The sequence below is a fragment of the Pinus tabuliformis genome, chromosome 2_2 (genome assembly GCF_031772625.1).
Source record: "Pinus tabuliformis cultivar Carrire ecotype Pingquan chromosome 2_2, CPIR1, whole genome shotgun sequence".
Classification (NCBI taxonomy): Eukaryota; Viridiplantae; Streptophyta; class Pinopsida; order Pinales; family Pinaceae; genus Pinus; species Pinus tabuliformis.
Window position 1 is genome coordinate 1,122,553,830 of NC_142300.1, and position 72,089 is coordinate 1,122,625,918.

Consider the following 72,089-nt stretch of genomic DNA (forward strand, 5'->3'; position numbering starts at 1 on the left):
AACTCCAAGCTCGTCAGACCTTTTTGTTATCCATCGATTCCCCATGTCTGTTATGTGTGTTTCTTCGATGGTGCTTCACACGACAGACTATTTGGTGGGGAAGCCCATTTACTTCTTCAGAAGGCCCTCTCCTTAACAAATATGGTTCGACTCGGGACCTGATTCCAACACTAAGGCTGAAATCACTACTTGCTTGGCACTTGTATTCTTTGCTACTCTTATCAAAATAGAATCCTTATAGGTTTATGGTGTGTCAAAATGTATCATTGAAGGACAATTTCCTTTTCCTCTCCTTTTAGCACATTCATAGAGAATGGAACAAGTAGGGAAATCTTCTATCAAAGAAGGCTCTTAGTGTGGAAGAAGTTGAAGAAAGATTGGGCATTTATGTAACGAAAAGTGGGAGAGTCCTCATCTCCATGAGTAGACAAATGTCACAAGATCATAACAACCAACACCTTGTTCAGTCTAATGAATCTCCATAATGAAATCTACTCTTCTTTTCAAGCAAATACGACTTGCTAGTAGATTTTGACACCTCTTTAGATTTCAGTTTTCAGTGTTCTCTTATATGCAGAACTCAACATAACTCAATATAAAATACTTTTAGTCACTCAATAGTGTTGCATTTCCTTTATCAATTTCTATTATCGGAAAATAACACTTTTTTCAAAACTCTTTTCTATATAAAATATTTTACTGTTAACCTAAATTGTATTAAAAAAACATATTTTTTAATAATTTTGTAAATATTTATTTAATAATAATTTTTTTTTCCATATATAAAATCCAAAATCCAAAGTATCTCTAAATTTCTTAACTTTTATTAAAGCTCCTTATATGAGAATCCCTTTAGAAACTTAAATCCACTTGACAAATTACGTTAAAAATATATATATAAGAGAGGTCCCTCAAACTTATTCCAAACCACTTCAATAACAAATCTACAAATTAATAGTAGCATGATGTTTATACACCATTTCTGCCACTATAAACCTTCTATTAAATAAAATGGAAAAGCCTTCATGCACTTTATAGCGTCCCAATGAAAAAACTCTTTAACCATATGTTATAATACATTTTCTTCCTATCCAAATTTGACAAATGACAAGACATTACTATTTATACATTAAATTATTGTGGATGGCTTATTAGTCTCAACTAACCTTAATATAATAATTTAGCGTTTATTAATTTTTAACATTTTATAAAATATCGTTGTACCTAATGTGCGACGATATCGAGGTCCCCGTCTCATCAACATCAACAACTAACTCGTAACCATCATAACTTCACGCGGAATGGCGGGTCCCACCTCTGACCGTGTATACTCCGCGTCCGGTAGTGGTGGGTATCGACGAATTTATATATCCTCGAATCGATTTCCAGTCCACTCCACCGAAAGATCTCTGGAATGTAGCGTGTGGAAGATTCTGCATAGGCACCCCTATTTTTAAATCATGGCGTATGACAACAGAGTTTCTCTCAGAAGCGAATTTCAACGTTACGTTGCGTGGTGCAGTTCGTTTGTTACTCGCTTCTGCTATACTATATATTGACTCTCTGTTTCGATGGGATTTGCGGATCCAGATTCAATTGAAGAAATCAAAGAATATTTGTGAAATTTTCAGCGGATATCGAGACAGCGAGGTTAGATCTGAGAACCCATTTTCAGCGGATATTTTTCGCAGGAAGTTCAAGCTCTGTTTCGACTGCAAGCCCTCTGAAGCGGCTCTAACAATGGCGGATGACTCAGCTGAGGGGGTGTCGGAGAAGGCCGTGGGCAGAGAGGAACTGAGGAGGGTTTTCTCGACCTTCGACAAGAATGGCGACGGGCTTATCAGCAAACAGGAGATGAAAGAGTCCTTTGATAATCTCAGGCTGTGCGTGGGCGAAGAGGAATTGGCCTCCACGATTCGAACCGTGGACGTCAATGGCGATGGGTATGTTGATTTTGATGAGTTCGTTTCGATGTATGAATCGATTAGTGGTAAGCGAGGGGAAGAAGAAAAGGCGGATCATGAAGACGCGGATCTGGCGGAGGCGTTCGGCGTTTTCGACGAGAATGGCGACGGTTTGATAACGGTGGAAGAGCTCCAGGCCGTGCTCAAATCGTTGGGTCTCAAGGAAGGCCGAGCGATCGAGGAGTGCAAGAAGATGGTACAGAAAGTTGATAAAGATGGCGATGGGATGGTCAATTATTTGGAGTTTAATGAGATGATGAGCGCTGGATTTAGCAGAAATTAGGCGGAATTTTATTTTGCAGTAAGCAGCGTACCATAATTCACTGTAGATTCATCTTAAATCTCTTGAACACACTTTCTTTTAGAATAAGATGTCATCCTGTGTGTGGTGATTTCAGTTTTAGTGACTGGTGTATTTTTTCCTGCCCACAAATGTATTTTTCACTGCATATATAAAGTTGCCCACAAGTGTATACTTGCCTTCCCAAAGCGTGATGCTCACTGCTAGTTTTCTTGTGCTTTGAACCATAGTTATCCAATTAGAATTAGAATTAGTATTAGAATTCAACGGAAAATTTTCCAGAAATATAGATGTTATAAAACTAAATTATTTTTAAAAAATTTAAAACCTTGATATAAAGTAAAATATAGATGTTATAAAACTAAATTATTTTTAAAAAATTTAAAACCTTGATATATTTTTACTTTGGATCTTCTTAACTAATTATTTATAAATTAAAACCATTAAAAATATTGTACATGTATCTAATATAATATAATTTTATTAAGAAAAAGCTATAAAATTTATCATTTTTAGAAATTGTAACAATCTCAAATCATAAATTTAATATAATCAATAACTTCATTATTAATCAATAACTAAGACTTAAATCTCTCATTGTAAAGTGCATTATAGCAAGTGCATCTAGTGGAAAGTGCACTCTGTGCATCCAGTGAAAGGTTGTACAATCTAATCAATCCAAAACAAACTAGAGGATGGAAGCACACCCAAACCTTAATTTATGAATTTTGGATTTTGTTACAAGTGAGCAAGAGTATTGAAGTGTACCAAGCATAGTTACCGACAGAGATCACAACGAGCACCTGCGTGTTATTACATCACCATGGCCCTAGGAAGGGGCCCCAAGGTCAATTCTTCCTTGCCTCCCAAGCTGACGACATTCCAAAGGCTTGTAGCTACATGCACCAAATGCCCAGTAAATGAAAACCAACAGAAATTTGTTAAAAGAATGGAATCCATCCCCACGGTTGCCCTGTCGACTGAAGAACCTTGTAGATCGGCCCTGAACCTGGTAGAACAAGGGCTCATTGGGCAGTTCACCGGGCTATGGCCCTCGCCCAAAGCTGTTGATGCCTGGGTGCAAAGGAACTGGAGACCTTTGGTCAAAGAAGGAATCAAAAGTCATTTAGTTGGTAAGGGTTTCTTCGTGTTTGTTTTTGAGTCGATAGAGGACAGGAATCTCATATTCAGAAATGGCCCGTATTTCATGGGCCCTCAGGGTTTGTATTTGAATCAATGGACTTCGGATTTTGATCCAACACAGGATGTTCCCTCAGCTATCCCCGTATGGGTACGCCTGCCACACTTACCTCTGCACTGCTGGAACCCCAAATCTCTAGAAACCATAGGCAATAAGCTTGGCAAATACATAGATCGTGCTGAAAGGAGGGATCAATACTCCTGCACGAGAATTTGTGTAGAAGTCGACCTAGAGGAAGGCCTCCCTGAAGCTATAAAGCTTACGGTGGCTGATTGGTCTCACATTCAAGTGTTAGACTATGAGCAACTCCCGTTTAAATGCTGGCATTGCCATGGCTACGGGCACTTTGCTAGGCATTGTAAAAAGAAATCAGAGGAGGAGGCTGATGAACAATGGACTCAGGTCTAGAAATCCGCAGTAGCTAAATAGAACAATAGATCCAAAGGGAAAGGAGTGCTCACAGGGGAGCGGAGCATCTCCATTGGTTCAAGGGGAAGGGAGCACAGGTCCTCCAAGAGCAGATATATCTAGCAACCCCTTCGAAATACTCAGCATACCAGAAGAACCCCTAGCTTCAGTAGTTGAAGAGGCTAAACAATAGCCCATTAATATGGAAGAAGAGAAAAGACCGGAAGAAACAAGCCCCCATCAAGCTGGATCTCCAAAAAGTGCCTCTAGCCCCCCATCCTATGCTGAGATGACAAGGAAGAAGTCTCTTGAGATTTCTGGTTCCTCGGAAGATGAGACAACCGAGAGGCCCTCGAAAAGAGTTGGGAGGAAATCACACAGAGAGGCAAGGGAAGAAGAGGCTGAGAGACAAAAAATGCAAGGCAGCCAGGCCACGATCGAGATGTCCATAGGCAGAAATACTAGAACCAGGCCTCCCAAGGGTGGGTCTGCTCCCCCCCACTAGTAAATAATGCGATTAGTCTCTTGGAACTGTAGAGGCCTAGGGAATCCCTTAAACACTGAAGCGGTGAAGAACCTATTGAAATTAGAAACCCCCGAGATCCTCATGCTCCAAGAGACTAAAATAGAAGGGGATGCCCTTCTTGATCTCAACAAAATAAAATGGAAAACAAAAGTTGGAAAAGCAATAAGTGCAAGAGGAACATGTGGTGGGCTTTCCACTCTCTGGGAGGAAGACAAATATCAACTCGAGAGCTCCTTCCAAACACAACACTGGATCTATACCGACTCAAGCACCATGCAAATAAGATCACCTTAGCTCTTTTTAACCTTTATGTTCCTGTCCTCTATGTAGAAAGGAAAGATTTTTGGCAAACCTTGTCCGATTTTTTGGGCGCTTACTCCCCCAAGAACATAATTCTAGCAGGAGACTACAATCTAATATTCGACCCAAAGGAAAAAAGAGGAGGAGCCAACACCAGGGACCAGTTACTTCCCTTCGTGGAAGACCTGATTCAACAATGGGACTTACTGGATTTTAAGCCCAAAAAAGGGCTCTACACTTGGTCAAACAACAGAGAAGGGGCGGAGCATATATCAACTCGTTTGGATAGATTTTTACTTCAGAGCACCTTCCTAGCCAAAAAGAAGATCATCTCCACTAAAATTCTGCCAAAGTTGACTTCTGATCATAAACCCATTCTTTTGTTGTTCGAAGAAGAGGAAAAATTGGGGCCCATCCCCTTCCGGTTCAACCCTCTATGGTCTGACAAGGAAGGGTTTATGGACACAGTCATGAAGGCATGGCCCATTACTGTTATCAGATCGCCCAGCTATGTGTGGGAACAAAAATTAAAGGCCACCAAAACAGCCTTGAAAGAATGGATAAAAAAGCCTCCAGACTCCCCAACTACGCTCAGAAAGCAGAACACCAAGTAGCTGCTCGATTTGCAACTGGGCATGGAGCAGCAAAACATTACATGCTCAGAAATTCAGATTGAGCAAGAAGCTCAACTCAACACTCTCTGATCATTCAAAGTGGAGGAAGAAGCCCTGAGGCTCAAATCACGTAATCTCTGGCTCGCGTCTAGAGACAAAAATTCTGCCTTCTTCCATAAGAAAATTAGAACTCGTCTTTCTAGAAATCACATTGCTGAAATTACCTCTTCAGATGGGTCTGTCCTCAAAGGCACAACTCTAATAAAAGAGGTTGCAACCTCTCATTACCAGCAGTTGTACAAAGAAGAAGGCGTGGATGATGTCGAGGAATCATCAAACTTCCTCACACACGTTCCAAGATTGGTAAGTGAGGAGGATAACTCTACACTCCTGAAGCCCTTCATTAAAGTTGAAAACAGCAATGTCATCTAGTTGATGGAACCAGACAAAGCCCAAGGACCCGACGGGTTCTTCATTCATTTTTATAGAATTTGCTGCGACATCATCAAGGTTGATCTATTTCGTCTGATCAAAGGCTTTCTCCAAAGAGCCAAAGTGGAGGAAGCACAAATTCCACCTTCCTAGCGCTAATCCCATAAGAAGCGAACCCGAAGGCTTTTTATCGTTTTAGGCCAATCTCGCTTTGCAATTTATCCTAAAAATTTCTCTCCAAACTCTTGGCGAATAGAATAAGGCCTTTGTTGGAAAAACTAATCTCTCCCAACCAAGGGGGGTTTGTTAAAGGAAGGCATATCCTGGACAACGTGATCTTGGTGCAGGAAATCATTCATTCCAGCCACCAATGCCAAGAGAAAGGGATGCTCATTAAGTTGGACATGGCGAATGCCTTTGACCGAGTAAGACATTCTTTCCTTCTCCAAGTTCTTTCCGCTTTTGGTTTCAGCCCTGATTTTATAAAATTGATTAAAGCTTGTATAGGAGAGCCATGGATAGCCCCTTTAGTAAATGGAAGGCTGGCCAACTATTTCAAAGCCTCGAGGGGCATAAGGCAAGGCTGCCCACTGTCCCCCTTCCTGTACATTTTGATGGCAGATTCCCTAAGCCGAAAGCTGACAGCAGAGAAATTAAAAGGGACACTCCCAGGCATCAGGGCGATAAAAGGTTCAGACCCAATCAACCACGCCTTGTTCATCGATGACTCTCTTCTTATGGGAGGTGCCTCCATTAAAATTGCAAGGGCTTTTAACAATGTTATTCAAAATTTTTGCAAAGTATCCGGAGCTCTGGCCAACAGGAGGAAAAGTGCAGTGTATGGCTGGGCAGTAGACCAACAAACTATTCTTTAGATTGCTCAAGCCCTGGGCTTCACGGGCTTTTCCTCTTGGGACAAAGTCAAGTACTTAGGGCTGCCTTTAACTCTGGGAACCAGCAAGGCCCCTCATTGGCAGGGAATTATCTCCAAAGTAAAGCTGAAAATGACTGCTTGGGGTGGCCAATGGCTTACCACAGCTGGGGAGCTCATTCTTGTAAAATCTGTCCCTTCCAATTTATCAGGCCTCATTCCTCTTAGCTCCAAAAATGATCACCGAGTAACTCTCTAAGCTAATTTGAAATTTCCTGTCGCAAGGAGGAAAGGGGAATAAAAAAAAATTCATCTAGTAAGTTGGGACATTGTGAAAAGGCCATTATCAAAAGGTGGTCTTCAGGTAAGAGACCCCGGGTTGGGCAATCTGGGTTTGGGAGGAAAGATTCTTTGGAAAATCTTCTCAAATCATCGACATCCAGTAAGTCAAGTTCTCATTAAAAAGTATTTGCATGGGCTCTCAATAAACAATATGGAAGAAGGAGTCTCCAGCAAAGGAACCACTCTTTGGAAGCTATGCAGCCGAAGCTGGGAGTTCTTTAAAGAACGCCTGTACAGAATCCCTGGAAATGGCAAAAGAATCGGGTTGTGGGAAGACAAGATCATGGGCCTCCAACCCCTCAAATTCACCCCTGAATTTGCAGATCTGCGTGACTGGCTAATTCAACAAGACATCCACAAGTTGGCAAGATATTTCTTCTTGGGACTTTGATGGGAACGAGATTGCCTGGGTTTTCCAACGCCTCCCAGAAAGGCTGCATACACAACACCACCTCTTCCTAGCTGCGATCTCGGGACTGGCTCCCGTGCATCTTCGTTCAAGGGACAAATGGGGTTGGGGGAAGAATGGTGCTTACTCAGCATCGCAGGGCTTTGCAGCTCTCCAAGAACATCATCCACAGATCCACTCTCCTTCGCTCTGGCAGCATGTTTGGGACCCCTTTGGCCTCCCAAAGATAAACTTCTTCTGCTGGATTCTCATGCACAGAAGGGTCCTCACAGGAGACAACCTAGCGAAACGTGGAATCATCGGACCCCATAGATGCCCTCTCTATTGTTTGGCTCAGGAAACGATTGATCATCTGTTTATTGACTGCACATTCACTCAAGAAGTCTGGATGCAGGCTATGCACAAACTCAATGCTCAAATCCCAACGCAGCTCTCAGTAGTTAATCTTTTCACCTCCTGGAAAGGACGTTCCCCTCACGCACTGAAGAGAAAATCCACGTGGACCAAAATCTGGTATGCAATACCAAAATTCATTTGTTAGAAGTGTGGTTAGCAAGGAATGAAGCCATTTTCAAAAATAGTCTGCACTCTCCCATTGTAGTGGCTGCCAAAGCCAAAGCATTGTTGTTGGAAACTATCGAGAACCAGCCTCATAAGCCAGACAATGCGCTCCTCCCTGAAGAGATCAGCTGGCTCGGTGATTCTCTGAGGCGTGCCAGCAAAAAAAAGAACCACTCTTGGCCATGCTCCAACCCTGAGTGGCGGCTCCGGATCTCTGAATTGGAATTTCAAGAGTGGTGGAAGAAACAGGGAAAAGTCATGATATTCTTCGACAGAGCCTCCAAAGGAAACCAACAAAGACAGTTTCAGTTGGGGCCTAGGGCAGAGCACTAACAACCAGGAATAAATCTTAGGATTGCTCAAAGCATGCCAGCTTGCTCAGGGGAATGGAGGGGAAAACCTTCAAGTCTTCGGGGACTCGGAAATCCTGATAAAAACCTTAAACACAGAAGATCAACTCAATAATCCAGTGCTCAACAAGACCCTGCACAGACTCAGGAAAGTGCTTCAGAGTTTCACCGTTAGTTCATTCTACCACATCCTCCGAAATTTAAATAAGGAAGCTGATATAAGGGAAAACATGGGCTGCCTCTTAGCCCAAGGAGAATTTTTAAAAAATGATGAAGCAATCGTATGGCAACCTATTCCATAACTGAGAAGTATTTGAGTTGTTCAAGAAGAGGGCAATGGTGGCAAAAAGATCCTAGTCTCGCCCTCCAACCGACAAAGTATTTGTTTCCACGTTTTTCAATCAATCATCGCAGACAGCGACCAAATGATCTCATCTCTTCAGAACTTCTGTTTTAGCATCTCAGGCAAGATCTCTGTTTCAGCATCACAGCCAGGAACTCATTTCCTGCTCATCCCTCTCACCTCGGCCAACACTCCTGAGCGCCCAAGGCAGCATCTACGCATTCAGCAATCAAGCATGGATAAAAAAAAAGCGGACCAGCTCAATACCCCCATGAAGGCAGTTGAAGCCAGAGCTGATACGTTGAAGGAATAGTTCCTGGGTACCTCCAGTCTTCGACTCTTTCTATCAGCGAGAACCGGAACTGCAACACAAGCTACTTCCTGTGCATCGCCCTCACGGTTCCCTTTGCAATAACATCAGAAACTAACAATGAAAAGGGATTCACATCGTATGGCCAATGAATATCGGTCTTTGTTGACGTTGTGTAGACTGGAAGCACTCCACGGAAGCTCTATGTAACAGAAGTTGTTTTGTCTTCGGCCCAACCACTCAACAATTAATAAAATCTAATCGTTCATGTTATCTCTCTCTCTCTCTCTCTCTCTCTCTCTCTCTCAAATAATAAATTACATTGCAATTTAATTTTACTTTTAATTTGGCCAATGACATCACCAAGGTTAAGCAAGGACATGTACCCATTCCTTTGTGGGGCCAGCCCGTAGAACCCATAATCACCCTATTAGAAGTCAAACCTAATTCAGAATAACTCCCCTGGTGCGTCAAAGAGAATCAAGGCAAGAAAAAGCGGATCTGCCCCAATATTCCAGGGTACAAGCAAACATGATTGCACCTCCTCCCCCTTATTATGAATACTATTATAGACCAAGGGTTTGGTTCGCAATAATCCGTACCGAACCAAAATTACTGAATTCACAGTTGAATGAACCAAATCGGCGTATTTTCGAATTTTTTTGGCTAGTACGACCGAATTTGGTAACTATGATTTGAACCATAACCTTGATGGGCACTCAGACCAGAACCAACTGATCTCCATCCAAAACATTTGTTTAAAAACCAGCATCTGATGGCGGGCATGGTTGGCTTCTTTCTGTCTTTGTATATTCTAGAGTGTAACAGTCTTTCCAAACTTGGTGGATTGGCAGTCATGGAATTGGCACAAAAGATTTATCTCTCTGAAATCGTGAACTCAATAAGGGCTATGTTTGGGGTTGGCCACCTTCTTATGATGCATGTTACAATTCTAATGAGAGATACTATAATTTCTTTTCAGGTTCAATTTGAAATTGATTGTTTTTAAATAAAACTAATCTAAATAAAAAAAATCGTATTAACTACAAATATTAAGTAATTAAAAGTATTATAAAATATAAATTATTTTTATTATAACTAATTAATTAATTTTAATTAAAAGTATTATAAAATATCAACAATTTCATTGTATTCTTTTGATACTACCTAATATATTTCATACCTTAGCCAGAAATCAAGGCAACCATGTAGATTAAATAGCTCATTGTAATGTACCTCATTCAAAGTATATATATGATTTGCACATAACAAAAAAATGTCATCATAGATTTGTGGAGAATTTTTTTACTTTTTTATTTTCATCACTGCCCCTTGTAGATTTGTTTTCCTCAATATTCTAATACTTTATTTCTACTATAAAGGCCCCCTCCTTATGGAAACTTAAATAAAAGGTTAGGGATTCATATGTTTACATAGGCCCATTTTTGGCATCATATATCTCTTTTGAGTTTGTAACATTTACACAATTCGAACTTAATACATTACTTTAATTACTATATAATTTTACTATTGGGTTATGATTTATCTATATGGGAGTGTTCTAATTATGGATTTTACGTTAATTTTAATTTCATACCTCCTTCGATGTGTACTTTTCATCAAGGATTATAATGTATCTCCCATCTTATTAGCATGAGGAGCATACACTCAAGACTTCGTGGCCTAATATCACCTTGACACCTCTTCCTAATCACATGGGCTATTAGGAATGAACGATCGTCATCCTAGGTTCCCATCCAACAATGATTGGTGTTTCTTTGGGTGGTTAGGGTAACCACCCTACACCCTCCTCGACCTCCTGTGTCATTTGCATTCTGGAAAGTTTGTAGATGGAGTTCTACTCGTAGGCTAGTAGGGAAGGGTTTTCCTTGCTAATTTGACATTCAAATGGTTAGTTTCGTAATACTCTTGTTATATCTATATCTATATCTATATATATATATCTATATATCTATCTATATATATATATATATATATATATATATATATATATATATATATATATATATATATATATAACTGATACTCATAACGGTTTTGTCCTTGTCATAGGGCAAGGATGTTCATATTTTTTTAAGGGTTGCAAGTTATCATCAAGGAAACAAACTCATTTATTGCTTAGGTCTTCCTCCTTCTATTTGCAAGTTAGGTTTTCAGATGTTTAAGGTTACGAACACAATCATTTTTCGGAGGGTTTCTCAAAATTTTTGTTGAGCCATTGACATTTGGCCTCGTCTTTTTCGAAGCTCTAGAGAAAGTTTAGATTGTTAACTTGTTTCAATTTCAGTTTCTCTTTTTATTTTAATTAAAAAAAATATGTAAAACTCCTCTATGTCCTCAAGGTTTGCGTTTCTTCATCACTCTCACTCTTTTGAGTGATACTGTACATGAAGTATTTACTGATTTTTTTGCTATTGCTCCTAGAAATTCTAAATTCCCTTCTATTGACGGTGCTGGACCCGCCAACATGTCAAGGGATCTCCCGGTAAGAAGTCCCAATTAGACCTCAGACCATTTGGTGTAGGAGTCCCAGCAGTGGGTCGTATGGTATCGCCTTGACTGCGGTTTCGCACAGAGGCAAGTAAGATGTCCCTGTTGGTAGCAAGGGTGTGACATATGCAGTAAGTCAAGGAAGGTGCATGAGCAGTTCTAACACACGGAGGGTGAGGTGAGTGCGCCCCTTGGAAACGTGTGACAACACGGAGTTAATAAGAGAACACACGAGATAAGATGCGTCACAACATGGAATGAAAGTGAGCTAACAATCCAAAGTGATGGTTAAACCAACAACACGTTTCAGAAAGATGCATACATACATATACAAAAATAGCTACACATGCATGCGTAATAAAACGGATACATATATCATTTAGAGTAAACAAGACAGTTAAAATACAATATGACATATGCATGAAACATGTTGGCTCTGTTATATTAAGAAGTGTAAGTTCCAGTCATACAATACATCCATGTCCAACAACTAATTCCGACAATGGTACGTTACAGTCACTGCCACCTGCTCCTCCAAAGAGATATACTAGCTATGTGCAGTGGAGAAGCCAAGGCTCGTTACAATACTGTTCAAGCTCTCTCTAAGATAGTCCTATCGGAAGCTTGGATGACCAAAAGCCTATATAATGAGCTATGAGGGACTATATATAGCAAAGGGTGGGGTGGCCCTTGACATTCCCCTTTGTGACAGTTCATCTACCCTCATGACTCTTCATCTACTTTATGATTGTTACATCCAACTATCAACACTTGAACTTACACTTGACAAGACGTTACATTACAATGCACATGTACCCATGTGAGACAAAATGGCTTGAGCAAGCCATGCAAGACATCACTATGACTCGGAAAACTGTTGGAAGACCAACTCTTCGACATCCTCATGGTGGTTGACAGTAGCAAACTGATGCCAAGCTCAGTAGTCCACGATGGTGTCCGTGTACTCTAAGGTGACATCTTTCTGGAAACAAACTCTTGCCTCCATAACATCTGGGTACACTGCTCGGGCTCCTCTATCCAACTTGTCTGATAGCATGCGCATCATTGTCTTGAGTGTGGCCAGACCAACAACATACTTGTGCATGGTGTTTGCACTGATCAACAAGTCTAGGTTGGTGGCTATGCGCATCAACTCGTCAAAGTACGAGTCAAGCTCCAGTCAAACCTGTGCCTTTGTCTTTTCCAACATGAGTGTCCCAATAGATGGATTCACATGTGCGTGCACAACAACATCCATACTCTTGAATACATGTGCATGGGAAGCCAATAGACTAATTATGAGCTACGAGAGATCTTCATAGTTCTCGATCTGACTTCGGATGCATGCCTTCAACTCAACTGCTCTAGGCTTCATCATCTTAGGCAAGTGTAACGGGGCTCCCTTGTATATCATTGTCCATATTTTCATGTAATCAACAACAACATGCACGTTGGACAAGATACGTGCTCTTCTAGCACATCGTTGCTGCCAACCATTGAGATGGATGACTACCTTATGCACGGTACCAAACTTGGAATACAACGCCTGCATGACCGTGTCAAGGGAAAATACTTCATCCAGTATTGCCTTCTTCAATTCTACTCGGGCAGATGCTCTAACCGATTCTTCTCCTTGCTTGGCCATCTATAGCTACTTAGCCATTCGCTCGTTCTCAGCTATAAGGAAGTGAACACTCGATCCTCGATCCTGTTTGTGCATGTCAGACATGATCACTTGTTCCTCAAACTGTAGGAGATGTATGATCATCTGAAGTTGACACTCTGCAATATTGCACAACTCTATGTTGAGACTCGTCGAATGAGATGTTGTGCATCTCTCCTTTCGACTGATCTCCAAGGATCTCAGTGTTTCCTCAGCCGCTTGGGACTTGCTCCTCTTCTGGATGTGGTCAAGCTAGAGGGTCGACCTCTTGGTGGTGAGGCATGATGTCGATATCTTTCTCTAACTCTTGTTGCTCCATGTCTGTATCCATCTATTCAAGTCCTACTCGTATGATGGATCACCCTATCTGCCTGATGCCAGTTGTTCTGATGAGTCTACTACTTGTACGGGTGCAATTTCATTTGTCTGTACAAGTTGCGCCCCCTGTTGTACATGTTTCTATTGCGCTTCCTTCTCATGTTTGCGCAACTCTTGTTCCTTCTGGAGTTGCTCCTTCAACACATGCAACTCCTTCTCTATTTCCTCCATTCTCCATTTCTCTCTCTGCCTTTGTGCGTTTCTCTTGTCGCGTTGTTGCCTCTTTGCCTCTATTGTCAAAGTTGTTTTCTGCACATGTGGCTTTGCTCAGAACTTGTAGCTTTTCTCTTCTTCCATGTTGTCAACAATCTTCCTTTGCACTTGCCACGCACTGGTATGTTTACCTCCGCTGCTGCTGCTTCTGGTGCTCTCTGGGATGCTGCGTCACGCTTCTTCGCTACTCATTACATAGCGAGGCCAGCTGGTTCATTGGGTCTAGAGAAACTGTAACAATATCTACATGGGTCTTCCTCCGCCCAATGACATCCCCCTTGGATCCAATTAAACTGTATTCTCATGCAGTGGTCTTTCATAAGACAATGCGGGTCATATGGATTGTAACTTCAGGCGTCAAATGGGTATTTCTTCATCTCCTTTGCTTCGACATCTACATGCTTGAAACTCTCTATCTTGTATAACCCGATCCGCAACAAAGAGCAGGCCAAGGTGCCTTCTTCTTCCGATGTAGCCTAGCTAATAATCTTGTCGAGGTGTGATATGATACTTCTTGCATGACGATTTTGTCCAGGGCAAACTTTGGTAGAACATGCAGAGGCTTCTCCGCGCTATACATCTATATGAAGGTGTCGGACGGTGCATACCAATCAACTATGTCGATCAGTGCCTCCGTTGTTATCTTCGACATGCAGGGTGGATCCTGTTCGAATATCATCTTGTAAACCAGGGTGACAAAATGATCGGACAATTGTGTGATAACTCCTCTGAAGTTGCATTAAGAGAACATCTTACAATAAGTGTTCACAGAGGTATTCGTCGATGTCCATGCCCACTTCAAGCCTAGGAACTCTTGACGGGCACAGATTTCATCCAAGATGTAAGCGGACATGTAGATTTATGCTTGGATACCATTGGGTGGCTATCGAGCCCTTGTTACCTGTTCCTTCCGCTGGTGAGCCAACATGTCAGACCAGTTGCATGCTTTGCCTTTTCTGGCTAGTTGGTCCAATGCGATCACCCAACTCTGTGGGAAGGTTTCTGTGCTTTCTTGGCCATACAGATAACATGCAAAGATGTCCAAGTATTGATACGCCTTTCGCGGTATCTTCATCTTGTAGACCTGGTTGGGTGTCATCTTGAATTAGCCAGCTCCTTCACCTAGTTCTTTAAGGTATCTCTGGAGTTGGCATTGCTACTGGGTATACCGAAGGGAGTCTCCATGGTGATCACGGGCTTCGACATATGATACATCTCATCATAATCTTATGCCCTAAAGGTAACAATCTTCATTTCGCTGGCACTGCTCAATGTCATCGTCTCGGGATCAGTGTGCGATATGATCCAATGCATCATGTTTGTGCATGGGAGCACATAATACCTGCATGCAATCCAGTACAAGCTAGACTTGTGGATGTTCACATAGACTTGGCGGTCTTCAAGGTCTTCCCCAAATATGCCTGCAAATGCATCATTGACCTCTTGCCATTTCAGTGTGATGTCCTTGTCTACAATCAGCTTGGTGTCTGCATAGATTGGCAGACTTGTAGACACTCGCTCAACTGTTGCTCCAGTTGCACTTTCGTCAGTGTCCTTTGATCCTGATCTCTTGGCAGCCATTGATCCTGAACTGCTAAGAGGCAGACAAACACCTGCTAGATTTGGAGACATAACGACATGCATGGCAAGAAAAGCAAACTTGAGGAATGACATGCAACATACCTGGGGATTGACTCATAAGGATTGCACAATTTTTCCTAGAAGGCTGGGAGATTGGCTACCAGAATTGCGAAAAAGGCAGTCTGGGCTGTCTGGGAGGCAGGCTAGTTGCTGGAATTGCGCAATGCGTAATCTAGGCTAGTTGCATTGCGCAATTCCAGCTTGCTATGGTTGCAGGCCCAGTGACTTCATTGCGAAATTTTCTGGGCCAGCAGTCAGTGTCCCTCAGAATTGCGCAATGCAAGAATGGAGGACAATCACTGGGCAGAAATGCACATTTTCTGAGAGGAAGATAGAGCCTTCCCTCTCAGGATTGCGTAATGTTATCTTGCTGAGGCAGAGTCTGGGCCAAGGCTACCCAAACCCGCCAACGGGCAACTAAAAGCAAATGTGAATGTGAATGCATGGCGATTCTGAGTGTAAGCAGGAGTGAATGATCGTGCATGCAAACAACGAACAAAATATTCAGAAAACAGAACAACATGCATGTGGGTGAAGCGAGTTTCCGAATCGATGACCATTCATGCAGAACAGTTTCATGCATGCGACAACAGTGAGATGCCAATGAAAACTGAAACGGTGCTAGTACGAGCTAGTATGCATGTAAACAACAACAAGTATTCACAGAAATCAAGCAAACAACACTCACACAAGTTAAAACACAAAAAGCGACATAAATGTTGCAAAAGACAAGCTAAGAGGACTTACCCGTGAATATATGAGTTGGATGTGTCAAAGACTCATGGATGTGCTATGGGATGTCAGGGGTCCAAGTGCGATGTGAATAAGTGAGCTCTAAAGCGTCGAATAAATAATTTTGAGGCTCATGATGCGCATGCCACAAATCTAGGAAAAAGCGACACTTGGAGGAATGATTCTAAAACGATATTTGCATGCAACCTTTAACTGCTAAAAATAGATCCCTAAAATATAGGGATGCTTTTTGCATGTTGCTTTTTGCTATTTTGGGAAAAAGCAGCCCATGCATGCAAGTCAAGTTTTCTCGGTCCTGAGTGGAACCGGTCATCTCAATGGCACATGCAACAGCTTGTTCAACTAAGGGAAAAAATTTCACATTTCTGGGAGGGAGTTGGGCTGGCTACCTAGAAGGATTGCACAATTTTTGGGTTGAGCAACTGAGCAGACCTGCTGGGACAGATTGCGCAGTTTTGGCAACGAAGGGTGATTTGCAGATTTGTACAATTCTGGAGCCCAGCAGTCTACCAGACAAGATTGCGCAATTTCTTGAGGGAGATAGTCAACCTACAGCGGGACCAAGTCTGGAGAAACAACCTGTGAGGGGGATGCAACAAGCTATCATGCACAAGCTGACAGTCTGCCAGAAAATCACTGAAGCTTGTGTAATTGATAAGGCAAGACATGTTGCTGAGGAAGGTTGGTAGGGAGGCTCCAAAACCAAGCTAAGGAAAAATTTTGGAGGGTGGTTGTAGCCGTTACAACACTTGGTGACACACTGGTAGAACCCTAGCTCTCTGAATGGACCTTGTTCGTGAAAAGCTAGTCTAACACCTCTAGAAGTATTGTTCATTTCTTAGCTCGTCTTGGTTTCCACACTTGCTTGATTGTAAGATGTAGCATCTTCCAAGCTCTTGGTTGATTAACACACATTCTAAGCCAAGGCAACACAGTTGTTTCGATTGGGGTTGAGGGGTATATTGGTGCACAAGTAGTATAGTCGTCAGAGTCATAGTTTCATCTTTGGTGTTGCTTCGCTGCCAGCAGGCCTAGACAGTACCCCGACGGAATCAAGTAGGAACACAAGCATCGCTCCACTGCTAGCGAGCGTGGTTAGTACCCCGACGGAGTTACTTGCATCACCTCTCTACGTAGGAAGCCTTTCTCTTCTTTCGCCTTATTCATTTTTCATTTTTGAAATTTTTCACTTTTCATTTTTGAAATTTTTCATTTTCATAACTGTGCATAACACTTATTCATTTCAGAGGCGGAAGAGGAATCCCGACTTATTGAGTGCAGAATAGGTTGTTCCTTCAAAGAAGTAGTTTATTGTATACCTCTGATGCACCTGTTAAGGTTTTCCCCATCACCTTACTCTACTTGACTGAGCTGCCAAGGGTTAACCCAAAAACAACCGACTAGAGTAAGTGACACTAGTTAGCGCACAAGCGTTGTGTTTTCACCAAGGTTCACTTTGAACAGTACATATTTTCCATCACCGTATCATGGACCAAAAGTAACAAGTTCTTCACATAGAGGCAAGATGACAAATAACCAAGTAGTGATAGCTGCACAAGCCCTCTTGCACTTTACTCATCTTATTTCAAGAATCGTGCACGGTTTCATGTGAAACTAACCTACGAACAAAAACAGGCAAATAGACAACAAAGCAAAGCAGAAGAATAAGTAAATGTGAAAGAAAAGTGAGTAAGAAAACAAGCAAGCATATAAACACACATGCAAAGCAAGAAAGCAAACAGGGATGCAAGCAAATAAACTGAAAGCAAATACTACTCCTACTCCTCAGCTAACAGTGCATGGGCCTGATCACATGAAGTGATATTTCCAATGCAGCCACTGGCGCATTGGTTGACCCATGTTGGTGAAGGCTTGGTCCGCGAACAACCCGGTTGTGTGAACTAGAAAACAAGAAAGATATAACAGTGAAGACAAACACACTTCAAGTTTAAATGTGTCCACAGGACATAAGTGAGCGCAAGTACATGACATGCAGTCCATGTACTTATCACGGTGTTGTGCGACACTGCGTGCAGCTGTGAAGACACATACTCTTGACTATAACATGCAAGCAAACGAAAGAAATAAAGAAAACTTGCATCGTGCACGTGTGCTTGCAATGTAAGATTCCTCCAATGCATGAGCGATGGGATCATGTAGTTCGAGTGGAGGAAGCATGATCTGTGTGTGAGATTGATCTTCAACGCATACAGATGAGTGATGAGGAGCCTTAGGTAATTGAACAATTTCCTAATCTGAAGCGAAACCAACCTTAGGACAGCGAGGGCTTGACATAACAATCAGCTCGGGTTGAAGTGCCTTGACAGTCTGTGGGGTTTCGACTTCTTCGCCAGATAGATCATCATAAACAAGTGGCTTCGAAAATCAATTGCGATAGAATCATGATCGTGATCAAATATGGGAGTAAATAGATCATGACAGCTATGATACAAAAAAATCAATTATTTCATTGGCATCCTCATGATCTGGTAAATCAAACAGAGGGGTAGATGAGAAGCGGACAAATCCATCCTCTGTGTTTCTGGAAAAGGCATATGAAAGGTCAAGTGGATTTTTAATGAATAATTTATCCTCTCCGTTGTCGGATGATGGATTGGAATCTGGTGTGTCCTGCGAGTGATCAACAATGGTTGCATCTGTAGATGAACATACACATGTGAAATCATGGATGGCAAGTTCACCAAAGATGCCAGGAAAAAAGATGCATGTTGGTTGTGCAACACCATCTCCGTCGATGGCTTAATCCTCGTTCACAACAACTATAGAGTCCGAAATGGAAGAACACAAGACAATATCATCCGGAGAATCATCCGAGTACGAAGATAGAGGTTGTGGTACAAAATGCATATGACAACTCAATGGACTCACAACCAAATATGTGTGAAAATTAAGCGGCGTGATGTTGGGAGGATGTGACAACTGAACAGATGTGTGTGCTTGATCTCCCGCATCACTCTGTAATGGTGGAGCTATTTGATGAGGGGACAACGAAGAATCACTTGTGACAGTGACCGTATCCATTTGTGATTGTTGAACTCTATCACTGAAGTATGTTGAGCGAGACTTGGGCTCATATTTCTTCTTGGTATTAACAGATTTGATAAGGCAATACTTGAATCTATCAATGAGATATTGAAACTTCATCTGGCTCTTCGGAGCTTGAAACTGCAAAACACGGAAGCACTGCCAAAATTGTCAGGCGATTCATGCAGAGCCTTCCATTATTGTAACAGTTGGTGGTCAAGATGTTCTGGATCAAAATGATGGAAAGTATCTTCAATGAGATCACATAAATGCTCAAGTGAGTGCATGCTGTTAGCCGGTAGGCTGCACAACCACCGTAGTGGGGATTCACGAAGTGTGTATGCAAGCAGCAGACTAGCTTGTTTGTCAGAACATCCATCTTCCTCGTCAAGCATGGCAAGGAAGTCATGTAAGAACACAGGCCATGCCACTTTGCCTTCACCATCATACGTGTATTTAGACAAGAGATCAAAGAACTCCCTCGTGATGTGGACAGGTTCGGCATGCGAAAAACATCGTGGAGGGTTGAGTGTGCAAGACTCCATGATAGATGTGCAAAGGTTCAAAACAGGATGAGAGGACACATCTTGTCATCTGGCCCTCCTTCTAGCGCCAGAAATTTTGACGGTGTTGGACCCACCAACATGTCAAGGGATCTCCTCGGTAAGAAGTCCCAATTAGACCTCAGACCGTTTGGTGTAAGAGTCCCTGCAGTGAGCCGTACGGTATCGCCTTGACCGTTTTTTCACACATATGAAAGTAAGATGTCCCTATTGGTAGCAAGGGTGTGACATATGCAATAAGTCAAGGAAGGTGCATGAGCAATTCTAACACACGGAGAGTGAGGTGAGTCTGCCTATTGGAAACTTGTGACAACACACAGTTAAGAAGGGAACACACGAGCTAAGATGCATCACAACATGGAAGGCAAGTGAGATAGCAATCCAAAGTGATGGTTAAACCAACAACACTTTTCAGAAAGATTCATACATACATATACAGAAAATAGCTACACATGCATGCATAAGCAAATAGATACATATATCATTTAGAGTAAACAAGATAGCTGAAATACAATACGACATATGCATGAAACATGTTGGCTCAATTATATTAAAAAGTGTAAGTTCTAGTCATAAAATACATCCATGTCCAACCACTAGTTCTGACAACAGAACATTACAGTCGCTGCGTTTGCTCCACCAAAGTGATATATTAGCTCTGCGTAGTGGAGAAGCTAAGGCTCATTACAATAATATGCAAGCTCTCTCTAAGATAGTCCTATCGGAAGCATGGCTGACCAAAATCTTATACAATGAGTTATGAGGGACTTTATATATAGCAAAGGGTGGGGTGACCCTTGACATTCCCCTTTGTGACAGTTTATCTACCCTCATGACTCTTCATCTACTCTACCACTGTTATGTCCAGCTATCGACACTTGAACTTACACTTGACAAGACGTTACATTACAATGCACATGTACCCATGTGAGACAAAATGGCTTGAGCAAGCCATGAAAGACATCACTATGACTTGGACAACTATTGGAAGACAAACTCTTCGACATCCTCATGGTGGTTGACAGTAGCGAACTGATGCCAAGCTCGGTAGTCCGCGATGGTGTCCGTGTACTCTAAGGTGACATCTTTCTAGAAACAAACTCTTACCTCCATAGCATCCGGGTACACTGCTTGGGCTCCTCTATCCAACTCGTTTGATAGCATGCGCATCATTGTCTTGAGTGCAGCTGAACCAGAAACATACTTGTGCATGGTATCTGCACTGATCAACAAGTCTGGGCTAGTGGCTATGCGCATCAACTCATCAAATTACGAGTCAAGCTCCAGTTGGACCTGTGCCTTTATCTTTTCCTGGGTGAGTGTCCTAATAGATGGGATCGCATGTGTGCACACAACAACATCCATACTCTTGAATACACGTGCATGGAAAGCCTGTAGACTAGTGATGAGCTGCGGGAGACCTTCGTAGTTCTGGATTTGACTCCGGATGCGTCCCTTCAGCTTGACTTCCTTGGGCTTCATCATCTTAGGCAAGTGTAACGGGTCTCCCTTGTATCTCATCGTCCATGTTTGCATGTGATCAATAACAGCATGCACGTTCGACAGGATACGTGCTCTTCTAGCACATCGCTGCTACCAACCGTTGCTATGGACGACTACCTTATGCACTGTGCCAAACTTGGAATACAACGCCTATATGACTGTGTCAAGGGATAATACTTCATCCAGTATTGCCTTCTTCAATTCTGCTCAAGCGGATGTTGTAACCAATTCTTCTCCTTGCTTAGCCGTCTATAGCTCCTTATCCATTCACTCGTTCTCAGCTATAAGGAAGCGAACACTCGAGCTCGAGGATTCGGCATAGGATCTGGTAGCATCGGCCAATGTTGCTAGATGTTTGTGCATGTCATACACGATCACTCGTTCCTCAAACTGCGCAGGAGATGTATGATCATCCAGAGTCGACACTCTGCGAGATTGTACAACTCTATGTTGCAACTCGTCGAATGAGATGTTGTGCATCTCTCCTTCCGGCTGATCTCCAAGGATCTCAGTGTCTCCTTGGTCGCTTGGGACTTGCTCCTCTTCTGGAAGCAGTGAAGCTAGAAGGTCGACCTCTTGATGGTGAGGCATGAGGTCGATATCTTGCTCTAACTCATGTTACTCCATGTACGTATCCATTTGTTCAAGTTCTTGCTCTATCTCTTGAGCGAAGTCTGACTCTTGCGATGGTTCACCCTATTTGCCGGATGCCAGTTGTTATGATGAGTTTACTACCTGTACGGGTGCAGTTCCATTTTTCGGTACAAGTTGTTGTAGAAATTTTGAATAATATGACACTTATTCACAGAGATTATCCTGATTATACACTATTGTGGAATGCATGCATAATACATAACCTCCTCTACGTTGATCATCAATTTTGCGGAATTAAAAATAATGAAACATCTATCGCATGCGCACATTAACACAGTATGTAACCCGGGGAAAGCATACAGCTGAAAACCCCACACTATCTGTATATTATAATGATAGAGAACATGTAACAATACATAGTATAATACTCCTCACAAGTACTCAGTACTATCTCCACTTGCTACACACAAACTAGCTCAGGTCTGAATCAAGTCACAGGTTCAAATCTCCTTCGCTGTCTACCAGCCTCTACTGCGCAATCCAAAGCAAGAATAGTGAATGATCCAAGCTCGTTTTCCTTGGCTTGTACTGCGCAATTCTCATTGGCAATCTCCATCAATGCATGTGCAAATCTCACGCACATCTATAATCACAACTGATAGCAGTCTCACTCTTTCACCCACCTCTCACACTTGTCTCCACTGAGCTGTCCATGCACTGAGTTAACTGATGTATTCTTTAGTTGCTTTATGAGTTAATAATTAGTGAATTAATTAATAATTAATTCACATCACTCATCACTAGTGTATTTGCAGTTAAACTAAATACAACTAGTTCAAACAAGTCAAACTGAACACAACTCCATCAACTCCTCAATCAACTCCACCAAACTCAATCACTTGAGTTCTAACTGAAGTCCAGCATGCAATAGCTCAACTGACCCATAAGAAAAGCGTATTTCCTTCTGACAGTTGCATGTGCCACATCTGTAGCTCGAACTGAAGTGCTCCAAGAGGATAAGATAATGTTTATAGTCCAAATATTATTAAGAGCTAATAATATTCGATTGTTCTATTTTTAGCCTGGCAGTCTAAAAATAGACTCCGCCCATGTGTCTAAAAATAGAAGTCCATCTATTTTTACCAACATGACCAATCATCCACAAATAGCATCCTGCAACTCATAGACCATGATCCATATGTCTAAAAATAGACATAGTCTAAAAATAGACTTTGCGCCAAAAATAGCCTACGGGCCCACTTAGTGAAGGCGACTTCTTTTCACTAAACTCCATCATCTTGTTGCATTTTCAACACTCCCTCTCAACAAGATATGGATTATCAGCAACCCCTATCCTGCCTCGGTGGTATTCGAATTTGCTCCTGGTGAGCGCCTTCGTTAAGATATCAGCATCCTGATCCTTCGTTGGAATGTATGAATGTAACATGATTCTCCGCTGCACACAATCTCTGATATGATGGTACCTGATGTCAATGTGCTTAGATCTATAATGAAATATTGAATTAGCCGAGAGTTTAATGCAACTCTGGTTATCACAATAAATCACAGTAGGCTCCAAGCATGAACCGAACAACCCGACCAGGATCTTCCTCATCCATATAACCTCGCATGCAGCCAAACTTGCTGCCATATACTCGGCCTCTGCTGAACTGAGTGCCACGGATCTCTGCTTCTTGATGTACCAAGAAACTGCTGTCGACCCGATATTGAAAATCCCTCCAGATGTGCTCTTTCTGTCCGTTGGGCTCCCTGCCCAATTTGCATCCGTGAAGCCACATAGCTTCCCCTCATCCTCCTGTCTGTACCACAATCCATATCCCGATGTGCCTTTGAGATAACGCAATACATGATTGCCTGCCTTCCAGAAGAGCTTGGTTGGCTTAACCATAGCTTGTGAAAGCTGGTTAACAGCATAACATATATCGGGTCGTGTATTGAACAGATACATAAGCGACCCCACCAACTGTCGACAAACAGTGGCATCCACTACTTCTGCTGAAGTAGCATCCTCCTTCCTCCAACCTCCAGGAAGAGGAGTATCAATAGGCTTGTAGCCATGCATGTTGAACTTCTCCAGTATCTCCCAAGCATACTTACCCTGAGAAACAAATAGTCCATCACTGCGCTGCCAAATTTCCAATCCCAGGAAATAATGAAGGAGGCCCAAGTCCTTCATCTCAAACTCCTTAGCAAGATCCTCCTTGCATGAAAGTATCAACAGCTCATCACCTGTCAAAATCAAATCATCTATATAAAGTACAATGATAAGCAAATTACCCTCCACCACAATCTGGTATAGGTTAGGATCCGCCTCACTCTTGGAGAATCCAAGTCCGGTGAAATAACTGTCTATCTGTGTGTACCAAGCACGTGGTGCTTGTTTCAACCCATACAACGCTCTCTTGAGTCTGCATACATGCGACTCGCTGCTGAAGATCTTGAAACTTCGAGCTGCTCTATGTACACCTCCTCCTCAATGACTGTGTTGAGGAACGCAGTCTTCACATCCATCTGATGAATGTGCCACCCCATCTGCGCTGAGAGAGCAAGAATCGTCCGTATGGAAGAATACCTTGCGATAGGTGCAAAGGTCTCCTCATAATCGATCCCCTCTATCTGTGAGAAGCCTCGGGCAACAAATCTTGCCTTGTACTTCTCCATGCTCCCGTCAGCTGCCTGCTTCACTTTGTAGATCCATCTTGAACCCACCACTGATTTCCCCTCCGGTCTTGGGACAATCTCCCATGCACTGTTTCTGACAATCGAATCATACTCTTCCACCATGGCATCTACCGATGCGGGATCCTCCACAGCTTCCTCGAAAGAGGATGGCTCAGTCACAACACATTAGCTCACAAGAGCCATGTATCCAGTGTACCGATCAGGTGACTGTCTCTATTTGCATGGTCCTATAGGTGGTCCTACAACCTTCTCTGCATCTTGAGCCAGTCGCTCAGCTTCTGTAGTGCGCTTTCGCCCTCTGATGGTTGGCACTGCATGAGTGGTCTCTTCCACTCCATGAACTTGCTAATCCACGCCCTGAAGCTCATCCTTAGGAACTAATAGCTCCTCATCTGCATGCAAGTGTGGCTCCCTCTCAAGTGAACACTTCATGGCTTTCTCCTCCCGAAATTTGATATCACGTCGCACAACAGTCTTACGACTGTCTGGACAATACACACGATAGTTGTGGGGCATATCAGTGTACCCCACAAATATCCCAACCTCTGCGGTCAGCTCCAGCTTCTTCCTGGCATCCTTCGTCACATGGATGTAAACGTTAGAACCAAAAATCTTCAAATGGGAAATATCAGGCCTCTTACCAGAATAAGCCTCCTTGGGTGTACTCATGCCAAGTATCCTATGAGGACAACGGTTCTGCACATATACTGTAGTATTGCATGCTTCTGCCCACAAGTGAAGGGGTAGGCCCTGATCATGCAACATCATTCGTGCAGCACCCACGATCGTTCTGTTCTTCCGCTCAGCAACCCTGTTCTGTTGTGGGTTATGGGGGGCTATGAGCTCTCTTCGAATCCCTTCTGCGCTGCAGAAGTCCTTGAACTTGCCAGAGATGAATTCACCACCATTATCGCTCCTAAGAGCCTTCACCTTCTTCCTCGATTCCTTCTTGACCAGTGCTTTGAAAGCACAGAACTTTGAGTATGTCTCGCTCTTCTTCTGCATGAAGAAGATCCAGCACTTTCGAGAGAAATCATCAACAAAGATCACATAGTACCTGTGCTTTACTGTCGAAGCTACTGAGAAAGGTCCACACACGTCTATGTGAATTCTCTTAAGGATCGTTGTGGCGCCACTATCCTTCTCGTGAAAGGTGGCTTTCATAAATTTTCCCAAAGTACACCCCTTGCACTGATCTGACTGCGCAAGAGTGCCTTTAGGAAGCCCAGTAGTAATCTGCTGCAGTATCTTCAAGGCTCCATGGTGAAGGTGGCCCAATCTCCTGTGCCACAGCTCGCCATCATCCCGGCTCACCAATCCTTCTGCCTTGCATGCCATTGCTGCGCAGCCATCTACATGCAATTGATAAAGGTTCCTGACTCGAACCCCTATCTTCCGGGTTTCTCCAGTTGTCTTACTGCGCAGGAAAGCCTTTCCCTCGCTGAAAACAACATCATATCCCTTGTCTTCTAACATCGCCATAGAGATAAGATTCTTCTTCAATCCTGGAACATGCATCACTTCCTTCAATACGAAGGGTTTACCAGACTCCCTCTCAAAGGAAATGGTACCGATACCGGTCGCACTGTATCTACCATCATCGCCCATCTCGATGTGCACTCCAAGATCTTTCTCCTCCAGATCAGAAAACAAATCTCGATCTCCTGTCATGTGAAAAGACGCACCACTGTCCAAGAACCATACCGATCCCATCACACTTGATACCAAGCATACGATCAACGAAAAATCAAGCTCAAACTGTGAGGCTAAGGCCTCTCCTGCTGCAGATCCAACAGCTTGCTTATTTTTCTTCTTCTGCGGACAATTTGTGGCATAATGTCCGTGCTGGTGACAGTGAAAGCACTTCACCTTGGACATGTCTTGCTTCTTGCCTTTCGCACCGGAATGAGAAGCTTTCTTGCTCTTCCCCTTCTTTGCTTTGGCAGCCAAAGCGCAATTTTCTTCATCAGGTGCCTTTGATGAAGATCCGTCCCTGGTATTCTGCCTGATCTCCTCCTGCACAAGATCTGACCAAAGTCTCTCCCATCCTGGCAATTTCTCTCGAACATTGACAGAGTCCTGATAGGAATGCCAACTCTTCGGAAGACCAAGGAGAGCCAAGCTCACCAAGTTCTCATCATCGGCAGTCACCCCCACACTTCCCAACTCATCCTGACATTGAGTGAACTTCGTGAGATACTTGGGCATACTGTCTCCTTTCTCACACTTAATGTTTTTGAGTTTATCCTTGAGCGCCAACTTCCTCTGATCGCTCTTGCTTTGGAATAGATCTGTCAACGCTTTCCACATCAAGTATGGAGAAGCCTTTCCATGCAGGCTGGACACAATGTGATCCTTCACGCCCTCCAATAGAACCCTTCGACACTTTTCTGTCTTCTTTTGCCAAACCTCAACATGAGCAGCATCAGTAGGCTTTGGGACCTCAGCCTCTATGAACTCCTTCAACCCATTGTCATCTAACACCGCCTCCATCCTATCTTTCCATGGTCGCTTGGGACTTACTCCTCTTCTAGAAGCGGCGAAGCTAGAGGGTCGACCTCTTGATGGTGAGGCATGAGGTCGATATCTTTCTCTAACTCATGTTGCTCCATGTACGTATCCATCTGTTCAAGTTCTTGCTCTATCTCTTGAGTGAAGTCCGACTCTTGCGATGGTTCACCCTATCTGCTGGATGCCAGCTGTTATGATGAGTTTACTACCTGTACGGGTGCAGTTTCATTTTTCGGTACAAGTTGCTGTAGAAATTTTGAATAATATGACACTTATTCACAGAGATTATCCTGATTATACACTATTGTGGAATGCATGCATAATACATAACCTCCTCTACGTTGATCATCAATTTTGCGGAATTAAAAACAATGAAACATCAATCGCATGTGCACATTAACACAGTATGTAACCCGGGGAAAGCATACAGCTGGAAACCCCACACTATCTGTATATTATAATGATAGAGAACATGTAACAATACATAGTACAATACTCCTCACAAGTACTCAGTACTATCTCTACCTGCTACACATAAACTAGCTCAGATCTGAATCAAGTCACAGGTTCAAATCTCCTCCACTGTCTGCCTGCCTCTACTGCGCAATCCAAAGCAAGAATAGTGAATGATCCAAGCTCGTTTTCCTTGGCTTGTACTGCGCAATCCTCATTGGCAATCTCCATCAATGCATGTGCAAATCTCATGCACATCTATAGTCACAACTGATAGCAGTCTCACTCTTTCACCCACCTCTAACACTTGTCTCCACTGAACTGTCCATGCACTGATTTAACTGATGTATTCTTTAGTTGCTTTATGCGTTAATAATTAGCGAATTAATTAATAATTAATTCACATCACTCATCACTAGTGTATTTGCAGTTAAACTAAATACAACTAGTTCAACCAAGTCAAACTGAACACAACTCCATCAACTCCTCAATCAACTCCACCAAACTCAATCACTTGAGTTCTAACTGAAGTCCATCATGCAATAGCTCAACTGACCCATAATAAAAGTGTATTTCCTTCTGACAGCTGCATGTGCCACATCTGTAGCTCGAACTGAAGTGCTCCAAGAGGATAAGATAATGTTTATAGTCCAAATATTATTAAGAGCTAATAATATTCGACTATTCTATTTTTAGCCTGGCAGTCTAAAAATAGACTCCGCCCATATGTCTAAAAATAGAAGTTCATCTATTTTTACCAACATGACCAATCATCCACAAATAGCATCCTGCAACTCATAGACCATGATCCATATGTCTAAAAATAAACATAGTCTAAAAATAGACTTTAGGCCAAAAATAGCCTGCGGGCCCACTTAGTGAAGGCGACTTCTTTTCACTAAGCTCCATCATCTTGTTGCATTTTCAACAGTTGTGCCCCCTGATGTACCTGTCCCTGTTGCGCTTCCTTCTCCTGTCTGCACAACTCCTGTTCCTTCCGGAGTTTCTCCTTCAATGCATGTAACTCCTTCTATATTTCCTCCATTCTTTGTTTCTCTCTTTGCCTTTACGTGTTTCTCTTGTCGCATTGTTGCCTCTTTTCCTCTATTGCCAAAGCTGCTTTATGCACAAGTGGCTTTGCTTGGAACTTACAGTTTTTCTCTTCCTCCATGTTGTCAACAATCTTCCTCTTGGCCTTGTTGCGCACTAGTATGTTTACCTCTAATGTTGCTTCTTCTGGCGCTCTCTGAGATGCTGCTTCTATACCCATTCCACAACGAGGCCGACCAATTCATTGGGTCTGGAGAAACCGTAACAATATCTCCATGGGTCTTCCTCTGCCTAATGACATGCCCTGTGGATCCAGTTAAACTGTACTCTCATGCAGTGGCCTTTCACAAGACAATGTGGGACATACAGATTGTAACTTCGGGCGTCAAATGGGTATTTCTTCATTTCCTCTACTTCGACATCCGCATTATTGAAACTTCGTATCTTGTATAATTTGACCCACAACGGAAGAGCAGGCCAAGGTGCCTTCTTCTTCCGGTGCAGCCTCACTGATAATCCTGCCGAGATGTGAAATGACACTTCTTGCATGACGAGTTTGTCCAAGGCAAACTTCGGTAGAACATGCGGAGGCTTCTCCGCGCTATACATCCATATGAAGGTGCCGGACAGTGAGGCATACCAATCAGCTATGTCGAATAGTGCCTCCATTCCTACCTTCGACATGCAGGGTGGATCATGTTCGAATATCATCTTGTAAACCGGGGTGACAAAATGATCAAACAACTATGTGATAACTCCTTTGAAGCTGCATTCGGAGAGCATATTACAATAAGTGTTCATAGATGTCTCCGTTGATGTCCATGCCCACTTCAAGCCTGGGAACTCCTGACGGGCACACATTGCATCCAAGATGTAAGTGGACATGTAGATTTCTGCTTGGATACCTTTGGGTGATTGTGGAGCCCTTGTTACCTGATCCTTCAGTTGGTGAGGCAACATGTCAGACTAGTCGCATGCTTTGCCTTCTCTGTGTAGTTGGTCCAACGCGATCACCCAACTTTGTGGGAAGGTTTCTGTGATTTCTTGGCCATACAGACGACATGCAAAGATGACCAAGTATTGATATGCCTTCTGCAGTATCTTCGTCTTGTATAACTATTTGGGTGTCATCCTAAATTTAGTCGGCTCCTTCACCCAGTTCTTCAAGATATCTCTGGAGTTGGCATTGTTGCTGGGTATGCTGAAGGGAGTCTCCATGGTGATCACGGGCTTTGACATATGATACATCTCATCATAATCTTGTGCCTTGAAGGTAGCAATCTCCATCCCACTGACACTGCTCAATTTCATCGTCTTGGGATCAATGTGCAAGACGATCCAATGTATCATGTCCACGGATGAGAGCACGAGATACCTGTATGCAATCTAGTACAAGTCGGACTTGTGGATGTTCACATAGACTTAGCGGTCTTCAAGGTCTTCCCCAAATGTGCCTACAAATGCATCATTGACCTCTTGCCATTTCAGCTTGATGTCCTTGTCTACAATCAGCTTGGTGTCTTCATAGATCGGCAGACTTGTAGACACTCGCTCAACGACTGCGCTAGTTGCACTTCCGTTAGTGTCCTTTGATCCTGCTCTCTTGGAGTTCATTAATCCTGAACTACTAAGAGGTGGACAAACACCTGCTAGATCTGGAGATATAGTGACATGCATGGCAAGAAATTTGTTAGCTAAAACTGAAGCACTTGAGGAACAACATGCAACATATCTAGGGATTGACTGGAAAGGATTGCACAATTTTTCCTGGGAGGCTAGGAGACTGGCTGCTAGAATTGTGCAAAAGGCAGTTTGGGCTATTTGGGAGGCTGCCTGGCTGCCGGAATTTCACAATGCCCAATCTAGGCTGGCCTGCTGGTTGCTGGAATTGCGCAATTCGCAATCCAGGCCGGCCTCCTGACTGCTGGAATTTCACAATGCGCAATTTCATCCCGCTATGGTTGCAGGCCCAATGACTGCTTTGTGCAATTTTCTGGGCCAGGAGTCACTGTCCCTCAGAATTGCGCAATGCAAGACTGGAGGACAATAACTGGGCAGAAATGCACATTTTTTGAGAGGAAGACAGAACCTTCCCTCTCAGGATTGCGCAATGTTGTCTTGGTGAGGCAAAGTCCAGGCCAAGGCTGCCTAGACCCGCCGGCGGACAACTGAAAGCAAATGTGAATGTAAATGCATGGCGATTCTGAGTGTAAGCAGGAGTGAATGACTGTGCATGCAAACAATGAATGAAATATTCATAAAACGAAACAACATGCATGTGGGTGAAGCAACTTGCCGAATCGGCAACCGTTTGTGCAAAACAGTGTCATGCATGTGACAATAGTGAGATGCTAACGAAAACTGAAACGGTGCTAGTACGAGCTAGTATGCATGTAAGCGACAACAAGTGTTCACAAAAATCAAGCAAACAACACTCACACAAGTTAAAACACAAAAAGCGATAGAAATGCTGCAAAAGACAAGCTAAGAGGACTTACCCGTGCATATATGAGCTGGATGTGTCGAAGAATCTTAGATGTGTTGTGGGATGTCAGGGGTCGAAGTTTGATGTGAATAAGTGAGATCCGAAGCGTCGAATAAATAGGTTTGAGGCTCATGACGCACATGCCACAAATCCAAGAAAAAGCGACACTTGGAGGAAAGATTCTAAAATGATCTTTGCATGTAACCTCCAACAGTTAAAAATAGCTCCCTAAAATCTAGGGATGTTTTTTTCGTGTTGCTTTTTTCTATTCAGGGAAAAATCAGCCCATGCATGCAAGTCAAGTTTTCTCGGTCCCGGGTGGAACCGGTCAACTCAATGGCACATGCAACAATCTGTTCAACTAAGGGAAAAATTTACTCATTTCTGGGAGGGAGCTGGGTTGGCTGCCCATAAGGATTACGCAATTTCTGGGCTGAGCAGCTGACTACTACCCAGAATTGCGCAATTTCCGGGCTAAGCAGCCCTGCGAGGAGATATTGCACAGTTTTGGCAGTGAAGGGTGACATGAAGATTTGCGCAATTATGGAGCCCAGTAGGCTGCCAGATAGGATTGTGCAATTTCTGGAGGGAAGGCTGGTTCCCCTCCAGAATTACGCAATTTCTTGAGGGAGCTACTCAGCCTGCAGCTGAACCAAGTCCGGAGGTTAAAGTCCGGAGAAACATCCTGTGAAGGGGATGCAACAAGCTATCATGCACAAGTTGGTAGTCTGCTAGAAAATCACTGAAGTTTGTGTAATTGACAAGGCAAGACATGGTGTTGAGGAAGGTTGGTAGGGAGGCTCCAAAACGAAACCAAGACAAAATTTTGGAGGGTGGTTGTAGCCACTACAACACCTTCCGGTTAGCTAGTCAATTAATCTTATATTTACCAACTCATGCATTGCCTCAGGTTGAGGCCTTATATACTCATGGCTTAACCCTCTTAGGTAATGCAAAGGGTTATTTTCTTTCACTTATATGGGTGAATTAAAATTCCCAAAATTCTACCTCACTCCTTTGCTAATTTACATTTATTGACTAATTGTAGATTAGTTCTTTTTAAGATTAACTGAAGGTTAAAAAGAGGCTTTAGGGTTTCATTCAAATTTCTACTTCTAAGTACCTGAAAGAATTTACTCATTTGTTGGCATTCCTTTTGTTTCAAGACTATTTATATGGCATAATGATGGTAAAGCCCCACCTAACTACTATCAAATTAGATGTGTTCTCTCTTTATCGAGATTCTAAGTTTTTCTTTTAACCCAAAAATTGGGTTTCTGTTTATTTCACATATGTAACATTGCGTTTATAAATACATTTTAGGTGCTTGGTGGCCTCGAAGTTGTAACTTGTTATTATATATATTCTTTAAAACACTTAGTATTGTTAACATTGGGCTCGTATATCAATTCATGTATGTTAGTGGCATTTGATTTACATATGATGTCCTCTTAATTTTAAGAACTGAAACATGTATGGCTTTAATTTCCATCCGATTTCCTCTTAATTTTAAGAACGATAAGATGCATGGCTTTAATTTCTATCCAGTTTCCTTTTAATTTTAAGAATTGGAACATGCATGGTTTTTATGGGTTTCTTTTTGAAATGATAATCCTAATTCCGTAGACACTTCTAAGTGCTAATGGCTCTGTTAAATATTTACATAACATGTTTCTTTTCTTATTCGTAACAAGGTTATATAGCTTTTATATTTTTAACATGTATTCAAAAATGCATTGATGTGTTCAAGTTTTTCTTTTACACTTTAATGGAGATTATCCTGGCTGGGTTCTATTACCCTTGTACCCGTTATATATATATATTCTAGAAATTAAGGGAAATCCTTATATATAGGAAAAAGAGTACATGACTCTCATGGATTCCGAACTTCTGTGCATCGATATTCTTGAAGAGTTATTGTTTGACAGGGATTTCATGAGGGTCAAGGATTAACCTAAGAGTTTGTTATCTGTGTTTGACTCATAATTTTACTAACTTTATCACCTAAATATGTATAATATTATGTGTATATTAAAGGTATCAAAATTTATATTTTGTTAACAGTGAGTTTTCCTATATAACATCATTGCAACATTTGAATATTTCCCTTCTATCTTTTCTAGCATTTATATGCGTCTAATTCTGTAGTAATAACCATAGTATCCTTATTTAGATTATTCTATAGATAATTCATGTAAAACTCAAAGCTCCCTTTTTTTGATACCCCAAAATAAAAACTTATATACTTAGCATAGAAATGTAATTAACTCAAGTATTTATTTGTTTTCTGAAAAACACAAGACAAGTTACCATGCTCCTCCCAACCAACGAGTTATTCCCTCAACAATTCCCCTGAGCTTTAGGCTCTTTCTGTTGGAAACTTGACTATATTTAGAGTGGAGAGGGGAGGGTGATTCAATATAGTGCATTCATGGTCATCAATCTACAATTTTTACTTTTTACTTTTAATGGTTATCTGAAGTATTAGATGAACAACAATACATCCTATAAAACTTAAATTTAACATGTGAACAACATTCAACTAGAAAAAAACCAACACACAAAGGCAACGCATGTGGACACTAGATATAAGTGGAAACCCATTAAGGGAAAAACCATGAATTTGTTGTTGTAATGTAAAGAAAACACCCACTCCTTTTTTACATCAGTGTTTTGTAGGAACCCACCTATAAGAGGCCACAACCTCTCTTCTATTTTTCAAGCTACAATTTGTTGGAAGCACCCACTCCTACTTAGATCTTCCACCTATAGGAGGCTTCTATATTGCTTTTCCTTTGCAAGATACAACTTGCTAGAAGCACCCACATCTTCTTATAGGCTCCAACTAGATCTTTTTCTGGCTACGAACTCAAAGGATACTCCAATCCCTTGATACATGAAAGATTTAATATGTTCGTTTATATGTTCTTTAATACTAAATACTTCCATCTATTTGTCTCTATTATGTACTTTGTCTCTTCTCTCTTTACAATTGCTTATCTCTTACTCCTTATTTTTGCATCACATCTACTTTTCTTCCTCTCTCTCTTTATGCCACAAACTGGGTATCACAAAAATCAGTGTTTTGACTAACCTTCTATTCTGCCATCCAAAAGCATATATTTTTATATACATGGCTTGTTGATTGTTAGTATTACATTCATGAATCTAAAATGAAAGGTTGACCCTTTGTGTTCTAGCTATTTGTTTCACATTTTACACATTTTGATATGAAAACAAAATGGTCTGCAAAATATTATTTAGAAAAGTAACATCAACCAACTATAATGATTGCATAAGCCAAAACAATGCTAAGACAATGTAACTTTATTTGGAAAACATTGACACAAAATGTTGGTTACCCACTATCAATCTGGGTTGTAGAGACTAATTATCTGTTGTTAATCTAGGTTGTAAACGTAGATAGTTAGCATTTAACCTACTCTTGTTCTCTAAATTACAGAAAACTAGAAGTTCTCCTAGATATGGAACAACTTCAACTTCAACAAATTAAAGCATTTTCGTCACAATATATGCAATCATTTACATCTGCCAACAATGATGGCCATACTTCTGACAAGAAATCAACAACTTCATTCAAGCACAACATAAGTATCAACACATAAAAACAATCAACAACTTCATATTCGCTCACAGCCTTACATTATCAACAATCAATTGTGACTTATATCTTAAACTTACCTTTGAGGTTGCTCACAATAAATTGGTTCACATTACACAATGACCAATAAAAGAACCTCTCAACACCCTTTGCCATCAATGACAACTTTGTCAACTTTCCTCTTAGGAAAACAATCAGTAGCTTTCACTGTTTTACCTCCTCAAATCCTCTCAACGTCATGCTATACTTGGATTAAAATATTATTAATGTAGGTCCAGTCTTTCTCTCCCATTGGAACATCATCTTCTTCAGATTTCCTTTCTCTCAAGCCATCTCAGATTTTAAAATTATCTCTTATTTTTCCACCCATGACATTTCTCTCCAGACATGAAAATTCTTGGTGGTAGGGAAAATATATTTCTTACAAGATGGAGGATTTTTTTTGCTATGTCTTTATTCTTTCTTGGACCCATAACTGATTCTAACTATATAGTTGGGAGCCTAACTACTCACGTGGTGGATTCCCTTATATTTTTCAAAAATATCAATAAGTAAAAATAACAATAATTTTTTTAGTAAAATTAAATATTTACAATCTCATTAAAAAAATGTTCACTTCACTTTTAAGTCTTTTAGTCATATTTCAAACCTATAAAATCATAAAAGTCTAAAATATAAATTGATTTTACCAGGGACATTACACTGGTAAATACTATTATGCATCAAAACAATTACCTCATGGTACATCTCACATTGACAAGATAAAAAAGAATCATAAAAATTAATTAAATTATAACTTTATTTAAATTATTATTGTTGTTGTTGTTATTTTTATAAAAAGAATTAATATATAAAAACATATATACATTTTAGAAAAAATGTGACAAAATTTTAACTATGAAATTTACTCCACTTTACAATAGGCTTTATTACAATACAATGGAGATTATTAACCTATAAATAGGCTTTGTTACAATATCATGGCTTTATAATATCACATGTCCAAAAAGCCATAACTATTCTTGCTGAGTGATAAATTTACAGGTTTTTAGATATGCTCTTGGTGTTATAGTGGTAGCCACTAGGTTTGATCTTGGCCTTAATGAGTTTTAGGGCTTATTTCTATATTAATAGCATAATTTCTAAATTGAGTGTCAGGGACTAAGCTGCACTGCAACACTTATTCCAAAATAATAGACATGCCTATATGCCTAATAAAATATTTGAATGGCCATGTAAAGTAACATAATTTCATATAACTTTAAAGAGAAATAAAATAATTAAAAGTTAAAAAATCTTATATTTTGACTCAAATGAAGCTGAGAGAGGGATCAAATCTCTTAAAATGCAATTTTTATATGTTTTGCAATCTAAAAGAGATCTGTGTCTCTAAGGAATTTGATCCGTCTCTCTATGTGCTTACTAAATCCATAGTAAATATATATCTATATTGATTGAAATAACCCATTGTAATGCATCTAATACATATGTGCATCGTTATTAATGTACATATTTACATATTAAATATTTTTTTATAAACATTTTGAATAGCAAGGATCAAATTTCTCAATGTTAGCAATCATTTTGTAAAATTTAGCATCAAGGAAGGATGGAAGTTAGAATCAAGGAAGGATGGAAGTTAATGATCGCATACTTCACGATAATAAGAGCATATGCAATCTTTGTAAGATGATACTCTCGCTGAGATTTACAAGTTGTATATAATTCCAACTAAAAATTTATTATTTATTTAAAAAAATGAAAATTACACTTCTTAACATATCTCTTATAAAAGCAACATTTTCTAAAGAGAAATTACTTGATTCTTTGAATTTGGTTGCTCACATGCTTGCTAGTTTTCTAACTTAAAGTTTTATCTCTTATTTTTTTGAATCCCATACTATAAGACCATTAATTCATTTAATAAATGAGAAAAAAACATTTCATTAAAAATTCATTTAAATTTGAATATAAAAAATTTGAATATAAAAAATTAAATCACTAGAACAGATAAAATAAATTAAGATATGAATTATATAATAATTTATATATAATTAACTTATTAATTTTATTATTATAATATTTTTAGTTTATTTTGTTATAATTTTTTTCCACTTTTATAATAGATATTTTAATGTTTTTTTTTTTTTTCATGTATACATATCCACACTATATACACTAAACTATAGAATGCAACACCTAACTTGAGTGTAACAACTCCCCATTATAAAAATTAAAATTTTAATTATATTATGATTTTAACACTTAGCTTTAAAAAACTTGCTACATATCTTTATATCCGACCTCATTCATTACTCAATTAGACAATAATAAGAGAGAGTCGATTTTATTAGTGTTTTAAGTATTCATAACCATGAATTTAGGTTTTCCTAAAATTTATTTATATATATATTAATTATTTTTTTCAAAATGTTAAAACTAGCAATTGTCCCAAAAGGTACAAAGAGAGGCCGATAGGATTATTAAATTGGAATTGTTGAATTTCTCTAGAAGAAATGTTAGTTCAAACCTAACGGATGAGCATTTTGAGCTGGCTGAAATCTACCCCATACTAAATTGTAGAATGTCTCTCGACGCAATAAAAATATGTAATAATAACAATAATAAAGTGATAATGATCATCAACAGAAAATAATTAAAGAACAAATAAACAAACCAAAAAAACCTATCAATTCTATTAAATAAAATAGCAATCCTACCTCTAAAATTTTAATATTATAATTAAACAATTACTCATAACATATAAATTTATTAATATTATATTTAAAACTATCATTATACATGAATCATATATGTTTTTACCACATATATATGATCATTCTGCAGTGACAAAACAAGCACTAGAAACAGATCATAAATAATTAAATGCATATCTAAGAATTTTTGGCATACACATTTCTTAGACCTATACAAACAAATATGGAGTAAAAAATTACACAAACAAATATGAAATAAAAAATTACATAACCAAACTCTTAGAATTAAAACATAAAACCTTAAAAACAATGAATACATTAATAGGATAAATTGTGTATAAACAAACTATTCAAAAAAAATGAGTCGATCACAGCAATGAAATCTTCCACTCAAGCTCATTTTCTTATAAAATCGGGCAGAATGGAGGCCTTGGTTAAGAAGCAGAAAAAAATCAATAGAATAAAATATAGCTCCCTCCCATGTGACCATGAACTTAAGCTTTTATAGCTAGTAATAGCATGCTACTCAATCTACCAGATCGCCATCAAATGCATCTCTTCTGAATTTTCACGACAAAAATATGCATACCATTCAAAAGCCTCTCCATTTCCTCGAATTTCTCCATTATAAACTGTCAATAGTTATATAAAATGTCAATACTGACCGTCCACTTGAACAAAATAAGAATTAAGTGACAGAGTTAGCATCTGGTGTCAAAATCAATTCATAACTTTACACAGACTTACAAGCAGCATAGCTCATGTTCATCACTTTACACAGATTACAACAAGCATTGCTTCAAACGCACCAAATGCCCAATCTCTCAGCTATACAACAGATTATAAATCTATAAAGAATTTAGTTTTACTCCACTCCAATAAGGTGTGGAATGTTATATGCACAAGCCAGTACAACTGTTTATAATTCATCACTTGAGTTAATTGCTCAACGCCATGATTAGTGTGAAATGGATGTTATTGTTAAGATGCTATGCTGAAAGAGCTCACTTTCTTTGGTGTTGCAACCACAAGTGGAGCTTCTAGAGAATTTGTAATAGCAAATTTGTCATGCATAAATTTGCTATCCACAATGGATACATCTTTTGGAACAATCTTGTAGCAATAGCAGCTTTTTAGCCCATTCTGGCCCTTGTAACACACATGATCGTTGTTTTTTACTTGACGGAAGTTCCAGATGACAGAAAATTTACCAACAGTGGCAACTACATGGCGCTCCTGCCTTCCACTCTCAGTAACCTGCAGTGATGAAGAGAAATAGATGTCAGAAATTAGTACACTTGAAGAGCTAATAAAGGTTATATTGCAGGCCAACGGTCCTATAAGTTCAATTGCTACATGTTATGAAGTTGAAGTCATTTTTTGTGTACCTTATCCCTTCATAGACAATTGCTAACTTTTAATACATTATTATTTGTTTATAGTGGTGATATTGAAAAAGCATATGGCCAAATTTTTGTGTATCTGTAAGGCCATGTTTGAAATTTGTGTTTGGGAGAATCAAGACCTATTAAAAATTAATGGAACAGTTCGGGGAATTCATTTTTCTTGAAAGAAAGGTGATGAGCCATGTAGCAACAAGCTGAGAAGGTTTGCCAAGTAAAATAGGATGTTTGGTCTGAAAATTAAAGATGCTATTTTAAAGGCCCCACAAATTACTGGATATTCAACCAGATAATTCGACCAAGCAACAAAACGTTGAAATTCACCATCTTGTGCCCGTTGAAGATCTCAAACTTTGGTTCCAGGTGCAGAGACTAATTTATTTTAGAAAAGGCTAATTGCATGTTGGCCGCATTTCCATACCATTTCTGTACCAGAAATATTACTGTCCAGAAACGACACCAAATTTGGATAGTGCAGTTCATTAAGAGAAACGGATTTGTTGTACATAAAAAAGTCTTAAACTTTGAAAGAAGTCCCCAAAAGTATTAATGAAGTTCTGAGCAACTTAGGTACTCTGTTTTTTATTTTTTTCATACAATTTCACTGCTTTTCAAAACATCATAGTCTAATTCTTCTATGTTTGGTTCTTTCTCAAGCATATTTTTTTTTTATCAATTTTGTCTGGAATCCAGGTGGGATTTTATTGAAATCACAAGTTTGGTCCGTGAAGGCGGCTAGTATCCCAAGGGTTTTTCAGGGCACTGAATTGATTTGTGCATTCAAAAATGAATTTTAAACAACAACAAATCACGATATAGTCAAAGATTTATCACTAGATTCTGTTTGGAAAAACTGGGTTTTAAGTGAATTGAATCTATTTATACATTAAAAAATAAATAAATTAAACAGCAACCAATAACAATCTGGTCAAAATTTGCATCTCCGAATTCAGATGAAAAAAAACTAAAACTTAGAATAATTAGGCTGTGCCCTTTCAAAAAAAATTTGCTGATTTAGAAAATGCTTAAATGTGACCAAACACTAGTACAACCCCATGGCTAATAGCTGCCCTGGCTTATAGAAATTTGTTCAATTTTTGGTTTACAATTTTTTTTTTATCAATTTTGTCTGGAATCCAGGTGGGATTTATTGAAATCACAAGTTTGAGCCGTGAAGGCGGCTAGTATTCCAAGGGTTTTTCAGGGAACTGAATTGATTTGTGCATTCAAAAATGAATTTTAAACAACAACAAATCACGATATAGTCAAAGATTGTATCACTAGATTCTGTTTGGAAAAACTGGGTTTTAAGCGAATTGAATCCATTTATACATTAAAAAAAATAAAAATTAAATAGCAACAAATAACAATCTGGTCAAAATTTGCATCTCCGAATTCAGATGAAAAAAAACTAAAACTTAGAATAATTAGGCTGTGCCCTTTCAAAAAAACTTTGCTGGTTTAGAAAATGCTTAAATGTGACCAAACACTAGTACAACCCCATGGCTAATAGCTGCCCTGGCTTATAGAAATTTGTTCAATTTTTGGTTTACAATTTTGCGAGTGCAATGGATAGAAACATTCATTAATTTACTTTTCATGAAATGGAAACCAATGATTTTCAATACATACTTTGAAACAAGTAGTAGTTGGAGTTCAAAAGTGAACAGGACATTAAAGTCAAATAAACAACATAAGGGGAAGAAAAACAATACAAATCAGAAGACCAAAATGCATATTAGTAACACTTACCCAAGAGAACTGACCACCATGGAAATTATCCTTTCCAGCCAAATGTGCATCCACTGGAGTAAGCTTGAGCAATCTCGGAGCTGGAATCTTGTGCCCCTTTCGCCCAGAAACTCCTGTCTTTGACTGTCCATCTTTAACCGTGAAGACAGTACTGATAAGAATAAGATAGGTATTAGTAGTCCCAAGAATCCACTTCGCATCATAAGTAACATCAACATGTGTGATCGGTGATCCAAGAGCTGGAAACGCTGTTTTTGCCAACCTCATGGATGTTTTCCCATAAAGCCGAATCTTCCCATCACTGGATCCAATCACCACGCATCCATCCCCAGTAGTTGCAAAGCACTGAAAATTTGTACCTCTCGCAAATTGATGACCATTGGCCCAATTCGAAACCGTGTTGTCAGACTGTTGAACAATACCATGCCTATCCCTCATATCCCACCTGCACAGCCTATTGTCATCAAGCCCCATGAAGGTCGACTCTGCAGCATCCAACTGTGCAGCCTTGCTAACATTTGTAATATCCCGCATCTGGGAGTCCCATCCTTCTCAAACTTCCATTCTGCCACAACCTGCCCAGTCTCAATATCTAGCTGGTGAACCCTTGCAGCATGAGGCTTGCCCTGCTTGGCAGGGCTCATCAACATCATATTGGTCTCTGCTCTCATGAGAAGACCCTTCTTCGGTGTAGAGTAATAAGACCCATCACCCCCCAAATCCCCCTACCTGAACTTCACAGGCATGCCCTTCCCATGGATCCCATGGTGCAAATTCTTGGCTGCCTCAATGCCAGTCTCACCGACCAAAAAGCTATGACCCAGGGCACCCATGGCCAAGCTCTGTATACCACCATTAGTAGCCTCCTCAATCTCTTCATTCAAATCCCTATCCTCGTCCTCCAGCCCCAAGCTCTCCTCTGCATCTTCCCAGACAGAATCATCCACAGTCTGGGGATTAGCCCACCCCATGAAATCCTTCCCAAACACCTTAACCTTGTTTTCCTCAGTAGCCTTGAGCAAATAAGTATTCTCAAACATACAATTCTGAAACTCTGTAACAAAATCCATGTACCCTTCACGATACAGAAGGCCACCCCATATAGTCATGATCGAAGCCAAGAAGCAGAAAAACCCATTCATAGATACAACAATAACGTGCACGCTAGGAGCTATGATAGTCCAATGATCTGACAAGTTTAAAGCATGGGAAAATCAACCCTCAAGAAGCCACAAATAACTTCGCAATAAAATATAAAATATAAAAGCCTGCATGCCGCCTTCTTCATTTAAGAGTCTTCAGCGCTGGAAACAAATCATTACCTATTTTCCAGATAATTCATAGTAAGATTAAAATTGGCTATACCACAGTATGAAGTCAGCCCCGCTGAGACAGATAAATGTAGATTGAGAAATCTTACCTCCAAATCCTGGAATAATCCAAAATTGAAGTTCTGGAAACCCAAGCTGTGCTTTTGGGGTTGAAATACGAGCATGACAAGACTGTGTAAATTAAATACATCCATGATAACTCAAAACATGTAAGTTCCCAAAATTCCCCTTCCAAAACATAAAATTACAAGAGATGGACAATCATTGCCACATACCATTGCTAATTCTAATCCACCACCAAGCGCAAGCCCTTGAATAGCAGCTACGGAAGGTTTTTTAGCCTCTATAACAACACCAAAAGGCCAAAAAGGTCAGAGCCAGAAAAAAAGTTCCATCCTAAAAACAGTGAACACATAGAATCCTTTTCCAAACTTTCAGGGGTGCCTAAACATCCATCAGAATCTTAATTTTTTTATGTTAACAATATCAACATATCCAGCTACGTATTACAATACAGGAAAACATGTAGAATCCTTTACCAATACATTGATGAGTTCCTAACTATGCTATAAGAATGCTACTTTTAACTGTACCATCAAATCCAACTATACTCTACAATAAGCCTAGGTATCCATATTTTGGCACATTCCTAGAAAAGCTCAAAATGTCAAGGGTATGATAATTTCACTTTATAGTATTCAAATAACATATGGAAAATAACGATCCAACAAAATGTCCTTTACAAGAATTGATAATGTTTTTTGAAATGAAAAGTCAAAGTAAAAGCAACATTCCTCTATCTTACACATTATTTGTGGATTTGATAATAGCTAACATTCCCGAGATACAGTACCCCCACTTCAGCCTTACATATCACCAACAACTTGCAATTTTAGTGAAAACAAAAAAAAAGCAACATATATAACAAACGCCTACCTTCAATAGTATTGATCATAAGATCAACAGAAACTCTACCCAAATGTGACAAGTTCCCTGCTAGATACACAGTTACAGAGAATTGAATATGAGCAAACATGGAAACCTTTGAAACAATCTGCAACAGAATTTGAATTTTGTATGAAAACTTAGTTTGGCATACCAGTCTGTTGTACTTCCTGGAGAACGTTGATGTCAAAACCACCTGAGAATATGCTTCCATTACCTAACAATGCCAAAACAGAGACATAGACATGAAATCATCTCGATTTTTGAACAGAAGCATTTACATCTCTCTCTATATATATGAATATATATAAAGATTTATAACACCATTGAACATTTAGTACCGTTTCCATCCCTTCTGCAAAGTTGCATACCAGTGACAACAATGGCCTTCACATCATTTCTCCTCATTGCTTTGTCATATTTTTCTTTCAAGCCTGCAAGAATTGTAAATAAAACCAATTGAATGGTTACTACAGATATTAAGTTAAATGGTAACACATATGCTAATGCATTACTTACACCCAGATATCAACACACAAATGCGTATGTCATTAAGCCTTCTCTTTCAATGAACATAAAATTATGACGTAGTCAACTACTTACTGGACAGTAATATGATGAATTTGGTAAGGTTGACCTATGATTTCGAATTGGTATGTGCAAATTAGTAGGCCTTGGAGGATTGGTTTGCATTTTATAATCATTTTAATTTGACCTTATCTGTCCTATCCTCATATGGCAGAGCTGATATCAGTTTGCTTTGGGAAAAAGCCATGATGCCCTTTATTTCCAGCCACAGCACAGTTTCTTTACTGCTGAAGCATTTCTCAGTTTCAATTTGCCTACTGGTGCATGTGATGCTGTTTGCAAGGCATAGGAAAATAAACCTTTTCTGCCACTCCCATGCCATTGCTGACTTGTTGTGGCCCATCAAGGGTGCTCTTGCTGGCTGGGGTCTGATGGACTTGAGTTGTCTCAAATCTGCATATCCTGTGGGGATGTGGTGTTTCCCCTCACACCCCTTCAACATTTTATAGGTAATAGTTAATAGGTTAGTTGTGCTTCCTGACCAGACATATGTCACTCCTTCGCATGATGCCTGAAAAGTTGCAAAGGAATAGTTTGATTTCTGTTTCACTACCAGGCACATGCTGCACTCTTGCATGGCGTGTTTAATATATACATGTGTGCACTAAGACACCCTCTCCGATTTGAGTTGAAAACAAGTAAAGATGAGCAAAATGACCCCCGAATATGCCTTTATAGATGCTCTGGTGAGTTTATTCCGGTTTGACTTAGCAAGACTCACAAGGCAGACCGCACAACAAGTTTTGACCAAGTATGAGTTGACATGCTGAGTATTTTCCATGAAAACGAGCTTTTATCAAGTTATCCTGGGGTTGACCATTTTTTTCCAAGACTTGACCAACTGGGTTGACTCGACTCACCGGATCATTCAGACTCAGAGAGATCAGGTAGACTCAGCAGAGTCTGGAAACTATGATGGGTGGACAATACAAGGTTCTCTTCTACCCTAACCCTCCGTTATTGTTCCATTGCTCTAGCAAGAAAACCTGATCAAGGGCAGGCTCTTCCTTTTCACAAACCCCAGGATGATATTATACAAATGCATAATAGTCATATGATAAATAAAAATCCTCAAATCCACCCCTCCACTGTATTTGCAATGAGACCTAGCATTCGCTCGAGCCGCAATTCATGCCAAATCTGCTTATTTAATCATTATCTTCAAATCTTTTGGTTAAAACTTAAAATTAAGTACAATGTTGCAACCAGGGATCTCCTATCATATCTCTCGATGAATGGACTGCAGAGATAATCCTCTGCCACAATGTAAATGACCTGCCTAAAATATGGAGGATTCTAAACAGAATTAAGCAGAATTTGCAGATCTAGTAATTCTCAACACAGTAAATCACGAACCAGAACCCATCTCAAACAGTTATACCTATTTCTCTGTTCCAGTCAAACACACGCAAACATGTATGTGTTCATGCACCAGGCTGTGGCCAAGAGGCAACTTGGAGCAGTTGTCGTGAGGATGAACCAGGTTCAAATTCCAGTTTCCTCGCTCCCCCTGCCTGATGGATAGCTGTGTAGTATTTATTGTAGCTCTACTGCAATGATGATCCGACGCCTAGCTGCCGATATTGTACTGGTTGTTGCTATTGTTGCTTAGCCTCAGGGCTGTTGGTCTATTTGTGGCCTGGCCGCCGCAGTGAAAGAGGTTTCAGACCAACCAATCATGACCTGTTTCCAATGGGTGTACTACACACACAAGGCTGTGAACTATTGTGGAATTATCATCAATGCTCCCCAGTCCACACACTTACCAGATCTATAAACCACCCTGCGCTATCAAACTTTACTATTTATTTTCAGGTGTGTGTGTGTGAGTTGTGGGATTGGACCTATTTTAAAATCCTAGATCTGTGGTCAAGAATTTCTGTTTTCAAGTTCCAAGAGAAAGATGGCAAAGCCCCGCTATCAAACTTTACTATTTATTTTCAGGTGTGTGTGTGTGAGTTGTGGGATTGGACCTATTTTAAAATCCTAGATCTGTGGTCAAGAATTTCTGTTTTCAAGTTCCAAGAGAAAGATGGCAAAGCCCTGCAAGCGGAAGAGTATCCGAAAAATGCACCTTCAACCAAAAACTGATCTATAATAATAACGAGGCCTGAGATTCCAGACTAACTAAATAGACGTAAAATTATTAAAAAAATGATAGAAATGAAATCCTTACCTTTGGGCCATTGTGCAAGGACGCTTTCCTTCAAGGTGGCAACAGTGGTGGCAGATAAATATCTTCTGGGACCAATGTCTGTACCATCATGGAGCCTGAACTTCACCTCCAAATACTCTTCCCCTGACATTTCTCAAAATACCCAGATCCTGGTTCAGAAAACCCTCTAAAAGCAGCTTAAAACCCTCAGTTTGGGAACCCTTGTGACACCTTAAAGGGTAACCCAGAAAAACGCTATTACAGGTTTGGGTTTCCTCAAAATAAAAAACTATGATAACATCTATCGCAGATACCCTTCATAAAACACAGCTTCAATCTACAAACTCCACCATTTGTAACACCCAAAAACTCTTCTGTTTGAAAAAACTTGAAATCAAGGTCTTGGCAATATTGACCTTCCTGGAAGCAAAACAATTCTAACCCAGAACTACAAAAAATGGAAAGACCTGTCAAACACTAAATACAGCCTGATCCTACAAATAATTGAGGCAATGATGCATCTTGCCTGACTATTTATTGATCATTACAGCGGCTCTAAGCCGTGTCATTGCCTCAATGTGCACTAAATTATTCAACCCAATGTGTGTATATACGCCTCTTGGTTTTTTCAATCCCATTTCTTCTTTACAACTGAGCAACGCGGTGCCTGAAAGGCTTGCTGCACGAACTCAGCATACATGGCCCTTGACATCCTCACAGAGACATCTACCATCTCCTTATTGCACAAAAACTTCTCCATCCGAGACGCCGCCCTCATGGAATCCACGTCCCGTTCATAAAAGGCCTCCACCGCCTTAGAAATCAAGTGCTCATCGTGCTTCAAAACCTGACCCATGCTCAGAGAAACTCGAACCCTGACCCTATGCATGTTAACCCTTCTGAACAACATCGCTAGCTCTGGTTTGCACAAAACCACCCGTGAGAGCCCGCAAGGATTCCCATACTGAGGGTTTCACCGGCAAATGGAACGGAAGCCCGCGGGTTCGAGTCCAATAATAGCGCACACAGTGGCATAACAAATGCGAAACTGCAAATGCAAAATACCCAAATGTCAATTTGCTGTTAATGACAAGTGTCAACGTCGGAATGAAAAGGACGACGAAAGGTCCCTTTCAAAGGAAGGCCTATCGGCCTAAAAATATATATATTTTTTAATATAAATTTATTTATTTATTTATTTAATAGATAAAAAACCAATATTTAACCGTCCAACATTTCACTGTTGTAACATCCAAACCAAACACTACTATAATTTATCTTAATCTCAGGAGAAAAAAATAACTATAAATAAAAGTGGAATCGATCCACCCGAAGGACCTTATAAGAATTAAATCGTTGACGCCCCACTCCAAAGTACTTGGTAGAGACCGATCGATTTATTGAGTGGACCTTAACCTCTTATATATATATATATAGATATTCTCCCACCAATTTTTTTACAGTGTAGTTTACATGATTTCAAGGTTTTATTTAATGTTTTTTATTAAAAATATTTTTATTTTTAAGGGTTTTATTTTATTTTTTAAGTGAAAAAATTTTTATATTATATTTTTTAAAAATTTATATTCATTAAAGGTTTTAGGTTTTGTAAAAGCTAATTATGATTAGAAGCTTGATGCTGGGAAAGAGAGTAAATTATAAAAGCTGGAGGAGGCTTTTGTTCATAAAGGAAAAGCCAGAGGTCTTTTTGTCGAGTGCATAGCAACAAAGCAGACAATAATATTGATGGTTCTGTTATCACTCAGATTTTTTCTTTAGAAGTTATCAAAGAAGGAATAGTCCGAGGTAACCACAAACCTAATCTTTTAGACTTGGGTTCTAGCCAACCTAAGTCTAGAGAGGGCTCTCTCTTTATAATTTAGCTTTGTTTTCAATAAGATTTTAGGCTAGTTCTTAGTATTCATGATTATTTGTTTTGATTGGGTGGTGGAATTAAGGAAACAGATGGGCAGAGCAAGTATTCAGGCCATTGGGCTATGGAGTCAATCAAGAAAGACTTAACTGGAGTTGATTTATCACTAAGGTAAGAGTCCACAGGGCAGAATAGCACAACAAAAGCAAATCTGAAGGTTTAAATGTGTGAAGTAGTCATAACCAGGGCAAAGGGCAATGAAGAATCCTTAACCGGGATTAAGATGAAGAAAGGAAGGATGATCAGTAGCAAAGGGCAATGAAGAATCCTTTACTATGGACCAAAGGGGGGGTAAACTATGGAAGTAAGGGAGCAATTAAGAATTCCCATACCAAGGCAGTTTAGTAGAAAACATAAAGAAAGAAAACAGTTAAAACAGAGAGCACTTAAGCTAATTCTGATGATATCATTCCTTGTTTTCTTTACATATTTAATAAGAAACACATATGAATTTTCATAACATGAAGAGAATACAATATTTAAACATGAAAAGATGATACTTATTTGTTCCAACTGTGCACGAGAATCCAGTGAAATGTCCTTAGCTTTATTTCATTTCCAGCAAAACCAGTCTAGTCTTGAGTACAATAGCTCTTTGGCTCCAAAATAAAACGTCTACAAAAATGTATTTTAATCCACACTAATTAATTCGATTTGTGAAGTATTTATACAAAACATCTCATAACCATACGAGAATTATTCTAGGAAACAAAAAATATCTTCAACATGAAGATAGAGACAGATGGAGAACTATCTTCTAGTTGTCCCTTTTATTGTGATTGTGCTGGCTGTTGTAACTCGGATTTGGCTCTTTCAGTTGCTTTGTAGTTATGTGCTGGAATCACTTTCTATCTTCTACCTACTGATACTCTTTACTTGTTCTGCTTTGATCCTGTCTTACCTGTTTTAGCCATGTTTTACCATGTAGATTTACTGCAGTAACTTATAGTAAATCAGTCAAATTTGTCCACCATTCACTATCAGGTAATTTCATCCTTATCATTTTCCTGTAAATCTCATCAGCTTCTGTGTACTTGGCAAAATTTGGTTTGCTTGTGAACAAGTGCTTGACTTCATGCTCTATGTAGAACAGATTCTCAAGACCATCATATAACACCTTTCCAGTGGGCAAAGATTTCACCCCTGAAGTACTAGCTTGGCTTTTGGCCAGCTTGTTTAACCTTTCATTGTAATCTTCTTGGGTCATCAGCTTGTCATTTATTACCACAGGACTGGGAAGTCCTTTTTCTCTTAAGATGTCATACTTTAGCATAAAGTTGTCAATGTCTACTTGGATGCCCTGAAATCTTTTCTCCGGATTGAGCATTAGGTTCCTTTTGGTGAGAATCTTTTTGATTTCTATGATTGTTGATGTTCTGTCTTCTATCTCTAGTTCATCAAGCTAATATCTGTTTTTGCTATTCAAAAATGTGATTAACTGATTGGCTTCTTCAGGTTTATTTCCCAATCCCTCCACTGTCTTGTGGATTGCTTCTGTGGCTGCTTTAACTAATTCAGTTTGTTCAAAAATAATCTAAATGGAAGGCCAAACCTCATTGATGGAATCAATGATGTTGGCCCAAAGGATTTCTTTCATGTCTCCCAATGGCTCTTGTAATGTTAAGTCCTTTTCAAGGGCTTTTATCCTGTCTATCATCCTTTGGTTTTTCTAAGCTTCTTCTTTCTGTTGTATTTGTGGGTTTCTAAACTTGTCACTTGTTCTCCAAGTTTCTTAAGCTCAGTGGCCTAGATACTCATTTCTTCCATGGCCTTGATTAATTCCACAGTATTTTTTGTTGGTGTCTCTGTGCTGGTGGATGTAGATGTGCCCGCTGAAGTACCTGTTACTGGCAATGTTGTAGCTGGTGGAGGTGTAGGTGCCAAGGCAGCTGCCAAGGTGGAGGGTACTGCTGTGGAAACTGTAGGTATTACAGTCTGAGGAGTGGTGGCCAACTCACTCTATTTGGACTGTATCAAATTATCCAATTCTTTCTCAGTTTCCTTTAACTGTTCATTAAGCTTTAGGACCAAGTCCATAAGCTCTTCCTCCTTTTTGGTTTCCATTACTTTAGTTGTCTGAGGATGATGAAGAGGAGGAATCTTGAGCTGCTTTTTCAGTGCAGCTATGTCGTCTTTTTTCTTCTTGGTAAGCTTCTCTACAGCTTTCACATCCTTGGTATCATGTCCCAACTCTATGACCAAGTCCTCTGAGGACTTTATCTTGGTGTCTTTGGCTTGTGAAGGGACCTTCTCCAACTGTAATTGTGCTGACATGTTATTCAGTGAATTCTAAAGTTGGTGGGTTGTTATTGCCTTGCTGGTCAAGGTGGAATAGACCATTTCACCAGTTTGCTTATGTAATTCAATTTGGTCAATAGGATGGATATCCTTTGCCAGCACTTCAAAATCTGTTTTTAGGTAATCTGCCATTGATTTAGGTTGTTGTGTGGTTGGCTTCAAAAAACTCATCTGCATTTTCCATTATTTTATGTCAAAGGCTGACATCAACCTTGTTTGGTTTGTTGGATCCATCTTCAAATAATGTGCATAACTTTGCACCTTTAGCCTTTCATTCCTTGCTTTTATTTCCTTGTATTTTTCCTTGATATCTAGGCTTTGTCCAGTAGGAGCCCTAAAGGAGAACACTTCCATGCTCTGTTGCCTTTCCAACATTTGAGCATGTGAGGTGGAAGGTTCTTGTGTACCTCCTGAAGGAGTAGTGTGCATGCTTTATAGAGTGGTACCAGAGCCTCGTTCTCTTACGCTTGCATTCCACTTGCTTGTTGCATTTGCATGGTGTTGATCATGGTTATAGTGATGCCGTCATGTGGAAGTTGATGCTGTTATTATGGAATGCATCATCATGAGTGTATGACTGGTTACATGTCGTTATATGTCACTTACATGTATCATTTTGTATGCCCGGTTACATTTTGGTATGCTTGGTTACATTATTGTATGCTTGGTTACATGTACCATTCTTATAGACTTGGTTACAAGTATTGTTTGTTTATGTTGGATTATATGTGCTTATGCGTGTGTGTGGTGGATTACACATTGCTTATGCATGTTAATGTTTGCATGTGGTCAAGTGTACAATGATGTAATGGTGGTTGTCATGCATGAGGTTGTGGTATGCATTGTTGATAAGGTCATGCATTGATGAATGGACCCTGGCTTGAATGATGGTTGCATAGTTATATGCTTATGTGTTATATTCTATATGATGTCATGATTATGTTATACATGTATCACGTTGATTTGTTGATCTCGTAGACGAGGTATCCTCCTTGAGCTATACTAAGGTACGTTAGTTTATTATGATTTGGTTTAACTGACATGATATACCTTGCAGGAAGAAATATCAAATGGCTAGCAAGATGGCAGACAACAAAGACTCTCCCTATGAATTAGAAGAGTAGTATGGTGTTGGGAGCTCTTCTAATTTGGCAGATACACTAAGAAGCTTAAAGGAATAAATAAGGAGTTGTAAGGAAGATAATGACATAATCATGTAGGCACAAGAGAAACAAGAAGAGGTAAATGCAGTGATACTTCAGAGTTTGTCAGATTTGAAGTGACAAGGACCATGTTTGATCAGCTAGGAGCAGGAGGATAGAACTAATGGGGCATATAGTAGTAGGTTTCATGGTGGTCACAAGTCAGATAGAGATGACACAGTTAGAGATGGAAGATTGTTGGACACTCCAGATACGAGAGGGTATAGACACAAGTATTATTCAAGTTCTGATTCAGATAGGAACTATGATCGTCATTTTTATCATCCTTACAGGAGGAGTGATAGGGGATACTTGTCGGATGAGTTTAAAAAAGCAAAGCCACCTACTTTTGATGGAGAGATGAAGAAACCATAGGATGCAGAGGCATGTTTTCTTGGCATGGGGAAATTCTTCAAGTTACATGGTTATTCAGAGAACATGAAAGCGAGAGTAGTTACATTCAGTCTCAAAGGCAAAGCAGACATTTGGTGGGAAGATGTGAAGAATGTCAGATGTATTCATGAGGACTTGACTTGGACTGAGTTTGAGCAGCTATTCAAGAAGAAGTATTTGTCGGAGAGCTACTTTGATGACAGGGCAAAAGAATTTTATGAGCTAAGGATGGGATCCATGACAGATGATGAGTACACTAACAAGTTCTTGGAATTACTAAGGTATGTGCCTTATCTCACGGAGGAGAAGGCCAAGATTTAGAGATTCATTAGTGGATTATCGATTTCATTCAAAGACAAGATTGAGTTCGATGAGCATAAATCATTAGAGGAAACCATTCGAAAGCTAAGGCATTGCTATAAGTAATCGAAGCACAGATTTGATACTAAGCTAGACTAGAACTTATAATGCAAAGAATAAAGGAAAATGGGATAGAAAGCGATCAAGACCTCGGGGTATGGGTAATAAAGAGAATGTTACACCACTAATAAGTTCAATGCATCAGATAGAGGACAAGGATTTCGATCAGAGGAACAAAACAATGATGTGGGACGGAAACCTAAAAAGTGTTGGACTTGTAGCAAAGATCATCATAGGAGAGATTGTCTACAGAATCAGGGTGGTAGGCCTTAGATATATAATGCACAAGACGCATAGACTGTTAGGGATAGCAGTCAAGGTATTCCTCGTATTTATGTAGAATTGGATAAAAAATAGGCATACCGTCAAGCATCTATCATTGATATGGACGATAAGCTTTGTGATCAAGTTATTTCTATATTGATTGACCCTAGATCTAATTATAGCTATTTTAGTCCTGACTTGGTGGATAAGTGTGGTTTAAGTGAGGAATTGCATGTAGAGTCTTGGTTAGTGCAGTTGGCTAAATGTATAAAGAAGCGAGTTCATCATTAGGTAAGAGCTTGTGCATTTGATTTGAATGGTATGCCTACTGCAACACTTTTGAATGTATTACCGTTGAGATCATACACTATGTTTTTGGGCATGGATTGGTTGTACCTTCATAGAACTAAGGTGGATTATTATGACAAGGCCATTGAGTGTGTGGATGACAATGGGGAACCAAGAGTCTTAAAGGGAAATAAGAAAGCCACATCAGTTGGTATGGTAACAATTATCCAAGCAAAGCATAGTCATAGAAAAGGGTGTGTTATTTGCAGTACACATTTCTAGTGACAAGGGTAAGGAAGTTGAGGATGTAGATGTTTTGAGCATGTACCCAGTTCTATAGCAGTTCAAGGATGTATTTCCTGAGGATATTTTAGATTTTCCACCTCATAGGGAGATAGAATTTTCTATTGAGTTGGTGCCAGGGGAAACTACGGCATCAAAAGCACCTTACAGGATGAGCACACCTGAGTTGGTAGAGTTAACGCTACAGTTGAAGGAAATGTTGGAAAAGGGATACATAAGGCCAAGTGTATCACGATGGGGTGCACCGGTATTGTTTGTGAAGAATAAGGATGATACTCTCAAATTGTGCATCTACTGCATGCAATTGAACAAAGTGACCATCAAGAACATGTATTCGTTACCTAGGATTGATGACTTGTTCGATCAGTTGAAGGGAGCAAAAATGTTCTCAAAGATTGATCTGATATCCATATATCATCAGGTACACATCAAAGAGGAGGAAATTTACAAGACAACTTTCCTGGCCAAGTATGGACGTTATGATTTTATTGTAGTTCCATTCGGTTTGACTAATGCTCCAGCTACATTTATGTGCGTGATGAATAGTCTGTTGCGTCTATATTTGGATAAGTTTGTTATTGTGTTCATTGCTAACATATTGGTATATTCTAAAAATGAGGAAGAACATTTCGAACATTTAGCAGTAATGTTGAGGTTGTTAAGAGAGCATCAATTGTATGCTAAGCTCAGCAAATGTAGTTTCTTTCAGACTAAGGTACATTACATGGGACATGTTGTTTCCAAGGAGGGCATTGTAGTAGATCTTGAAAAGATAAGGGACGTCATGGAGTGGCTAGCTCCCAGGAATGTAGATGAGGTGAGATCTTTCATGGGATTGACAGGCTATTATAGGAGGTTCATCAAGAACTTCTCACAAATCGTTTATCCTATCACATCATTGCAAAGAAAGGGTAATATGTTTGAATGGTCAGAGGAGTGTGAGGCTAGTTTTGAGGATCTTAAGCAGTTGTTCACACATGCACCAATGTTAAAGAGTGCAGATCCAGACAACGAGTTTGTAGTATGCACAGATGCTTGCAAGAAAGGACTTGGTGGAGTTCTTATATAGGATGGACAAGTGGTATGCTATGATTCGCGAAAAATGAATGAGTACGAGCAGAACTACCCCATACATGATCTTGAGTTGGGAGTGATTATAAATGCATTGAAGATGTGGAGACATTATCTTCTGAGAATGAGGTTTACATTGATGAGCAATCACAATTGGTTGCAGTATTTATTTGACCAATCGAATCTGAATGGTAGGCAAGCTCGGTGGTTGGCTATGATCAGTGAATTTGACTTTGAGATCAGGTAAATCAAAGGCAGAGAGAACGGAGTGGCAGATGCTCTTCGTAGGCAGATACATGTAAATCACTTACCAACTATGAACACCTATGGGGAGGACTTTCAGCATAGGATTTTGCAGGAAGGTCAGCAGGATGTCAGATATATGGAGATTATGCACAGGTTGCAGTAGAGTACAGGTACAAGTACAGGTAGTGGTACATGTATAGGTACAGGTGTAGGTGCATAGGATGTGGACTATTGCCTTATAGCAGATGGATTGGTTAGGTTCAGAGACATGATATATGTGCCAAAGAGTAGTGAGCTCAAGAAGGCGATCTTGAGGGAGTTTCATGCGAAACCATAGTTGCAATATTTGTGCATTATTTTTAGATATTTGTGTAGTAATTTTTTATTAAGCTTTGGAGGAAGTAAATAACATATTTACTATCGATACTTCCCACCATAATTTAAGCAAGTCTTTACATACAAAATAGATATGAATAAGATGTAGATAACATATTACCAGGAGGTATTTCTCACTATTAATTATATACGAGTAAAACTATAAATGTGTAGAATTACCAGTGGTTACTATCCACCAAAATTTATGCAAGTCCATGTACTTGAGCAAACAATTAATTTATCCATTCACAATTCAATTAATTAGGAACACTATTAATTATTTAGGAGTAAAACTATAAATGTGTAGAATTCTTAGTGATTACTATCTACCAAAATTTATGCAAGTCCATGTACCTGAGCAAACAATTAATTTATCCACTTCACAATTCAATTAATTAGTTCCTTCCAAAGCAGGACTATAGGATTTCATTTGAGTGGCAAAGACTAAATTGCCTTATAGTACTTATTATTAAGGATTTTAAATATTATAAGATTAATATAATAATTGAAGTGATTGGGGAAATAAGTTTTGCATTTACAATAGTCTTTGTAATATGGTACTTTTGATTTGAAATTTACAAGTTGTATGTATATTACACCTAAAAAAATTATTTAATTCTTTGAAATTGGTTGCTTACATGCTTGCTAGCTTTTTAATTAAGTTATCTTTTTTTAAATCTAATACTTTAAGACCATTGATTCATTCTATAAATAAAAAGGGTCATTTTAGTGAAGAAATCATTTAAATTTAAAAAATAAATAAATAAATAAATAAAAATAAATAAATAAATTATTGAATCACTAAAATAAATATATAAAATAAAAATAAAAATAAAAATAAATAGTATTACTTTCTTATATTTTATTAAAATTTCAAAAATTATTATAAATTTTATTTCTTTTTATTATTTTATACTATATATACATATGGTGTATAAATCTCCTCACTTTTCTAAACGTAACAATTTACAAGTAACCAATTTTAAATTATATTATGATTTTAACACTCAGTTAAAAAAACCTTCCTCATTCGTTGCTCAAGGAAGCATACATCTATAACTATAGATTTAGGTTTTCTGTTTTTTCTAAAATTCAAAAAAAACCCATAAAATATATAATCAATCTTTTTATTTATTAGATAAAAAAAAACCTAATAATTAACCATTATGCACCTCACTGTTGTAATCTACAAACCAAATCTCACTGAAAAAGAAAAAAATAGAAAGTGGACGCCATGCACCTGAAGGACCTTATAGGAATTAAATCTTTAACGTCCCACTCCAAAGCACTTGGAAGCCTGATGGATTTATCGAGCGGACTTTAACCTTTATTTTCATATGTTTTTTTGGGATTTTTTATTTTTAATCTTAACGATATAGTTATCATGATTTTAAGGGTTTTTGAGTTTATTTATGGTTTTTTATTAAAAATAATTATATTATATATATTCAAGTTTTTGTGATTTTTTATTTTCATATTTTTTTTTTGTCAATTTTAGTGGAGAGCTTTTTATTGTTGTGTAGAGCCCAATATTAGTTATAGTATTTGGCCTACACATCTATCAAAAAAATTCATAAATCATAAAAAATTGGTACATAAATACTTTATATTAAGCTATATAAGTTATATAATTTAATCTAAAATGGTCCCACATATTGATTGGGTCAACAAGTGTCAAATACCAAACTTTAATATCACATATTGACAAGACATAATGTCCCAAATATATCCAGCACCGAATTACCAAATAAGGCAAAATGCGCTACAAAACATTCCATTGAAATCTATTCAGGAGTACACATATCCCATCAAACAGTCACATACAAATTTCCACTAGAGCAATAGATCCCATTGCTCAGTGATACCTGTAGAAGAATAGGTGAAATGTGTGTCAGTCATATGTACAAGTGTATTTAACCATTCAACCTATTAAAGACAATAAATGACAACATTCAATTCTCAACATTCTCAATAAATGTCACCAACACACCAGACTTTTCAATTCAGGAATTAAAAACAGGAAAGCACATGGATCAACCTTCAAAGATTATCAACCATTTGATCATGTACAAATCAATCCAGGCCACACATTTGAATTTGGGAGATGGAAATCTATGCCAAACTTCCCTACCAATTAAATTCTATATGAAAAAACTATAAAACATCAACTCTTACTCATTTTCATTTCAGACATTCATTCTACTCATCAGCTATTGGAGATATGCAATCAAAGTGTTCAGAGACTGTTACATTCATTCTATTCAGAAGTTTTATAAGTTGTTGGAAACATACAAACTGAGTGTGTGCACAGTGTTACATTCATTCTATTCATTAGTTGTTGGAGACATACAGGTATGTTTTTGTTGAATAATGTTACCATTTTTGTTGAATAATGAATAATGTTATTTTTGTTGAGAAACAAAGGTAAATTAAAGCCATTACAACCAATTTCATTGCTGATTTACTGATTTAGAAACCAATTTCATTGCCACTATAACCTCAAATTTAACCCTGCAACTCAATATCAAACTACTATAATAGCAAAGAATATCCTTTCAAAGAGCAAAGACAAATAGCCTCAGGTACTAAAGCCATTACAACCAATTTCATTAGTGATTTACTAAAGCCATTATAACGTACCTCAAATCTGACCCTACAACTCAATATCAGACTAATATAATAGCAAATAGAGTTATTGTGCCTAGTCGTTAGCATCCCTCCATCTAATTTTGTGCTATTGTTATTTCTGTAGACTTAACATTTCAGAATATGATATTATGACATTCTACAGAAATAACATTTCAGAATATGATATTATGACATTCTAAATTAAATTTGGTGGATCTATGGTACAACAATATATGCACCAGGTTTGATAAAAAAACTGAATTGTCCAATTTTCCTATGAATAGGCCATTTTTCAAATATAGGTCTAGGTGTTTGAAAAGGAATGTGTTTTCTTTCACTTAGTAAAATGTCAACAAGTTAACAAAGCATCGAATGAAGCAATGATCTTTCAAATCTAACGTGCATGTAATTCTCTATAATATCTAAAATACTACCAAAAATACAATCATTGTCTCACACAAAGTTTACCTTCATGTGTGGGTCTCCATTACGATTTCTATTAGCAATAAAGCATGAAAGGGACTTGGAAAACTCAAGAACCCAACATGGTACAAGGTAAAACGCCTGAGCAGTGGATATATTTTAAATGCTCAACAATGACCTTTAGATGTGGTAAATGAATCACTAAAATTGTGTTGATAGATCATGATCAAGCCAACTTCAATTTTGTATGTAACCCCTTTGAAGGCTACATCATCATCAACTACTCCAAAGGTGTAGTGCTCTCTCTCCACACAAAGTGTGAATGTGCTAAGAAAACCATCATTGAGCTATGGATGCACACATGACTTCGAGAGCTCACATACAAAGGTCCAAACCAAGTCAAGTCATGTCAAAAGATAGCCAAATCAACATAATAGTGCCTCTCATTGAGTTAATAGAAGCTTCTTTTGCATTGGAAAGTAGGGCTCTGGTTTCTTGCAAATTAGAAATCACTTTGCACCCAATGTTGCAGTTGGTTGTGTGATTCATTTTCGAGTTAGTACTAGTTTGTCTTTGTTGCACTCAATAACATTGTATTTGCTTATTTGGGGTAGCCAGTTATTACTAGACACTTACAACATCAATTATTGAGCAACATAAAGGCTTGAATTTTGACTGTGAAATGGTGCAAGAGGAGATAGTTTGGTCAATGTCTCCCTTCTTTTTGGCTCGAGCCTAGCATTTTCTCCAATAATAAACTCCAAAACCATGAAATGTCAGAGCTAGAGTAGCTACTTACTGAATTAAGCGCTTGGTAGAGTAGCTACCACTATTAGGACTTCTTATCAGCATAAGCAGGACCGAATCACTTCATTCCTCACCTCTCCCTTACTTAAGTGTTTCTTTACTGACTCTTTAGAGCTAAACATGTTAGCTTTAGACCACTGAATGAATCCTTTAAAAGATACCACTTGACCCTTTTCTCAAGACAGAATCATGTTAAACAACAAACATTCTTAAACTTGTTCTTGGTTTCATTGAAGAAAGACATGAAATTCCCAAAAACAATCATTTGAGGACACAACAAAATAGTTGGGTTAAAGAAATTGTGTTATGTCAAACCTGTTATAAAATTAAAAAGGAATAACTCTTCCTGATAACTCATAAAAATCATCTAAGAATTAAATAAAGAACTTTAAACCCTTCCAATAATGATTTTCAGATCCGAGATGTATTCAACTACAATATATAGATAAAGCACTGACTGTTGTTGCTTATTGATTGAAAAGGCCAATGAATTTCGTTTTTTTCTAATACAGTTTTTTAAAATTAGAATTTGGTTGTCACTTTGCAGGTTTTTGCAGCCATGCCAAGAGTTTCTATTGCAGATCGTACAAGGAACAGGAGGAGGTGAGGGGCGAGGGGGACCCAACTGCGGTTCACTTTCATCATATGAGGATAGGGGGGTGATGTGAATGCTCACAATGCACCCAATAATGTCATTGAAAATGACATTGTGGTTGCAGATCATGCCATCCCACCATCAACCATAGAGTTGCCTTCAACCACAGTGCAAGGTACAAGTCCAATAAAGAAATCAGTGCCATCAGAGGCTGGACAAAGTAAGACATGCAGGGTGCAATGGATGACATCGAGTTTAATGGACATTCAATCCATGCCTCTGCAAAAAAACATGGTATTGCTGCCTCTAACATACATTATTAGATAAATGGGTTGACTAATACGAAGTGTAGAGGGCCTGTTATAGTTATGACTGAAGAGGAGGAGGCCGAGGTGGTTGAGTGGTGTAAGGAGATGGCCCAATTGGGACATGGGTTAGAGATTATACAACTTAAATCCACAGTAGCTCAAATCTGTTAGGGGAGGCCAAACCCCTTCAAAGATGGGTTTCCTGGTAAATCATGGTGGAGTGGATTTAAAAAAAGGCATCCAGACCTTGTGCTACGTACAGCTGAGGGCCTTGACAGAGACAGGGCTTTAAATCTATGCCCTACAATTGTGTCTAAGTTCTATAACACTCTTTTTGTTTCATATGAGCAACACTCACATGCCCTAGACCATATATGGAACTGTGATGAAACAGGCTTACAGGTAGGAAGGAATTGTGGTATGCGGGTAATTGCCAAAAGAGGGAGCAGAAATGTGCCTAAGATTTTGCCTAAGAGTAGGGAGTGGATCACTATACTTTCTTGTGTCAATGCAATTGGTTCTTCAATCCCAGGATTTTACCTATTCAAAGGTAAAACACAACTAAAAAACTATATATAGAACTATGAACCAGGTGCATGCATGGTAGCACATCCCCATGCATGGATGACAAAGGAACTATTCCTAAATTGGTTTTGTCATTTTGCTGCATTTGTACCAGGTGGTGTCTCGCCTGAAAACAAACACCTACTTAATTTAGATGGCAATGGAAGCCACATGGCTTTGCAGACAATTGAGGAGGCCAACAATTTTGGCATTGGCCTGTTAACATTACTAGATCATACCACCCACGGATTGCAACCCCTTGATGTCAACATGTTTGGGCCTTTCAAGAATTATTTCAGGATTGAGCGAGCTTCGTGGATGGCAAATAATCCAGGGGTGGAAGTAAAGAGGTTTGAGCTAGCTGAGCTTGCAAGTAAAGCATTAAAAAGGGCTCTCACACCTTCTAATATCAAGGTTGGATTTAGGAGGACTGGTATATGGCCACTTAATGTTGATGCTCTCGTGCATGATACTTGTTGTAGCCAAGCATTTTATGTGGAAGGTCAAGAAGCAGAGAACTTACAAGACCATGTTGATGCCCAAGAAGATGTTGCTGCTGTTGAAGGTATAATGTCCCTTTATGAAGGGCACTTATGTGGTGATGATGATGAACATGTGAATGAGACATAGTTCAGTCATGAACCAACTATCAATGTCATGGAGGCTGTCACACCTACTGAACCACATGCCAATTCTACATGTGATATTCCATATGAGGCAGTTGATGAAGCGAATGAAAATGCAAACTTGATTTCAAATGATAATGCAATAGGATTAAACAATGAACAATTGAGCATGCTAACCCAGGTAAGCCCACCATCATGGTTGGTAGAGGCCATGATGAATATCAACCCACATAATGTGTCTACCACCAATGAGGAAAGCATGGACATGCCTTCACAACCATCAGAGTTGAACACCGAACTTGTTCATTATTTTGTGGATAATGGTTCACTGGAAGAGGAGCCTATTCAACATGAGGTACCTAAAGAAGATAATGGGGGCCAATCAACGATACCGGATGCTAAAAGCCAAGTTTCATATCCTAGGGAGCAAGGGGAAAATCGCAGATTACTTGGTGCATTCCTAAAGCTACCAGTAGAGAGAGTGAAGGCCTCATCAAGGCACTCAACTACAGATTGTCTTCGTTTGGGGAGGAGTTCATAGTTTCTCACATGTGAAGATTATATGAATTTATTGTTTGAGTCTGAACATAAAAAAACTAAAATTCAAGAAGCTAAAAAGAGAAAGAAGGAGTTGGCCAAGGACAAGAGAGTTGCAAGGATTGCAGCAACAGAAGCTCAAACAAAGGAAAGGATGGAAAGACAAAAAGCAAGGGAAGATAAGGAAAATAAAAAACAATTGTCAAGGCAAGAGAGGGAGGCAAGAAAGGTTCAGGAAGTGTTAGAAAGAGGAGGAGGGGCGACAAGCACAGAATTTTATGGTCTAAGCTAGTTTGAGGCAAATAGGATGATTTCCAATACACTGGACCACACTGCAGAGCACACACCATCATACGAAGAGCTGATTAACATCCAAGTCCCCCGCTATCATCCAGGGGTTCTGCCCACCTCATATACCCCTACCAGTGTAGGTTTAAATCAAAATTGTGTTTATATGACACTTGCACCTAGTGCCAGAGTTAGTAACACAAGTGGACACGTGGGTTATTCAGCCCCTCCATGGCTACAAGGAGCAAATTGGAGTCAAGGATATGGTAACATTCAGGCACATCCTAATCAACCAATCTTGGGTAGTCCACCATACTTGATTTCAAATGATAATGCAACAGGATTAAACAATGAACAATTGAGCATGCTAACCCAGGTAAGCCCACCATCATGGTTGGCAGAGGCCATGATGAATATCAACCTACATAATGTGTCTACCACCAATGAGGAAAGCATGGACATGCCTTCGCAACCATCAGAGTTGAACACTGAACTTGTTCATTATTTTATGGAAAATGGTTCACTTGAAGAGGAGCCTGTTTAGCATGAGGTACCTGAAGAAGATAATGGGGGCCAATCAGCTCTACCAGAGAATAAAAACCAAGTGTCAGATCTTAGGGAGCAAGGGGAAAATTGTAGATTACTTGGTGCATTCCTAAAGCTACTAGTAGAGAGAGTGAAGGCCTCATCAAGGCACTCAACTGTAGATTGCCTTCATTTAGGGAGGAGTTCATAGTTGCTCACATGTGAAGATTATATGAATTTATTATTTGAGTCTGAACCTACAAAAAATGAAATTCAGGAAGCTAAAAGGAGAAAGAAGGAGTTGGCCAAGGACAAGAGAGTTGCAAGGATTGCATTAGCAGAAGCTCGAACAAAGGAAAGGATGGAAAGACAAAAAGCAAGGGAAGATAAGGAAAATAAAAAACAATTGGCAAGGCAAGAGAGGGAGGCAAGAAAGGTTCAAGAAGTTTTGGAAAGAGGAGTAGGGGCGACAAGCACGGAAGTTTATGGTCTAAGCCAGTTTGAGGAAAATAGGATGATGTCCAATACAATGGACCACATTGCAGAGCACACACCATCATACAAAGAGTTGATTAACACCCAAGTACCCTGCTATCAGCCAGGGGTTCTGCCCACCTCATATACCCCTACCAATGTAGGTTTAAATCAAAACTATGTTTATATGACACCTGCACCCAGTGCTGGAGTTAGTAACACAAGTGGACACTTGGGTTACTCAGTCCCTCCATGGCTACAAGGAGCAAATTGGAGTCAAGGATATGGTAACATTCAGGAAAATCCTAATCAACCAATCTTGGGTAGTCCACCATAATTGGGTCAGGTAGGAGACTCAACAATTCTGGGCAATGCAAGAAATGGAGGCCATCAAGCATAGGGTTAGCATGAATTAATTTTTGTAACCGCTAATGTAATGTGAATTTTGTAACGACACCTGTCACATGCATGTAATGATGTGTTGGCTACTTATTAAAATTGGTTCTGCAGGTTATGGAGGGGTTTAGGGTTTCCATGCCGTGATTATGCTGCACATTGTTCATTTACGCGTTAATTTATGTTTGGGACCTGTTATTGTCTGTTCACTCTGCCGGGTAGTTGAATTTGAATTGGAATTATGATGAAAGTCAACATAATAATCACAATGTGAATTTTGTAAGGATGCAATATGTTGATTGGTTTCATAGTAGAAGCTAAACTATAAACTAAATTGAATTGGAATTGGAATTATGATGAAAGGCAACATAATAACTCAGGAAAAGAAGTGAACATGAAACAAAAGTAGTTACCAATCAAAGGAAATATTTGCCCAGGAGCATGTGCTTGAGAAGTGCAATAGAAACCAACCCTCTGTTTGCTCACAGAGGCAGTAAACAAAAGAATCCCTTTGTTCTCACTAAAGGAAATTCAAGAGAAAATAATAGAAAGTAAAGATCAATTGAATCCAGTTTGAAACAACATTGCAAAGGAAAAGAAGTAGTAATTTAGAACAACACTCAAACTTGGATATGTGAATTTTGTAAGGATGCAATATGTTGATTGGTTTCATAGTAGAAGCTAAACTATAAATTAAATTGAATTTAAATTGGAATTATGTATGGAATTATGATGAAAGGCAACATAATAACTCAGGAAAAGAAGTGAACATGAAACAAAAGTAGCTACCAATGGAAGGAAAGATCTACCTAGGAGCATGTGCTTGAGAAGTGCAATAGAAACCAACCCTTTGTCTGCTCACAGAGGCAGTAAAAAAAGAATCCCTTTGTTCTCACTAAAGGAAATTCAAGAGAAAATAATAGAAAGTAAAGATCAATTGAATCCAGTTTGAAACAACATTGCAAAGGAAAATAAGTAGTAATTTAGAACAACACTCAAACTTGGATTTGGTTCCATATCAGTGGTATCAGAGCAGTTCCACTCCTCTAGATCTAGAAGCCAAAATGCTCTCATTCTAAGAGTTGTAGCTTGCTACCATGGCCCTTTAGGTTTCTATATTACCCTTTAGGAAAAAGGGAATACAATCTCAGACTCTAGAGAGAAACCCTAGTCCACACCTTAGTTCTACTATTAAGAGGCCCTGCCCTAAACCTTTGTATGACAATCACACTACAGGTAGCACAAATTTTTAATGGAAAAGGCATTGAGAAAGGTTGTCCTATTGAGCATTAAATCAAAAGATGGAACTGGAGTATAAGAGAGGTCTCCTATTGGCATTGGCATAGCTTTCAAGGGGGTGTGATGCAAAAGAAATAAAAGGTTTAATGCATAGTTGGTAATGAGGCAAATTGGTGGTTACTCTGTCACATGCAGAGGGACACAAAGATCAAACCCACATTTGAGTGTGTGGTATATCAACACTAGTTATCAGATAGGAGTTTGAACTTAAAGGCCTCAACGAACCTGATATTGTTCATTTCCAAAGTTAGGAGTCAAGGGAAGCGAAGACTCTCTGGTTGGAAAGCCTAGAGGACTAAGATTGGATAACTTAAGTGTAACAAAGATAGAAAGAGGTCAAAGTAGAATTTTTTGAAGTTCTTTGAGGCATATAGAAATTTCTATATAAACAGAAATTAATGTAAAATAGAAATGTCATCTCTATCCTAGACAACCTAGACAATATTTCAATTCTTAATAGCTACAAATATCTAGACAACCCAAGAGAAAAATACCAAAATGTTCTGATAAGTTTCAGCCTTCTAGGCCAAATATGAACACAAACAATTACAGCTCTAAATACAACAGCAAAACATCCCTTATCTTCTTCAATTACAATGCTAAATCACTTAGCATAATCACCATTAATTTATGTCAAATTAGCAAGACATATAAGTCGGAAATTATAAACCTTGAAAAACATAGATGGATGAAAATCAAATCTCCAATTCACACAGGTATTGGACAATTGAAAACTTCATTAATATGCATAAGATGAAGTTCATATGCATACTAGTCTTATTTCAATTATCCTAGAGAACAACAGACAATATTTCAATTCTTAACAACTACAAACATCCAGACAACCCAAGAGAAAAATACCAAAATGTTCTGATAAGTTTCAGCCTTCTAGGCCAGATATGAACACAAACAATTACAACTATAAATACAATAACAAAACAACCCTTATCTTCTTCAATTACAATGCTAAATCACTGAAGCATAATCACCATTAATTTATGTCAAATTAGCAAGACATATAAGTCGAAAATTATAAACCTTAAAAACAATGATGGCTGAAAATCAAATCTCCAATTCACATAGGTATTGGACAACTGAAAACTTCATTAATATGCATAAGATGAAGTTCATATGCATACTAGTCTTATTTCAATTATCCTAGACAACAACAGACAATATTTCAATTCTTAACAACTACAAACATCCAAACAACCCAAGAGAAAAATACCAAAATATTTGTAACGAAAGAAATTGATATTTTTGCATCTACCCATGGTTGAAGTTGAAAGTGAAATTGAGAGTGTGAGCTTCCATCAGCAGAATTGATAGGTCCAAGATAGAAGAAAGTTGGAGGTGGGGTTTGGTCTGGGGCTATGTAGGGTTTGCTCCTCAACCAAAGACAAGCATTCAATACTCTATATTCATCTCTCCCCACATAACATCACATCTACACCTGAGCTTCCCATAGGCTTCCCCACACTGGGCCTCGTATTGTTGAGCCTGGGATAAAAATTTACTAATCTTGGGAAGGACGGTTCATGTCAAGTGTGTGGATAGCCCATCTCACAAGCCTAGGAAAAATTCTGCAAGGTCGTAATTGTTACACCCTTAATTAATGTTGTTGAGGTTTCACCTGGAAGAAGAAAAGTCAATCTGTTAAAAGTTCCTGTAGTCATGCGAAACTAAGGAAATTCATACACACACAAAGGATAGATCATATCTTATCTCAAGAAATTTCTTCACAAGAACGAGTCCTCTCTGTACCTCCACAGGATGCAAGCGGAAGGGGGGTTAATGTAATCACTGAGGGGTTAATGCAACCACTGAGAGTGATAATCGAATAAATAAAGAGCCATCAAATCCTAGGAGGAAAGAAATGTTTTTCTTTTACCTATAGCAGGGTGGTCATGGAAACCCAGAACTTGGTCCCACCCTCGAGCCCAATGGAAGCTTGGGAAGGGTTTTAAGGCCATTTAACATTGCCAAGAGGTAGCTACGAGCTACGAGCAAAGAAATACAATGATTTTCTATCAGAGAATAACATACTTCCTACTCCACAACCGCGTGCATACCAACAAGGGAGAGGGCATAAACCCTTCCATGGGGAAGAAGTCTAGAGATAATCGTGACTTATGCAGCCAAACCCGATTCCCAAAACTTGTATCTAGTCTGCTGTGCATAGTAATATTTCACAATTCTAGAGAAAGTAAGAGGGGTGAACCTCAACGCTATGAAGAGATGTTAGTTGACCAAAAATTGTAACAAAATTTAAGAGAAAGGTTAGACTGTAAAGCAACACATCGAATAAAACATATCACAAGATTATACAAGGCACTCAGATACTCAGGAACTGTGCCCTGTTAGTATCGGCAAAAAAATCAGTGACAAATATTAGGGTTTCAATTCTGCGGGTGCAAAGCCATACTCACCAAGTTAAGAAATCGAATGAGACGCAAAACCCAATAATTAGCCAAAACCCACATAGGTAAAAAAAGGTACAGTATTCCAATGGAGGTTAAATGTGTTAAAAAACACAGTAAATATGGTTGGTAGGACAATGTCCTACCTTTTTTCTCCATGCCAGAAAGCCACAGGAACCCCAAATGCTCAAACAATAGCTAAGAATGCAACAATCTGCAAAACAACATCAAAATGGTTAGATAGGGACCAAAAATCAGTTAAACAATGAAATTGCAGCTAAGTTATTCAACCACAAACCTGAAAAATCTGTTCGGAGCATGAAACGACCATCTCCAACATCGATCCAAGAGTAATTAGCCACAGGGATAAAGGCAGATGAATAACGAGCCCATACCACCAGACGGGGAAGAAAAACCAGGCAGAAAAACAACACGAAATAGACGAAAACAACCAAACAAGCTGAAGAACGACCACCTTTGCTGAACCATAAACCACCACCCGGCACTGCGAAGCCACTACCCGCATCACGCACAACAGTAATGGCAGTGACTGCCATTGGAGCAGCGACGATCAACTACCGGCATTGCGAACGGACAAGAACAGGTCCCAAATAGAAATGAACTTTGGAATGAACAATGCGTAGCGTAATCATTGAATGAAACCCTAAACCTCGCCATAACCTACCAAAACGGTTTTAATAGTTTGCTGACATGTCAATGCATGCACGAGACATGTTTCGTACAGAAAAAGGGTTTTCCAACGTGGCACTATGGGTGGTTGACGTGGAGGTGTTCGCCTAATGGAAACTTATAATGTTTAACTTTTTAAAATACATATTATTAAAAAAACTAATTTTGAAATATTTGAGTGGACTATAACTTGAACGTCTTATTGTAGCCTTCACACAAGATAATGCCATGTAGGTAACCGCCTCATATATTTTATGCCATAATTTACAGATATAGTTGCAATGTTTGTGCATTATTTTTAGATATTTGTGTAGTAATTTTTTATTCTGAAACTTTAGAGGAAGTAAATAACATATTTACTATGGATACTTCCCACCATAATTTAAGCAAGTCTTTACATAAAAAATGGATAGGAATAAGATGTAAATAACATATTACGAGGAGGTACTTCTCGCTATTAATTATATAGGAGTAAAACTATAAATGTGTAGAATTACGAGTGGTTACTATCCACCAAAATTTATGCAAGTCCATGTAGCTGAGCAATCAATTAATTTATCCATACACAATTCAATTAATTAGGAACAATATTAATTATGTAGGAGTAAAACTATAAATGTGTAGATTTTTTTTTTTTTTTTAACAAGGTCGGGTAGTTTATATATTACCAAAAGCTTTGATGGAGCAAGCTCCTATTACAAAAGACTGTACCATGAAAAACATCTAAGCCATGAGATAGGAACACAATCTCTTCTCCTAGGCTTGTGTTCAAGACTTCATGTATTTTTATGTGTATTCTAGTGTACTGCCTAACAAACTGACCTACTAGAAAGAGAAATTTGCATGTCATGGGCTCTCTGACAGTTTTTCAAGGCTTGTAGACTGATTGCTCCTGATTTGACTGGTTCTTCTTGTCATAATTGTCTGAGTTCTCTCCTTCGTTGCTCGAAGAGTTCTCTCCTTCAGTGGGTTGAATTCCATGTGATTTGTTTGCTTGTTCTTCCTTTGTCTCTGCTTTCTGCTCCAAATTTCGTTGTGCTTCTTTGATTTTGTGTTGCCTGAGATGCTTCTTCTTTTGTTGCTGTTGACCACTTTCCTTTTGGCATAAACGGGAACTGTTGGATGTGTCAATGGACGAGGTTGTCAGAAGATTAGCAACCAAGATTAATTCGCAAAGGTTGGGATCAAGGGATGGATGGTGGAGATTAACCAGAAGTGCTGATGGAAGAGGAGACTAGAGGGGCTGTCGCAACCGTCGATGGTTGAGATCTACGGTCATCAGGCACGAACAAGTCCGCATGTTAACTGAGAAGAAAGGCGGGATTAAATGCGGAGATGGTATTTCGGGCAGGTTATAAACCATAAGTGGTAAAAGGGAGGGGTCGCCTGATTCCACTAACCGAGTGACACGTAGCATCAGAGGAGAGAGAGAAAACCACTTTTCGGGTGAGTAATCTCCGTGCTTGTTGTTCACCCGAAATCGGTTGGAGCTGTCTGATCCTATGAGTACAGATCTATGGTGGGGATGAGTCGCGCAGATTTGATTGATCAGGCTAATCAACGACCGTTGGATCGAGCGCCCGATCAACGGTCCTGATTTGATCAGAGATCGGAGAAAGGAGGGAGCAGCACTGCGGAAAAGGGTTTGGAGTGCGGGCTCGACGATAATAATAGATGCAAATGAATGATTTTTTGAAGTCCGGATAAAGCGCTCGGACGGGTTTTTTCCTTGTAAACCGATAGAGCTGAAGTCCCTGCGAACGACAGAATTGAAGGAGGGCCAAAGTCTGGTTATATCAGTTAGGGAGGAGGGCTGATATAATGAGAGGGGCAGATGGAGGGCATGGATGCTCAGAAGGGATTTGCGCTCGCTGAGAGGAGGGAGAGAAGGGAGAGAAGAGATACAAAGTGAGAAAGTTGGGTAAGTAGAAGGGTGGGGGCTTAAGATGAAGTCTGTGCATTGAATAGAGGAAACACTATTGGCTATTAGAGAGGACAGGGAGGGTCTTTGAAACCAAAGTATCACTATAATAACATGGAAAATGGAGATTTCCTCGCTGAAATTGTTGCTGTGATTTTTGTGAATGTACCCTCTATTCTTATAGTGCTTTATCTCAACCCGAAACCTGCCTTCGATGAGATAGATTGCAATGTAGTTCTTGTGACTAGGATCAGAATCTTCATTCCTGCTGTTTCTCATACGAGAGTCTGAAGTTTCATGATTTTTCCTTTTCTTTCCCATGATTTCCTGGCTATTGTTGCAGTGATATGTCCTTTTTTGTTTTATAACTGTTGTTTTTTGATTTATTGCTTTTATCATTGTGGTTTTTCCTTTGGAATTGGTTAGCTTTAAACTTGTGGTTTTTGTTGGTTATTAAGGAACTGAGTTGTGGTATTCCTCCTGGTTTTCATGAACGAGGCTTTCATTTTTTTTCACTACTTGGTTTGAAAAATAATATGCCTGTTGATTGTGAATTCTCAAGGCATGTCTGTAGATTACATCGCCAAAGCCTTCCAAGTTCTTCTTGATTCTTCTAAAGATTCTGTTCATGTACTCATTGCTTGGTTTTTTGTTTCTTGCCATTGCCTCTATTATTATGGCTGAGTCTCCTATTATGATGGGATTTTGGATTTCTCTTTTTTTATTATTATTCTTGTTCCCATCAACAAGTTGTACGCTTTTACCTTATTATTTGAGATTTGTCCCAATACCCATTCATAAGTGACATTTTCTTTCCCGTCAAGATCAGGGATTATTCCCCCTACCCCTGCCTTTCCCAGATTATGCTTTGAAGCCCCATCAAAGTATAGACATTATCTATTCTGATTTTTCCTCCAGTTTGTCAATTCCTCTTCACTCATTCTTATTTTTCATATAACTGCCGAGCTTGTCTACCTTTGTCCATTTTGCCCATTATTATTTATTATGGCTTTTCTGAGCCAATCTCGATCTTCCTATTGAAGAGTTTTATAGTCTGTTGGAGTTGTTCCTTTGACATTGAGTATTTCAGAAGTTAGACCCCATGTTTTTGAAAGGGTCTTCCCTATCCTTGGGATTTGATTTTTGAAAATGAACTTTTTTCGTGTCAACCAAATTTGCCAACATAGAACCACTGGAACACATTTCCATATTCTCTGAATTGTGGCTTTTTTCTTTGTTGTGTATGGGTAGGCTTTCTCAAAGGTCTGAAGAAAACCCGGTAAGGGCTTTTCGAAATTTATTCTTATTTCCAAAAGACTTATCAACTGCTCCTAACATTCTTTGGCAAAGATGCATTCTTGGAAAAGATTTTGTATATTTTCTTCAGCCTGCATGCATAATGGGCATCATGTTGGACCTTGAAAGCCTTTTTTTATTAAGTTTTCACTTGTCAATATTCTCCCTTTTAAAAGAGTCTAGATGAACAATTTTATCTTAGACAAACTTTCTGATTTCCATGCTATTTTCCAAGAATCCCACTCTTGTTGATTTGGTTGTTCTTGAAGGATTTTATATCCTGTCCTAACTGTATAATTTCCACTACTTGGGTCCCAGAGATATTCATCTTCCTCATCATGGTGGATTGGTGCTGCCCCTTTTAAGAGTTGCCTAATTTTTCTCCATTGCCCTTCCAGATCTGTTGGAATTGCTGAGATTTTCTAGTCTTGCCACTCCTTCTGGTTCCATAGAGAGATTAAGTGTAAAGTATTGAAACCTTTACCTTTCATCCACTCTTGTATGTCTTAAATTTCTGGATGAGTTTGAAGTGGTTCTTTTCCCATGATTCTATCCTCCCAAATTGAAATTGTTGTTCCATTGCCTAGGATTTTAGAAATGTATCTGCTCATTAATGGAATTGTTTTTTAAACCAACTTCCAAACTTTGGTACATTGTCTTATTGGGATATTTCCATTAAGCAATCTTTCCTTGGTGCCATCCATATATTTTGATAAAAGAGTCTTTTTCCACCAGCTCCCTTTTCCTGTAATTAGTCTACATACTATTTTCATTCCCAGTGTTGCATTCATGAGCCCAGGCATCCGTATTGATAGTCTTCCTTGTTCATAAGGTAGTACTACTTGCACCCACCTAACCAGGCTAAATTTTTTGTTTCCTTGCTTCCCCCCCTGCCACAAGAAGCTTCTTAAGATTAACTCCATTTGTTTGTGGGCACTTGCTGGGGCCATGATTATTGCATATTGGTAGATAGGTAGTGCTGCAAGGAGTGCTTTGATTAGTGTTACCCTTCCTGCCATATTCAGCCACATCATACCCCAACTTTGTATTTTGTTTTTCATTTTTTTCAATTTGTTTAGTCCATATTTCTATCTTCATGTTCTCTTTTGAGATTGGAAGTCCCAGATAGAAGAAGTATGTCCATTTTTCCTGTATAGGGATGTCTAAGATTTGTGAGATCCTTTGCACAATTCTGGTGGGGGGTATTCCATCCATATATCCCACATTTTGTATTATTTCATAGCCCACCTGAAACCTATAAAAAATCATTCAAAACTTTTTTGAACCTCCTTACTATTATTGTTGAAGCCCCTCCCGGCAATAATGTGTCATCAACAAAGAGTGAGTGGTTTATTGTTTTTACTCCTTTTTCTATTCTGATCCTTGTGGTGTTTCTTTCCTTTCTTTGATTTTCTAAAGACCTGCTTAAAGTTTCCGCCATTATAATATATAGGAAGGGAGAGAGAGGACAACCTTGCCTAAGGCCTCTTGTGCTTTGAAAGAAGTCATTGGGCCTTCCATTTATGAGGGGGACAATCCAAGGAGTAGAAATGCATGCCTGTATGACTTCCATTATATCTCTTGAGAAACCAAGTTTCTGGAGGACAATCATTAGATATGGGTAGCTGACCCTGTCAAATGAATTAGCCATATCTAGCTTGATTATGAGGCCTTTCTCTTGCCTTAGCATACTAGAGTGTACAACTTCCTGTACAATAATTACATTATCTATGATTTGCCTGTTGGGCATGAATCCTCCTTGGTTTTCAGATATGATTATTGGAAGTACTTCCTTGATTCTATTTGCAATTATTTTTGTTATTATCTTATAAGATGAATTGCAAAGAGAGATAGGGCGAAACCTGTTGAAAGTTGAGGGGTTTGCTTCCTTTGGGATTAGAGCAAGGTAGGAAGATTTTGTGTTGCCTCCTATTTTTTTTGTTTTTTGAAGACATTCTTCACCATTCTTAAGAAATCCTTTCTGATGG

At 39.2% G+C, this 72,089-nt stretch overlaps 2 pseudogenes across 1 annotated transcript; one reads left to right on the forward strand and one right to left on the reverse strand.

The window, feature by feature from the left end:
• The first annotated feature begins 1,382 nt into the window (after positions 1-1,382).
• On the forward strand, positions 1,383-2,435 carry LOC149197339 (calmodulin-like protein 3 pseudogene; annotated as a pseudogene).
• A 35,753-nt stretch (positions 2,436-38,188) lies between these two features.
• Positions 38,189-46,555, reverse strand: LOC149197340 (protein CYPRO4-like; annotated as a pseudogene). Its single transcript, XR_016254757.1, has 8 exons — positions 45,533-46,555; positions 43,140-43,202; positions 42,923-42,985; positions 42,760-42,816; positions 42,099-42,166; positions 41,913-41,994; positions 40,493-41,681; positions 38,189-38,594 (listed from the first exon to the last, which is right to left on the reverse strand). The product of XR_016254757.1 is annotated as a protein CYPRO4-like (transcript).
• Positions 46,556-72,089: the final 25,534 nt, after the last annotated feature.